The 60,948-nt window shown below is 37.1% G+C and overlaps 1 protein-coding gene across 1 annotated transcript; it reads left to right on the forward strand.

Annotated features, from left to right (window-relative positions):
* The first annotated feature begins 24,926 nt into the window (after positions 1–24,926).
* Positions 24,927–55,840, forward strand: LOC140329763 (probable cation-transporting ATPase 13A4). The gene is made up of 26 exons (XM_072410153.1): positions 24,927–24,989; positions 32,128–32,301; positions 32,472–32,615; positions 35,765–35,835; positions 36,929–37,009; positions 37,912–37,981; positions 38,067–38,201; positions 39,378–39,450; positions 40,962–41,093; positions 42,545–42,715; positions 44,031–44,188; positions 46,049–46,237; positions 46,956–47,017; positions 47,310–47,460; positions 47,551–47,634; positions 48,542–48,701; positions 49,692–49,809; positions 50,662–50,786; positions 51,633–51,799; positions 52,696–52,818; positions 52,999–53,078; positions 53,364–53,406; positions 53,496–53,605; positions 54,711–54,807; positions 54,907–54,979; positions 55,662–55,840. The coding sequence occupies exons 1-26, from the start codon at positions 24,927–24,929 to the stop codon at positions 55,838–55,840; spliced, it is 3,033 nt and encodes a 1,010-aa protein (XP_072266254.1).
* The last annotated feature ends 5,108 nt before the right edge of the window (positions 55,841–60,948 follow it).

The following is a 60,948-nucleotide window of genomic DNA, read 5'->3' on the forward strand; positions in this document are numbered from 1 at the left end:
TTCCACCCACTGCACTTAAAACTTCCCCCAATATAACACATGACACCTGGATGGCCTACTCAGACAATTCTGCCCAAACATCCAAAAGTAGTTTACCACCATGTCCAAGAGGCTGTAATTAGTATTATCTAGGCTTGTATTATCTAGTTGGGCTGGCTTGCTGGTGCTGCTACTTAATCTGGAAGTGTTGTCTGAGACAAAGGTGGCTGAGGACCAATTCACAGCAAACAAATGTTGATGTCTTTCCTAAAAAGTTTGAACATGTGACAGATGCCACCTAAAAATCTGCCAATGCCCTGGGTCAAAGTAATCCAAAGCTATCACTGGTGCTGGAGCCTCCCTCCTACTGGTATCCATAGTTTGGTGAAGTCTGGATGCATACCCACAAGGTTTGGTTCGAGTCGAGGATCTAATAGTGACTGCTTAACTCTTATGAGGCCTATTATCATTGCTCATGATCACATTTTCATACACCTCAACAGTCTAACTATAAAAATAACCAGTAAACTTTATTAGCAACAAATTGGAGAAAAGTTCTATTGTGAACTTTGCAATAGTGTATATTTAATTTAAAATGTTTTATTTTTTTATTTTCTAGGCTATATTTTCCCTGCTTAAAACCAGCACAAAATGTGCCTTTTGAAATAGATATCTCTTTATAACTCTTGTATTTTTTATTTTCTACTACACAATTTCTCTGCTTTGCAATAGGAGACAATTGAGCCTTGGAAAATACTGTGTACCCCTTTTTTAAATTGTATTTTTGGGTCTTTAAACTTCTGCATGGTGACAATATCTATCTTGCTACAGTTAATGTGAAGCAAACTAACAAGGTCTTTTTTGCTCTCTTACACTCATGTTGCCTTTGCTTTATAAAGTTCTGCAAAGTGACCCTATCTATCTTAATACAGTTAAGGATTTTGCAAATTTGCAATGGCTTTTTTTTCTCTCTCCTACACCTATCTTGTCCTATAAACTGATGTAATGTGACCATTTTCTTCTTTAAAGAATCACTACTTCACTGTAAGGTCTGTGAAAATGTGGAATCGGCTCCCCCAGGAAGTAGTTTCAGCAACTACTATAGATTGCTATAAGAGAAAGCTGGATGATTTTCTAGAAGCACAGAATACAACTGAGTATTATGGATTTAAAGTAAAAATACCAGTGACTGCTGATCCAGGGAACATCCGATTGCCTCATGGAATCAGGAAGGAATTTTTTTCCCCTGGTAAAGCAAATTGTACCAGGAATTTTTCTGCCGTCCTCTGGACCGACTATGTCTTATAGAGTTTTATATCTGGGATATGTTTATTTCCCTAGTGGTTGAACTTGATGGACATATGTCTTTTTCAACCTAACCTACTATATAACTACTTGTGAAGCAATGTCTGTTTTTCTGAATTTTTTATTGAACTTTCTATAACCAGTGTGCCCATTCTGACTATCACAGCACCACAAAATGGTGCTTTGTGCTTCTGTGCCCTGTCTTTTATAAGGGGCTACAGTGACGTCAGCTCTCTGCAAAAGAAGAAGGAAGGAATGCCAATGCCTCTAAATTGTTGATGTTTCCCAAGCTTCAAGTGATCCAAGTTCAGGAAATAAAAATTCCAGGTTGGAATTAACACCAGATTTCTCCAGACATCACTATACTTCAGCTGGGCGATTGTGACATGCACTGCCAAAAAACAACTTGGCATAGTAAACATGCCATGGGAGAGTCATTTAATATTTCTAATAATATTTATTATTACCCAGCCCAGCAAAATGATTGCAAATTTAATTAGGCTTCTGTCCTATCATTAACCTCTTAAGCCTATTAATATCAATTTTGGCAATGAATCAGACTTCTCAACTTCAACTACCAAGTACACAGAAAGATTATGGGAAAGGGGACATTTTCTAGGGTTCTGCCAAAAAATATGAGATTAAACCTGACATTTCCATGTACCATTCATATGAATCATGCTGTCAGAGGTAGCTGACTAGATGTAAAGGTCTATGGCTAAGCTTCCTGACAGATATTGGACACATTTCCCAGAAGTAGAAGTATTTAGAAAAATGCAGGCAATGTAATACAAAAGATTTTTCTTTTTTTGAAAATGGTAAGGTCTAGTTTTGCGTGGGGTGCACTACCATATAACTATTGTATGATTTTTAATGTATGAGTAATGTATACAATACCTAATTATAAGCTGCACCTGAAATTCATAGATTCTTTATATTGTATACAAATATGTCAAATGCTCTAGAATGATTTTTAATGATTTCAGATATCGATCCTATAATTACCTTTTAGCCACACTTAATTCTATTAGCTGATCAATAATTTTTTCACTGTGTGTATTATACGAACCTCTTAGCATGAAAACCTCTTTAGCTTAATTGTATAAATACCAGAATTAATGCACAGCCTCAATATTTCATACTTGCATAAAGATTGCTTTCCAAAACATTTCAAATAATGATATAATAGAAAATGAAAGTTTAGAGTCTGACTCCAGGTAAAAACAAATGATTAGTCTATAGGAAATCTACTGATACTTACCATGTGCCAAGATTTCACATCATACTTAATATAAGAAATAATTACATGCCTTTAGAAAAAGTAAATTGTTTGTTCTAGGTGTTATATGATGCATTGTGTGATGCAAAGTCACGCAATGATGTTGGATGTTGTTGTCAATAGTCTATGCTCTTTAAACAATATATACCAAAAGTAACTATGTGTTATATACAGATAGTCCCCGAGTTAAGGACATCCGACATGCAAACGACTCCTAGATACGAACGGGAGATTCCCAGCTCTCTTCTTTGCAGGACAGAGGCTTGATGGGGGGCTGTTTGCATGACTTGCAGAAGAAGTCTTTTGCTAAACACAGCTGAGGTTGTGGGTGATCTTAAAGACTGAGCTTTTTCTGCAGCCTCTTTTAACCCTTTAATGACCAAGACAAACCCTGCAGTTGATTCTTTTTGCATATCAAAGCACAGCTTGCTCCAGAAGTTAATGAATGTCTAAGCTCCATACATTTGTTTTTATTTTGCTTTGTGATTAGCTCACAGTGAGGATTTAATACAGTAACTGACACCACGCTGCCTAATAATATGTTGAGACAAACATCTGTCCTAATTGCATTTATTAAAATAATGTACATGTTGTGACATAGTGTAGCACCTTATTTTAGGAAATTTGTAGTACAATATGGTAAGCCAGATCAACCATGAGACATCACACAGGACTAGATTATTACCATGATAAAATTTAGAAAGTAGTTAAGTAAAACCACACCAAAATATGTATTATATTTCAAAAGTGAAGAGTACCTTTCTGTGTCTAGCTTTCATGTGTTCTGATGTTCCTATTTAATATACAGTGCTGCTTAATATGTTGGCACTATAAAAATTGTTTATTAATAATAATAATAATAATAATAATAATAAAGAAAATAATAATTATAATATGGACAAGTATGCATCAACTGCATCAGAGACCTGATCTGAATGTTTTAACTGGGTCAGGACCTTTTGCCAATGGTTTAACATAATTAAAATAATTGTAATTTTTAGGAGCAAATATGTTTTTCTCTACACAAGTTTCCTATAATTATATTAATTTTGCAAGTGCAAACCATCTGCATCTTAACAATTTAAGTGGCAGCACAAATCTGAAATATTAGTAGCCAGTCCTCTTTCACCAGCCAAATATGATCCAAAAACCATATTATACTCTGCCTTGTTTTTTCAATGTCTATACAAGTAGAAACAAATATTATTTTAAGTGGATGGTTTTAGTATGATACAGGGACTTGCTGCAAGAGGGCAAGCAGTATTTCATTGATATCTTAGGTATCACACAGGCTAACCATCCATGTGCAACATGTTTGCTGCCTTATTCTTATTTGATGTCCTCATAAATTAACTTCCATGTATGCCTTTCATAGAAGGCATAGAACCATTTATATTTCTAGCATTCTAATACAAGAAAAACAAAATAGGCACACCCAGTTTACCTTGACATAGGATCAGCGCCTACACAGTCCAGCAAAATTCTAGCTAGGCTCCAAAATTCAGGTTTATTTTTCTTCTCATCTTGCTAAAGCACAAATGCAAAGAGTCTCTTTTATAAATGCACGCATAGTGACATTTTAAATGTCACTATCTTCTCCAGAGCTAAAAGTTTAGCTGACCTAAATTACTAGCTCAGTTGGGAAAAATGTGGTCTACAGGACTTGGATCCTACCCTGCTCATTTGGTTTCATGGTGCAGCCTGCTCCTGTGCATTCTTCTTTTAACCTCAGGTAAAGATCTATGTATCTTTGCCTCCAGAAACATGTTAACTTCACTTAAAACTGCATATTTAAGATACAATGGAGCCATATAACTCCATAGCATAACTTCTGCAAACATCAAGTTACAAAGGCTATAATGATCATGTCCAGTTGTTACCTCAGAAAGAGATTTTTAAACTTGCATTTTGAGAATACCGAAGTGTTAACCATGCATGTTTTGCCTCTATTCTGCCACCTCTGCTGGATTGAAGATGGACATGTATTTCACTCTTCTGCATTCTTTAGGATACATTCCTCCATCTATGTTTACAAATTACTTTTTTTTTTCCTATTAATGTAATATTTTTTTTCTGCAATAGATCTAAGAATACATTTGTAAAAAAAAGTGAAGCAGCTGCATGACTGGCATGAAAGAGCCTTTCCATTTTACATCAATACTTCCCATCACACCCTCAACCCCATTTTACCCCTTAAATGAACACACAATTTGCAGGTATGCTGAAAATTGGCCTTTCGGACTTTTATTAAATACAACTTGATAAACATATTTTAACATTTTAAAACATTTGTTACTAATAATAAATATCAACCATAAATAACAACCAGACATCACCATCCTCAGGTGGCAGGTCCTCGACCATCCTTACCCCTTTTTAAACCATTAATCTGGGATTTTCGTTCCATTTGATAAATATACCACTGCTCCCAGGCGCCCCTACACCACCTCGGGAGCCATATCAATCACGCATACCTCCCGCTATTACCTCACAACAACCACATTACACAAACTTGGAGACCCCATACCACAGATGGCTCCCCACACTCCATAACTTTTACCACACCTAACCAACACACTTCCCGTCGAGGACCTCACACCGCCATAGCGCCACAAGGGTAACCCCTTACCCTTGTGCGCTCCTCCACACCAACAGGGTCCTTTTTATCCCTTCCTGCAAACCAAGAAACCAAAGATCAATTCCTACTGCATTCAGATAACGCCATACCCTTGCAAAAACTGTTGGTGATCCACCTTTGAATCCCTGTGCCTAACTACTTTGCCCCCTGTTCCTGGCAATAAATCTGCTCACTTCCCTATTAACTTTTGCCCTCGCCTTATTCAAACTCCTCACGGACCTAGCCCATTGCCACCTTGTCCTGGCCACAATTTCTGACCGCACCACAATAAGCTCACAAAACGCCACCCTCAGGCGAAGGGAGTCCTGTTTTTTATCAAGGATAACTTCCCTCATACACCGAATCCCCAGATAGTTGACACCAGCATGCAGAACTGGTGGAAAGAATGTGATGCATATTCACCTTCCTTCAAACCCTTGGCCCTTAAACATTTTCTCAATAAGGCCAAGAATGCAATAAGAAGATACCCCCAATTGCAGGTCTAATCTTTAAAAAGGAATCCACCACTTCCACCGGACATGCCGAGCTATTTAAAACCTTTCCCAAGTGCACATGAAAACCTCGCCCCTCTGTATCCGTCTTAGATCTTCTAACAAAAATCTGAACCTGATTGTCATTTACTTTTACATTTTCCATCTGAATGCCTTCACTCACTGATCCAACTACCCCAACCATTTCCCCAATTCAAAAAGCCCCAAAGAATGCCAAAACAAAAGCTGTGTTAAAAAGCAGCACTTCATATGATGAAAAACAAATTGCTTCCAAATGACGCACCAGCTCCAACAATAAAGCATAGGAAACAGGATGCCTTTTATCCGCTACTACCTTCCCCTTCCGGTAGCCTTTCAACACCTGACGTACTAAAAAGGATTTAGTTACATCAGTAATAACACAATATTTGAACCAAAATGCAAGACCAGCCTTTTTTTTAATTTAATCCCAACAGATATGCCATCATCAATCAATTTACAATTAAAGCATAAAACCAACAAAATATAATTCACCACAGATCGACTACCATCAAACTCACCACAAAATTGACACAAATCCCTCCAAACTGCCAGGTATCCCGCCCAAGTTGATCTTGCAACCGAATGATGCAGCAATGTCATCAAGGTTCTGTCACAACCCTCCAAAGCCCAGGCGGGCTTTGCCAACAATACCTTATTTTCATACTTCCTAACCCACTTGATTGCATCAAAAGAGGCATGTGACACAGAGCAAAGCTCTGGGTCAATGGCCTTTTAGATAAGAAAGATGGTGTATCAGCCCAAATTTTTTCTGCTCCTTCTTAGGCACAAGGCTCAAAGGCAACACCACCAAATTCTCAAAAGGTGTTCAGGGGAAAGGACCAGCCATATGCCCCAAACTTTCCTCCTGCAATTTATCATACACCACTTCCGGGTATTGTAGTGCAGACTTCAAATTCCTTGACACAGATGGAATGGAATACGAAAGCCAAACTCAAAACTCGCCTTCCGGACTTGAGCTGCCTGTCGGTTCGGGTATCTATTTAAGAAAGGGCGTATCCTTTCTAAGATCACCTGGGTCCTCCCTTTTTCCATCAGCATTTCCTCCACCACGCTGACGAAATTGTCTATTACAGCGGGCAGAACCATGTGGTCCACCGCACACTGAACATTTGTGTTTAAACCTGCATTACGCCCCGAATTTACAAAGTTCTTAATTTAACTGCCAGCAGGTCCCCTTCTTGCGCCAGGCCAAAAACCGGAGGTTCCCCAGTTCCCGCCCCCCCCAAGAAAGGACTGAGTACCCTAGCCGAAGTCATTAGCCGCATCCAGAGCCCAATATCCTTATAATCCCATCTCAACGAAGGCCTGACTGCCTTATGTTGCCTAAACTGTTAATCAGATCCAAGCCACGCCTATGCTTCACTGATTCCATCCAAGTATCCAAAAAGCTCCAAACAATTTTCCAGCGACCTTTCCCCAACTACACTTGCCAATATTGAAAATGCCTTGAGCATATTGCCAAATGTCCATGGGATAAGCCTATATCTCTGCGCATCCTCATCCCCTTTCTTACTCTCTGCTATCCCAAATCTATCCCCAGTAAAACGTTCTAAAAGGGGTAATGTGCATATGCCCACGTATTCCCTTTTTCAAATCTTTTTCCTAACCTCCTGTTTCAAATGTGACCCCAAAGACCCCTCAGAACAGACGTACACCTCCCCACATGCACTATCCTCCACACTTAGCTGATCCATGTCCGACGCCAACGCGACCCCTACCTTTGAACCCATTGCTTCCTCTATCACAGAACCCTCCAAACCGCGTTCATTCAAATGCCGCACCTCCGCAGTCTCTGGTAAACGCCCCGGTCCCCCCACTTTAAACCCTAACCCCCAAGAACCAACAACTTTTCCTGCCCCTTCATCTGACCTACCTACCTGTATTAAGATCTGCAAAAAAAAACTAAAACCTTCTAACACCTGTGAAACACTCCTCAATGAACCCTGCCCTGCCCCTTCCCCCATCCCAGCATGACATAAATTATCCACATTCCAACCTCCAACAGACCTTCCTACAGTACCCCCCAAAGCCTTACTCCTTCAGTATCCCACCTCTCCGCCTGCAGGCCCCGTGGCCGGAACTCCAGGTGCCCTTAGAAAATCCTCTTCTTCGCCATCCAACTCCTCCGGTATCTCCCCCTCTGACAGGGGGTCTCAGTCCGCCATTTCTTTGCAGGGGCCGGCCGCATCCAGCCCTGGAGCTGGCACCACTGACGCCGGCCTCCTGCCACCATCTATCAGAACTCTATGATATCCCTTGACTTTCAGTTACGCATATCTGGTTCAGTCTCGCGAGACGATCTTCCCGGGATCTTGCGGGACGTCACCGGAGCCACGTTATTGGCACCAGCTCTGCCCCCAGCCGTCACTCGCCCAGATAACGCCGACTGCACAGGTGCTGCATCTGCCTCACTGCTCCTGCCCACCAGACCACATGCTGTGGAAGGTAAGTAACAGGGCCGACTGGCCACGCCAATCTGCCTCCGCTCGGCCCTCATACTTCTGACCGGGCCCACGCTACCGACATCACTCCTGGCCGAAACTCCACCACACCGACATCTATATTGCCACTGTGCAAGGGTGAGGCCGCTTGCTCCCATATCTATGAAGTCCAGGACTGCACCTTCTGAATGGGGGACCCAGGTGTGCGCTCCCAAGGGCTCTGGCTTTGAGGGGGAATCATCCCAGCGCCCCCAAAATACTGGGGGCTGTCTGCCTTGCGGGTGACCTGAAGGGCCCCTTGCGAGGCTCCCTTTGTGGCGCTGGGCCCTCTGGATTTCAGGGCTCACCGGAGACCAAGACCTCCGAGGCCATTTCTATCTGCTGTATCCTCTACCGCAGAAGCTGTATCCTCTACCGCAGAAGCTGCAGCCCCTCTCATAATGGTAGCCAGCTGTCCTTCCAACCATCCAGGACCTTTAAATACAGCAGCGGCCTGCAACTAGGCCAGCAAGGCCTCAACACCCTCCATGAGGTAACTGCTATTGTCCTGCTGTCACTTCCAATCTCCTCAAATTCCTGTCACAACTGTACTGCCCCTTATTGTCCCCCTATTCTTTTATAACCCCACCTATTCTTTTATGACCCCATCCATTGTCATATTGATAACCAATCAATTCAAATCATAACTGACCTTCCCCCTCACACCATCATCTGAACTTTGGCCTTCCCCCACAATTATGTTGGCCCACGCCTAGCTCCCCTCTCGCAGGCTCTAGGGCCTCCCTTTCTTTTATAAATAATATGTATAACACCTGGCAGTTATTATAGTGTTGAGATGTAGTGCAGTGTGCAAACACATTAAGCCTATTAAACAGATAGTATGTCCAGATAATATGCATACCTTTTTGCTTATATAAACGGTTTGTATCCACTTATCAACATGATTGCTGTCAGAATTTGGGTCTAGTGAGAATAGATATTTAAACAATTAGCTTACTCAGTGGAAATGAAAAGTGCAAAACAAGTTAGTTCTGTGATTTTATGTAACCACCCAGAATAGTTTATCTCATAATAATGAACCTATTTTAAACTTTGTGGACATTGCATAAACTGAGTTATGACAGGTGTAATAAATAATGTTGTAGTTAAAGATTACTCTCCCAATGTTGGTTGTTCAGAAACATGATCAGAGGTGTAAAAATGATGAAAAACTATATTTCAATAACCATAATCCAAGTCTAGGACAGGTGCTAAATGGTGATCTTGTTTAATTTGTGAATTCTCAAACCATTGTGGTTAGAAATTCAAAACTATAAGAATTTGCTCTATGCAAAATACAATGAAAAACAGCTTAACCACTGCAAATGTACGGAGTAGCATCGAAGGGACTTCATAATACCTAGCATTAAAAATATTGTTATGTGGGGTATGGTGGCTGGTTCATGGAATGAGCATAAATGTTTGGGCTCCTCATGCTTCCTCATTAAATGTATCCACTGGGAACCCATGTGCCTTTTTTTTGATTGTCTGCTTTTTCTGTTGTCTGCTTTTGAATTTTGTTTTTTTCCTTCACATTAGTAAGTTGTACTCTTGTTTTTGTTATGGTAATAGAGTTGCTTGTGTGACGCACCCTTGGGTGTTAGCTGATAATGTAAAGGGTCCACTCCAACCCACCCTGGTGACACCCCAGTCCCCAGTGACCACACAATTGGCAGTGCAACAGGCACAGCATGACTTTATTCAGAAATAACTGGTATAATAAGGGTGGTAAAAATTGCAATGCAAACAACATTAAAAGGTCTTAAAATAATAATAGAGAAGCCTTACAATACCACAGTTGAACATGCAGTGTAACACATACAGCAACAATACAGCCAATTAACAGGTGCCGTATACTGCAATGTTACCCAAGAAACCCTCAACTTCAAGTACGCAGACAAACTAAATAAATAGCCCAACTAATGGACCAACCAGTGGCCACTGATACTTTGACGGGGCCCCTTGGAATTGTGAAGATAATAAAAGTCTCCTGGGCTCTGCTGGAATGACTGTCCTATCACTTTCAATGGATGAACTTGACTTTCAGAAGCAGCGACAGGTTCTCTCTACCTAAAGCTAGCATTGGAATCTTCTTGCAGATGTAAGCTTGCCAGTCAGTCAGATAAATAAGGACCAAGTATATATATGTAGCAGTCCAGGGGTGACACAGGGAGACACGGGTGTACTTCCAGCACCTCAGTGGCTTCCCAGTCCATATAAGTGTCACACAGCCCAGGAGAGAGCTGTAGTTGGCTCTCAAGCAAATGAAAGAGTAGCAGTCAGCAATGAAGGGGGAGAACGGATAAAATAGTCATCCTGCAGCTCTGGTAATATTAGCACCGGCTGCTTATACAACAGTCTTACCTCCCAGGCTGAATTCTAGGGCAGGGTGAATATTATGGGCAATCATGAACAGTCTGTCCCCAATCACTGGCAGCAGCACTCTCTCACCTTTAACACTGATGGTAAAGATGGCTGGAATCAGGAACACTCACTTCCTGGGTACCCTTAGGCAAGAGAACAGTCACTTACAAAGCTGGAGATCACAATCCTCCCTCAGCAGCCACATGGGGATCCTGGCACAATACTGCCCAGCTTCCTGTGCACCCAGAAGTTCCTCCCCAGTTCATACAGTGCACTGACCCAGACAAGAAAGTTCCTTGGCATCTCACATTACATAAAATTGTGGAACCACAGGGTTCAGCATGCCTAGACTTCAACATTAGCAGGGCGCTACACTTGGTTTCTTTAATTTGTCATCTGAGCTGTTTATGTCTCTTTTTAAAAAAGTTGGTCTTCCTGGTTTAAATGGTGCACGGTCACCTTCCCCGAGTAGGCTTTGATCTGTGCAAATAGATGTGCCTTGGGGAGGATCCCAGTACTCTGTATATTGGCCTTTTGGTTGTCCCACTTTTCTTTCTACTCTTGTTTTAGCTTGAATCCCTCTATGAATTGTGCTCCTTCTCTTTCTCTATACCTGTTTTTTTTTTTTTTTTTGGCCCAAATATACTATCTACTCTGTCTCCTACCTCTACTTTTTTGTTTCTTTCCTTCTTACTACGTCCTGTCCTTTCTGATCCTCCCTTCTCTTGATGGATTACATTCCCTTATATTTGAAAATTACATTTGATATTAGAAAAAAGGGAAACATTCCATAAGTGTTACTCTAAGTGAGAGATGTGCCCATCTTTCTTTCTGAACAAGATTTTGTGTACTGAACTGACGGGTCTAGGGGCATATCAGGGGTATAGCATATTGTTTTATTTCTAAAAAATTCTCCTATTATTCGCATATAGCTTTCATTGTATCATGAAGGCAGGTTTTTCCCCATAATATTAATGTTTAAAATGTCCGGTAACATTTGCACTCTGTGAGTTCATCTCTCTAGATTGGATAGATTACCTAAACCTGATGACTTGAAAATTTTCCTCAATTATTCAACTGCTTCATTATGTTTTTTGGGGTGCTGAATTAACCTCCCTAGCGGTTCATTTCTTTACGGTTTTATATGTGTAGGGGTCTGCCTCTTTCTATCTGCTTGCTAAGTTGTAATTTTCTAAATAGCAAATAAAGTTGTTGAAGTTTTCCTGCCCCTGATAGTGGCTTGGGAAACTCCATCAGGATATAGAGAAATGCAGGAGGTACAGGGACAGAGATGAGAACATGTGCTCAGCCAGGGGTAGGTGCCTGCATCCCTTCCAGAACACACTGACTGCCTTGTCTGTGTGTAGTACATTATTATAATAATTCCCTCTGTATTAATGGGGTATATGTGATATCCTATCAGAGATCACTTTGGGATAATCCTACTGTCAGTGTATGAGCTATATACACAAATATATATGTGTGCTGCACTTTCAGTTATCTTTGCTGATCTGCACCCTCTGTCTAGTTAAATCTAGCATAGGTTTGGCATCCGATGGCCCATAGGTAGCAGAGGTCCGGTTGCATTGACAGATTAGTGTGATTGTTAGGGTCTAAGTGGTAGCGCAGATAGATTATTCCTGAACTCCAGAGACTTTGCCTGCATCCCTGCAATCCAGGATCACAGCATACACAGCCCAATTGTCCGTTGGAGGATTTCCTTGCTGTTTCCAGGATCATCTCATCAGGACATCTTTGCTACAATCAACTCCAGAGGCCTCTGCAACTCATCCTGACACTGATCAGTACTGGAGGTATTTGTGGTAATAGACTATATATACCCGGGTATATCTGTGCACAATTCTCGTCAGGACTCTGCTATGTGCTTGTTATGTGTACTCATTGCTGTTTATTGATGGCATATATTGTTATTACTGTTTTGGGATATAAAGCTTACAAATACTCTAACCTGTGTGTTCATTTAGCTGCAATGGTTAATGTAGCATGCTGGGTGTAGTGGTTCCTCGGGTGCTGTTTTATATTGCTGTTATTATTTCTGGTTAATATCCCAGGAAGGGAGCCCCTCTGCTTACAGAGACCCTGTCCTGGGTGGAGGCACTGCCATCTTTATTAGTATCCTCACTCTTACACATAGCGAAGGCTCAGGATCCTCTCTGTTATCTACAGGTTAGCGCCATAGCCTGTTTTGTGGGAGTCATTTACATTACCCCCCCCATAACAGGGCTACATATGTCTAAAAGCAGTACATTGTTTTTCATGAAAATGTATTTTACAGTATAATATAATAGTATGAGTATAATAAAGTTTGAAACACAAAATCATGTAAAAATAATAAATTGAATAAATTAAAAAATGTATATATTTTTTAAAAGTTTTTTTTTAATTTTTTTTAAATTAAAAAAAAAAACATAATATACTCATACTATTATATATACTATACAATAAATGTTCTTGAAAACAATGTACTGATTTCTCACATATAAATCCAATGTATTGCATTCAGTTCAGTTATCAGGTGCAGAAGCCGTCCGGAGAAAAAAGAAAGAACACAGAGCTCGCGGCGATGGACGATGCTGTATTTACTTACCCTCCCATAGGTTTACCTACCCTGAGTGTGACTCGGGGTTACCGCTTTCAGCAACTTTTTTCTACCCCGAGTCACACTCAGGGTTACCGCTAGGGAGGTTAAAAAAATAACATCAATTTTTCCCATCCCAAACATAAGGTTTTCCCACAAAACGTACAGAAAAAAATGTAAAAAAAATGCTCTGATCACAGGTAAAATTTGTGATTTTTTTAATGTTTATATGACTTACATCTTTTAATTTTTTGAATCATCACCATTGTAAATTTTCAAGACAAACATTCAAAACAGAACCAGTAAAAATTTATAAATTAGAATGAAACAGCATTAAGAAATGGGCACTCAATTGTGTTTTTGCTGTCCTTCAAAACTTGAAATCATGCTAACATTCCAGTGCCCTGGTACCTCCTTTCTTTTTTTTGATATGCTGATAAAAACAACTCGCTATGCTCTTTGCTCCTGGCACCCAAGTTCTCAAGGAAGTAGTCTAAATAAGAGTGGGGGAAATCCAGCTTGAGGCTCATTGAGCAACCCAGTTCTTCTAAATTTATCAACATATTTTCAACAATGTTCATATGATTATCAAGTAATATATTGTAACACAGTGTCAAAAATGTCACCCATGTCCCTAGGCAAAGTGCTGGATGGCAGATATGTGGGGTCTCTGGGGTAAAACCAGCAATGTTGTGTCTGCAGGGAACCTGTAAGTTCCTCCTGCTGGTTATTCAGAATTTCTGTTCATGGGTTTGTTTTATTGGGAATCTGCAACAGTAGGGTTTCCCACTTTTAAGTCCCACATCTTTTAAAGGCCTAGAAGCCTATTTAGAACACCTGTGCTAGGCAGGAGCTGTGGCTGTAGGATAGACTGGCTGTGGCCTGTCTGTCTGTTTTGATGAAATGAAAAAAGGACAATTTGTTTATGCTAGCCAATTGGCTGTATATTATTTTGTTTATAAACTTTTGTTGAGAAAACCATGGGCTCCGTTGAGAAAACCAACCCCTGTGACGGAAGATTCCTTGTTTGGTATGTTTTGACCAATACACATGGGCAGGAGCCGTAAAGTGACCTTGCTATATATATAGTTTTTATACTAACTTCATGTATGCAGTATATGAATTCTGTAACTGCAGCAGATTTCATATATTTATTACCTCTTGCAGAGATCATAGTACACTCCCTTGTTTTACTTTTCTCTCCAGATTAGTGGAGCAAACTTTGTTCAGTCATCACCCAGGGATGGCATGGATAATGGTCTAAGATTTTGACTCTCTGGGACATTGTTAGAACTGTGAATGGTTTGGGGACCATTGAGAAGAAAAAATATGGCAAGGTTAGGCTAAAGGGGCAGGGTGTAATAAAAGATAAATCTACTTGCGGAATACATAAAAGACATATTTCACAGCCCTTCTATCTATAAGATATGTGACAGTCTCACTGATTCAATCTTAACACAGGAATGTAGAAAAAGAAAAGAAAATCTCCTCCATTACATACGTATTTTTTACACAGGATATAGAACTAATGTTTTTTCCAAGCTTTTTTTTTTAATTTAAACTTAATTTTTTTAATTTAAACTTTATTGAGCTTTAATACGTTTCAAGGACGTTAGGATTCACAAAACAGTACAATAATCATAAACATAACAATTGTGTAGTAAACATTAAACAAAAGTCAGAAGGGTAAAAAAACATTATCCTTTTTCTCCATGATCATAGAAAAACAACAGTTTAGAGAAGTCTGACATATTCAAGCCCATAGACAATATCACCTGAATACACACTAAAAATTTCCAGTCCTGTCCTCACATTTTAGTTGAAGATAGTTAAGGAATAATAACTATTGGGAAGGTAGGGAAGGACAATTATGGTTGGGGGCAGGATAAGGTGGAAAGGGATATAGAGTACAAGGAACTCAGTGTTGGAATGATAGCATCTGAACAGTAAAGTAACAGTACCTGCATAACATATTGAAACCAGAGGGCTGGTATGTTAAACAATTATGGACCCAACATATAATGTTGAAGCTTATGCATTAGCTTGGAGAGCGGCCAAATAGTCGGGTGAGTCTCATAACAAAACCCAGCAAAACCATCTCCTGTCTTACGTGCCTTTTATAGAGGCAGTCAAATCTTCCATGATATATATCTCATTGACTCATTGCATCCATTGTGAGATAGTGATGTGATGGAAAATCTGTGAATCGTGAGAGAAGCCTATGTACTTTCTCCCAGAATGGACGATTCCTCGGGCATTCCCAAAAAACGTGCAAAAAGGTACCCCGCTCCTCACAACACCTCCAACAGGTGTCTGAGGCCTCTGAAAGATGTAATGTATCCGGGACAGCACACTATACCATCTAGTTAAAATTTTTTAGCCGGTTTCCTGGTACGCAGAGCTGACAGAGGATTGAGCTATGGATAAAACTTGGTCTTTTTCAGACTGCAAGAGGTCAATACTTAAATCCTGAGCCCATCTCACCAAATAGGGGGGTGTAAAATCTGATTCAGGTGTATTTAGGATGGAATACAGATAAGAGGTCAGGTGTCTGACTGGACCTCATTCGGAGCATAAGTCTTCAAATTCTGTGAACGATCTATGATATTCAGTCAGAGGGGGCAGAGAATGTATAAAATAGTGAAGCTTTTTCTCCAAAAGCCCAGTGTTGCATATAGGGGGATCCGAGCTTATCTCCATAAGGGTGGGCCAGAACGCCCTCTGCAGAAAGAAGTTAACATCTAGCGGACCTTGGTTGGCTACCCTGCTAATTTTAGGATGCACCAGTCCAGGTGGGAAATGGGCACTTCCAATACCCAGTGTAGGAGGGGATAGCGAAGGGGAGATTTTTCGTGAAGTGGATGAAAACCTCCAGGGTGACTTAAATCGTAGGGTGACCTCTGCATGGGGGGGGGGGGGGCAGTAGCACCTCCCCATGGTAAAACAGTCAACGTGATCCCCGCAATTGCCTGTTCAATCATAATCCAATGCTTTGTCTCGGCCTGTCGGAACCACTCAACCACCCTGCCTAGATGGGTTGCAGTGTAGTATAGAGAAGGATCTGTCACCCCCACTCTCCCCTGGCTCTTTGATAGTCAAAGGATCTGAAAACTCAGTCTAGGTTTCTTGTGTGCCCATACAAATTGTGTAAATATTGCTTTCAAATTACGGAAAAACAGAGCTGGAATCTTAATTGGTAATGCTTGTATCACATACAGCAGTTTGGGTAGGAGTACTATCTTAATTGCATTGCATCTACCAACCCATGACAGCAATTTTAAATGCCATTGTGAGAGTTCATTTTTAAAGCTGCTCAGCAGGAGAAGAAAGTTCAAAGCAATATACTCTACTCAAGTCTCTACAGATCCGTTAACCTAAATACATAATCGAGTCAGGAGACCAACGAAAGGGAAGGACCCCTTAAGGATTTGACAGGTAGATTGTGGGAGGGAGATGTTAAGAGCCTCCGATTTTATGATAGTTAACTTTAAAACTGGATAAAGCACCATAATGCCAGAGTTCTTCTATAAGATTAGGCAGAGAGGTTACCGTTGAGATAATATAAAAAAGTAGATGGTCCACGAAAGTAGCTGCCTTTACAGGAGTTACCAATGAGTGGAAAGCCTTGAATATTAGAGTTCTGTCTAATCCTACGCAAGAGAGGTTCCAACGTAAGTATAAATATAGGGGTGAGATGGGCCCAAGAGAACGCCATTAACCTTCACTCTCTCCGATGGTAATGAGTACAGAGCAAGTATACGCAAAACCATTTTGTCTCCCAAGCCAATAGGGCAGGGGTGTCAAACTCTGGCGAGTCACGTCTTTTTTTTTTTTGCCCCCAAAAGAATTCTTAATATAAATTGCAGCTGGCCCACCGGCTACTGCAATCCGTAGTAACGGCGGGTCAGCTGCAATTTATATTAAGCTGCTGTATTATAGACGCAAGTACAATGCTGCTACTACAATTCCCGGAATCACCTGCATCTCTAGACCAGCGGCCTCTCTGCCTATGCCTGGCCCCACATTTTATAGACACAAGTGATGCTGGGAATTGTAGTAGCAGCATCACTCGTGTCTATTAAGCGTGCAGTAATATGCAATAGATTGATTGGATCAATTAGATATATTGTATTTTCAATAAATTTCAAGTTTGGCCCATGACTTAATCTAAGTTTTTAATTTCGGCCCTCTGCTTTCCCAGTCGCCAACATTTTTATTGCCCAGGAGAGCTCCTCTGGGGAGATAGGCCTTTCCAGAGATTGTCGATGTTGATAGGGAATGAATGGCATTCTAGTAAAGACCAAATAGTCCAATATCGAATCAGTCTGAGACCCAGCTGTAGATGGTCATTGGGGAGATTTTAAATTATAAAGACGTTCCTAAAATTCACGGAATGTTTGGGCTTTCCTTTCCCCTTTTTTTTACACGCCCCATATTTGATTAGGATACCTCTGACAAAGGGTTTGTGTGCTGCCCATACCATACCAGGATGGGAGTTTGGAGTGATATTCTCATTAAAATATATTGACAATTGCGTGGTTAGATCAGCTGTCACTAAAGGATCTAATAGTAGACTCTCATTCAAATGCCACAATCTATCTCCCCCTGTTCAATCTGAGATATTCAGAACTAGTTCAATAGCCACATGGTCCAATAGGGTCCCGGAATCACCTGCATCTCTAGACCAGCGGCCTCTCTGCCTATGCCTGGCCCCACATTTTATAGACACAAGTGATGCTGGGAATTGTAGTAGCGGCATCACTCATGTCTATTAAGCGTGCAGTAATATGCAATAGATTGATTAGATCAATTAGATTAATTGTTTTTTCAATAAATTTCAAGTTTGGCCCACGACTTAATCTAAGTTTTTAATTTCGGCCCTCTGCTTTCCCAGTCGCCAACGTTTTTATTGCCCAGGAGAGCTCCTCTGGGGAGATAGGCCTTTCCAGAGATTGTCGATGTTGATCGGGAATGAATGGCATTCTAGTAAAGACCAAATAGTCCAATATCAAATCAGTCTGAGACCCAGCTGTAGATGGTCATTGGGGAGATTTTAAATTATAAAGACGTTCCTAAAATTCACGGAATGTATTAGAGATGTTACTTGGTATATGTTGCAAATTTCCCACAGTGTCTGCAATCTTATGGATGTACATTGTAGCTCTTTGCACGTGCAGGGTATTAGCCAAACTCCTGCTACATTTATTGCCGAATTCGAAAAACAATCTGCAGTATTTAGTCAAAGTTTCTTTGGCCTTGCCTAACATAGAGTTTGCAACTGCTCTGTGGCCTGCTGTAATTTTAACGCAACATCTCCAGATACATTTCGTTTATGAGCCAACTCAAGATCGTGAATTTCTTGAAGCAATTTCACTGTTTGGGCTTTCCTTTCCCCTTTTTTACACACCCCATATTTGATTAAGATACCTCTGACAAAGGGTTTGTGTGCTGCCTATACCATAATAGGGTGGGAGTTTGGAGTGATATTCTCATTAAAATATAATGACAATTGCGTGGTTAGATCAGCTGTCACTAAAGGTTTTAATAGTAGACTCTCATTCAAATGCCACAATCTATCTCCCCCTGTTCAATCTGAGATATTCAGAACTAGTTCAATAGCCACATGGTCCAATAGGGAAAGTCCAAGGTTCCTTGAAACCAGGCTTTTTTAAGGATTTCCTCCTTTATTGTATAAAAGTGGACCCTGCAAATGACATCACGGGGCGATTCAGAGTCTAGTCTTCCTGGACCTTGGGCCCTGTGCACGCGGTCAATTTCAACCGGGGATGTGGGTGGCTTCCCAAGGAGGATATTGAATATGGCTGTCACTGTGGCCTTAAGATCTGGGCCAGCAGTTGCTTCCGGGAGGCCTGTAATCTGCAAAAGATTACGCCTTTGGCGGTTTTCTTGGTCCTCTACCTGTAACATAAGGGAGGTCACAGAACTTTGTAGCTTTTTGTGGGAGTCCTCCATAACTTGCAAGCGAGTTGCCAGCGTGTTGGAGTCAGATTGCAAGGATGTCACCCTGGTATCCAAGGTAGAGGTATGTTGGCGAATTTCTTACAGCTCCCTCCAATCTGGCTGCCAGATTTTCACTATCTGCTTTAGTGGATAGTGTGTGCAGAATAGCGTTGAGATCAACATAGAAGGCCTGATGTATGATGGAGGTAGCAGAGAATGCGCCAGCATTTGAGTGGATCACCATGTTGGCATGCAAAGCTGGTGGTTGGCATAGAAGGTGCAACTGGGGCACTGTATTTGGATAGTGAAGAAGGCTGCATTGCCATTCTCTTTGTTGTGCTTTCAGGGCTGCTGTGATGTGGCTGGGACATGTGTAGAGAAGACCAGGGGAAGGCAAGGGGATCTGCCTCTGGATAAAGCGCCTCAGAGTCGCTATCCGAGCCTTGGGACGGCCTAAGGGTGAAAGGGTTGCTTGAGTACCCTGAAAGAAGCTTCTCACCTCTCTCTACAGTGTTCCCACAGTCTGCGTCTCCACGCGGTCCAGGGAGGCGCTAGCCAGAATTAGAAATGAGTGTCTCTCAGTGAAGCTACATCTCAATAGGGAAACACTAAACACTGCAGTCATTGGTAAACATTAACATACATGAGCTTATGAGAAACATAAATAAAAAAAAAAGAAAGGATCTCCTGTATGAGGTGCAAAAATGGGTCCGTTAGGAGAATGATTGCAAAAAATCCAAAAGAGTAAAATCTAACAAAAAAATCAATAGACAAAAAATCACTTCTAGCGCCAAACAGGTGAGGGAAACTGGTCAGTCCTCATCATTTCTTGGCTGGATGGGTCAGGCAGTGGCAAATCTGGAAGGAAGAGCGCACATGTTGTCTTCTACATCTTTGTGGGGCTAGCCCAGCTGTCACCGGACTCCGCGGGAACGCCAGACAGTCAGGAACTTTGAATACCTCCGTATTCAGGAATCGAAAAAGTTCCATTAGCTGGTCGTGGGAGTGTAAGGAAAAAGTCGTGGAGCCTTTGCAGATTAGCAGATGGAAGAAATGACTCCATTTGTATGTCGTCTTGTGCGTTTTATTACGGTCTAAAAGTGGGTGGAGTAATCTTTTCTTTTGTAAGGTGGAATTGGCCAGGTTAGGGAGCACAGTAATCTGAGCTCCATCAACCCATCTTCTTCTGTCTTTTCAAACCATCACTATTTCCCACCACTACATATCCCCCTCCTATTGTGTGTAAATTCCCCCACCTACTAGATTGTAAGCTCTTCAGGGCAGGGTCCTCTACTCCTGTATCACTGTCAATATTAGTCTGTCATTTGCAACCTCTATTTATTGTACAGCGCTGCGTAATATGTTGGCGCTATATAAATCTTGTTTATTAATAATAATAATAATAATAATAATAACATTCTGATTGACCATGCACTACACCCAGCTTTTGATGTCAGTTACCATGCTCCTTCTCAGGGCCCTCCTGCTGCTGCTGTTGCTGCTGTCTGTCGTTACTCTATTCACCTAAATCATTCTACACACTTTGGGGTGGTATTGACGATGCACTACACCCAGCTCTAGATGTTAGTTACCAATGCAGTCCATGCTCCTTCTCGGGGCCTACCGCCTCCTCCCCCTGCTGTTGCTACCGCCTGTCAGTACTCCATTCACAAATGTTGTATTGCACTGTTCTGGGTGGCATTGACGATGCACTACACCCAGCTCTACATGTCCGTTACCAATGCGCTCCACACTCCTTCTCAGGGCCTACCGCCTCCTCCTGCTGCTGTTGCTGCCACCTGTCAGTACTCCATTCACTTAAATTGTATTACACACTTTTGGGTGGCATTGACGATGCACTACACCCAGCTCTAGATGTCAGTTACCAATGCGCTCCACGCTCTGTCTCAGGGCCCACCACCTCCTCCTCCTCCTGCTGCTGATGCTCCGCCTCTCAGTACTCTGTTCACCTAAATTGTATTACAAACTTCGGGGTGGCATTGACGATGCACTACACCCAGCTCTAAATGTCAGTTACCAATGCAGTCCACGCTCCTTTTCAGGGCCCACCACCTCCTCCTCCTGCTGTTGCTGCTGCCTGTCAGTACTCCATTCACAAATATTTTATTACACTGTTCTGGGTGGCATTGACAATGCACTACACCTAGCTCTAGATGTCAGTTACCAATGTGGTTCACACTCCTTCTCGGGGCCCACCACCTGCTCTCGCTGCTGCCGCCTGTCAGTACTCCATTCACTAAAATTGTACTTTTCTGAGTGGCATTGATGATGCAATACACCAAGCTCTAGATGCCAGTTACCAATGCGGTCCTCCCTCTGTTCGAGGGCCAACCACCTCCTGCTGCTGCTACTGCCGCCTGTCAGTACTCCATTCACTAAAATTGTATTACACACTTCTGGGTGGCATTGATTATGCACTACATCCGGCTCGAGATGCCAGTTACCAATGCGATCCCCACTCCGTCTCTTCCTCCTGCTATTGCTGCTGCCACCTGTCAGTACTCTGTTCACTAAAATTGTGCACTTCTTGGTGACAATGATGATGCACTACACCCAGCTCTCCATGACTCTTACCAATGCGGTCTCCCTGGCGATAGCTGACCAGAGGCCACACACTGCTACTGCTCTCGCTGACCCACGCTCCGTCTCTGGTCCTCCATCCTTTTGCCTAATGTCACTGCGCTACTTCTCCACAACTTTATGGGTGGCATTCCTAACACATGCCATCCAGGTCATGATGCCAGCTAGCAATTAATATTATTAATAAACAGGATTTTTATAGCATAAACAAATTATGCAGCTATATAAATTAAATAGGGGTGCGTACAATAAATAGCAATGCATTCTCCTGCATTTTTGACAGCAGAGACTGTTGCTAGTGGGTTGAGTTTACCCTTTCTCAATGTCCTAATGTTTCACTTCGCCGAAATTCCGCGAACCCACCAGAAGTTCGAGGAAATTTTCTCGAGACTGTCAGAGGCCTTCCCGTTCATCCCTATTTATCACACCACCTGCATATATACCGTTCATGCATGGGTGTCAATGTACAATATGTAATAGACTGCTCACAGACAGGGTGAAGACTTTGTAGACATAGAGAGATCCTTCTAGTACAAATCTCTTATGTGCTGTTTTTGTCAGATTTCTGGAGAGATATTGATCTGCATAGAAATGTAGAAGAAATTATATATCCAACCTTCTGAATTAATAAAAATAATTTTTATACTATTGAAATAGACAGCCATAGGAATTTATTTTAGTCATAGTCTTCTTGCAAGTGCAGTGACCCTTTACAACCAATCGAAATTGATCTGGTGTTTGTCAGCCATAAATAGAGGTTTTATATTGGTTACAGCACTCAGGGATACACCTGTGTACTGAATAGTGCTGCATGTAGGGGAAAGAGCCATGGGTCAAGTTTTGTTACCTAAAACCCTATAGTGCTGCCTAACTTTACCCCAAAACCCTGCTCTATACTTAACCTCCTTCTGCCCGGTGCCTAACCCCCTCCCCATCTGCTGCCTAACCTTCCTAGTATCCTAACCTCAAAAGTTTCTTACCTACTAGGGAGCCAAATATAAAAATATAAAGAATAAATATATGATAAAACACAGCCCATGTCACTTTAATTCATATTCATTTTAAAAATGTAATAATAACATTTATTAATGTAATTTTATTGAGATTTCTATTGAATACTCATGTTAACAATAATGGCCACATTTTGTGCCCAAGGTTTATACTCAAGTCAATATAATTTTTCTTGTTTTGGTTTGGTTGTTTTTGGATTGATATTCGGCTTGGCCCTATATTCAAGTATATACTGTGACTTGTATAGGTGATACTGTTCTCTGTAGCAGTGCTGAATCATATTCCTGATTCACTGGAATAACTCACAAAAAGCATATCTTCAGTTTCTTCCACAGATGATACATTGTGCAGTGTAGCATTGCCCACTGGCATACATATTCCCAAGAGAAGACTTTTGCAATAAGTCCACCATATACAAGATAATTTTACTCCAAAAGGTCACAGTGAGAATTTATTAACTTTCTGTTGAGACATGAATCATGCGGTTTAATAATGCACAGAGGTGCCTGCACTTCTCTCAAAGTTAATAATGTGTCGTCTCCTTCACAGTTCCAACAATAAGCTCACAATTTACATGAATGACAGGCATGCATTTCCATAACAAACCTTAAAGAATAACAATTCATATGATAGCACTTATCTGTCATCTTCTAAACATTAGGTGGGATTTATATTTCCTTCTACCCAGTTTGTTCTCACTGTCCTGGATGAAGTTATATGTAAAATGTCATCAAGCCATCTTTATGAAACTTATATGTATGTCAGAGCCAGCTGATCAGGGATCTGATACAATGTGGAATATAGGTTCATGCCACACACAGTAATAAAACATCAGAAAATGAATATAGGGTGTTTAAACATAAAAGTTAGAAATGGCAATGGGGGAAGAAACAGGTATTTTTTATTGTATATTATTTAGGAAGTGGGCACAACAAGTCAGAAAGAAACCCAAATAATACAAAAATATTTCAACATATTTGCCAGCTGGTCAACGACAAAGCACATTCTACACTAGTTAGCCTACTGCTAACTAGTGTAGAAGTGTATGTAGTATGCAAATATATGTGGAAGCCACAGTGTTTTGTTGAGGCCCCAGCGTAAGGTGTGGCCCTTACTTTAATCCTCCAGGTCCAAGAGCTCCACCATAGCTATATATGCAATTATTACACTGAAGGTATGCCTGTAGGTAGCACAGTGCCCCTAAAGATGTAAGAACACATCATAAGTGTAGCATAGCATATTATCAGCTAAATCCTCCAGTGTGTCCCTACATCAAATCAAATCAAAAACGGCAATTTTCAACTAAATTCCCTATTACCTATTTACAGCCAGCTGCATATAGACAGGTCTTTTTACAGAACAAGCTAGTAAGCAACAAAGCATGCACACACACTTCCTTTGTAATGTGTTTGTGTCCATTTTGCAGATTTTTCCTTAGTTCATATGGAGTAGAAATATTGGGACAGAAAATGATAGGTAATCACTAATGGAGCCCCAGGTAGCAGGAAAAACCTGAAGTTTTCAAAATGTTTTGGCATGACATGCACTTTAAAAAGTTTAATATTTACAATAGACTGACAGAAACTGATGCCAAGTTACAGGTGACTGCTGCCATTCTGTGTCAGAAGTGTACACTAAAGGAATTTATTTCCACTGAAGAAAAAGAACTAGAGTTTAATCATTATACCTGGCCTGTTTGTATGATCAAGAAAAGCCACGGACACTGGTCATACTTTCACTAAGCAGTCATCTTTCTTTAACACTAAGAAACAATTGCAGCTTCCTTGGAAATTATTTGACAGTTGCACCATTATGACAAAATGAACCCCAACATCTGAAAACCCACTGTAACACAGTTTACAGTTATTTGCACACATATGTACACAAGGTATTGTACTGGTGCTATGTACATGTCTAGAACATGTGATACAGTGGCTGGGTAGGTACATCTTTCGCATTAACTGTAAAATAAACACCTTTGTTAGGGAAGTGACTTTCGCAATCCACATAGATGCAATAGATCTGTAGCGAGGCATTCCTTAGAATTAATTAAAGAGGTGTGCACAATACATAGGAAGATAAAGAAAAATAGTCACTGGATGAGGTTATAAATAGGAAACTTCATCCTTTTCACTGTCTGGATTTTCATTGTTTGAGGCAACATCTATCCTGAAAGATGAAGTCAAAATTCCCTGAAGACCACCATGCAATTATTAATAAGGGGGAAGAGAATGAAATGGTGAGTTTCTCTGCCACCTTATCTTATTCTTTGCTGCAAAAAGTTATGTATTATTTAACAATATTTGCAAATGGACCAATTTAAAAAATACATGGAAAGAATGATTTAACATTTTTCATACAATTTTTAATAAATACATAATAAAACAAATACAGAATGGGGGCAATTATAAAAATGATATAAAACAGTTTTCTCAAATGTTTAAACATTTTTTGGTTTACTTTTCTTATATAATTCAAATTATGAATATTGCTCAGAAATATGTAGGTATATTGAATTACAATACATTGTATGCTTGGTAAATACATGCCCTATCCCCTATAAGCCATTGCATTATTAGGTAAAATGTATGTACTAAATAAACGGCTACATCAATGTAAATAAAGAGTTATTGAAATAAATTATACATGCTGCTTGGTTTTCAGGTAAAATTGTCTTTAATTGCTGACTAGCTTATTTCCCAGTAATTTAGCAGTAGGCTAACAAGTATAGTCAGTACTATGCTATAGTTTTCAGAAAAAAGGTAGTTGGAATTAAAAAAGGAGAGGCAAAAAATGATCTTCAACTTAACAGGGAGAATATCATTTCTGTTCTGGGTACAGTCAATAAAGCACTAGACCAGTGTTTACTGAACTGGTATTCACTGATATACTGGTACACCTAAAGCAGTATTTAAGGTTCACACATACTCAATGTTCACATAGTGACTGAACAGTGCAGTGTTCATTTCCATTTCTTCTAGCATGTGCAAAATGTTTTTTTTTAATTATTTAGTAGGCAACATGGATTGTGTTAGTGACATAGTATTAATACTTGCCCAAGCACCATAGGCTCTGAACACCTAACTGCCTGACATCAATTGTTATATATACTGAAAGTGCTCAATATTATCTAAATAGGTCCAGTAGTTCAGTACACCAGTGTGCTTGATAAGAATGTGAGGCCATCTGTCACAAAGTTAATATCTTTGGCAACGGTATTGAAATTAGGTCAGGTATTGAAAGGAATATTCCAGTTATATTGCAACCTAAAGGTTTATACACTTTACCAAATCTATTTGGAGACTGGTGACAGGGTTTGCAATTACCTACTGGGATTGTTCCCACTAGTTCAAATCTTTGATGTATTGAGCCTGATTTAATAAAGCTCTCCAAGGCTGGAGACACTTTTATCAGTGACGATGGGTGATCCAGCAAACCTGGAACATTGTTCCAGGTCTTTTATGTTTAATAGCAAACTATGAATCTGTGCTACCTCTATGGCTCGTTTTGGTCAGCAAAGGATTTAAGGCTGAAGGGCTGCTACCCTTCTCATGTAGATTGTAATAGTGCAACATCTTTTAGATTTGGATTAAAGATACATGAATTTGGCATAGGAGTTAGCTGCAGATTCCAATCTTGATGTGCAGAATCACACATTGGTGTGCTTTGAGACTTCTTTTAGCATCAAATAGTCAAATTTTGCTGAGTTGGCTATTCCTGGCCAAACTGTCTTTCATTTGAAATCTACACCATTTGTAGAATATTTTCCAGTGGAATCATTGATTTTAAATAGTCATTCAGAGGACCTTAGAGAGCTTTTGTAATATTGGCAAGATGACACCACACATTTTAATAGTGAAGAGAACACCAGTCAGTTAAGTGTTCAAAGTTTATATAAGACAGGTTCCACCAGCATACTCCTTACGTAATATTGGCACCTAATCTAGAAAACCTGATTTTAAATTCATGCATTTGTTACAGTGGGTAAAGTTTTCTTCACCTGACAAATCTGCATTTTTAAAAATGTAGATTATGAAATCGAAATTTCCCACAATAGACATCAAGGAAAGTGGATATTTACTTTGTTACAGTGCTGCTAGGCTACCAACTGATGCTGTAATTTCTGCTTTACCTTGTGTCTGTTAACATTCTATACTGTGTTTCTCAGCTATAGTTACTCCAGAGGTTGCTTGGGGTTCCGTAGGAAATTTGTGCCTCTCAGGTCAGCTCAATGATCTTTTTGGGTATCTATAATGGTGACATTTTTACTGGCCAGCAATGTAAGAGGCATTCTTTCCAAAGACAACCTTGCTAATATACTGAGTACCATAGATATTGTAATTATAGTGGAGATTCTTTAAGGACTTGAAAGTTAATCTAAGGGTTCACCCATGTTAAAAATATTGAGAAAGGCTGGTCTGTACATATGTGTTATACACACTTCTAAGCAGCACATTGTGTCCCTATCCCTGAAACTGTTGTTTGCCTCTAGTCCTTATACATTTTGGTATCAACAGTTCTGAATTTGTGTCCCTGTCACTGTCGTCAATGCACTGTATTTATATATAACAACTACTGATCATTGGCAGTCAAGTGTACAATTTAGGAGTAAACATCTTTTTATTGTTTAGTCTATTCTTTACTAATTAAACATGAAATATGATTTATCAGTTACTGGTAATTATAGCTTACTGTATCCAGTGTATGAACAAATTGTTGTGAATGATTTAGGAACTAGCAGTGGATTTTGTTGTCGAACTCTAAATCAAGGTTTGCCAGCAATGGTTGCATAACTTTACCAGCAAATCTGATGTGTATAGTGAAATTGTAAAGTAGACACCTTTGAACTTTGCCCCCTGTTTTGGAATCCCTCACATCGCTATACTACATACAGTCCTGTACTATATTTGTTAGAGTAACACCTTATAAAAACTCTACTACCTCCTTTATAGGGTTAAGACTGCAATGGGGTGGGAATTCTGGTGCCATAAACAGCCTAAATGTCAAAAGTATGATGTGTAAGTGCATACAAATGTGGGGTTGCTGTGGGTTTACCTTCTTTTCTTCAATGACAAAAGGACTTTTTCACAAATTGGATCAGCATTATAGGCTTTTATTCATATAGTTATATTTATTTTATCTAACATGTTTTATCTTTGTTGCTGTGTATATAACATTGCATTACAACAATGACTTGTTTGAACAGCAATTTATCTCTGTGGTCTGCAGACCAGCATTTTAGATAGCGCTAAAAAAAGAAAGAAAAGGGTTTAATCACCATGTTTGCTTCTGCCTTCCCCGAAACTGCTAAGCAAAGAGCGTTATGAATCATAGTGTTATCAACCAATAATGTACAATGTATTGTTTTATTATTGTTTTCAAACTAAAATGTTATCTGGCCATACCAAAAATAAAGAAAACTGGTAACCATGTAACAAAAAACACAGAACTCCTATTCTTAACTGTAAGAATTTCTGCAATGAATCAAAAGAATTTGAAAGTAAGGCCAAAGAAAGCGTACATAAGAGTGAAGCACTTGCAATAAATCCAAACAACAAAGACTTGAAGGACATGCATATCAAAAGGTGACAGCTTCCAAATGACATAGATAGAACAATTGTTGGACCTAACACCTTATAATTACCACAGTACTCCCTTTACCACATTTACATAACATATAATGATCTATAATCCCATACATATTGGAAGGAATATTACACAAAATGTATTATATACACTTATCTTATACACAAAGGTGTATTAGCTTGAAACAAAACCTTGAAGTGAGGCTACCGCCAGGAGAACTGGGAGAGCTTTGGGTTTTTGGGGGAATAAAAAAAGCATTTACTTACCCTTGCCTTGCAGGCTTCTCCTCTGTGCCTGACCCTGCAGCCTTTTGGTGAAATTGCTCAGTGAGGTAGTTGCGGATTCTGACATTATCACCTAAAATTCAGGAGTCACCTAAAAGTAAAGAAACCGAGGGACTGCCCATAACCTTAAGTGTCAGGTGAAAGAAGAGCATGATGATGAAATGAAGTAAGTAGATTGTAAGCTCTTCGGGGCAGGCTCCTCTCCTTCTGTGTCACTGTATTCGTCTGTCATTTGCAACTCCTATTTATTGTACAGCGCTACGTAATATGTTGGCTCTATATAAATCCTGTTTATTATTATTATTAATATTAATAATAATAATAATAATAAAAGCAAGTCCTTCTCTTGGTTTCCATGAGAAGAATGCAGTGGGGTGGTAGCCATACTCCAAGGATAGCCTCTTCATATTCCTGAAATAACCCTTTCAACATAAAGTGATGGAGAGAGTGCACATGCAGAAAGTGTTGCAAGCACAGGAAGTGAGTTATGCCGTTCTGTTACACTTTTTGTCTCATGACTCCATAATTTGCAGTTCTTTATGCCTCTCTACTACTTAGGACCTCATGTCTCTTTACTACATGTAGTATCTTACCCACGCCTCCCTATTAAACACATTACCTGATTTATGCCTCTCTGTTACCTGTAGTACCTTATACCCAATGGGTTACATGCTTTAACACAAAAGAAGACTATTTTAGCCACATGACTGTCATCTTTTTGAACTCATCTCAAAATAACTCTATAACTCTAAGTGTTATAATGCATACTGTAATCTTATCCTCTTTGCAGTGTGGTTCTTCCACTAGAGGAGGAAAAGCAACAGTGCTAGCAGAAACAACTTATCTCTTCCAGGAACTGCACTGCACCCACAATCGCAGCCATGTGTAAATGTGTACACAAGGTGGTTTCCAACTGCTCCAATTCAGCTTAATGGGAGCTGTGGGGAGTGCTGTTAAGCCTACAGTAGAACATTATGGTCAACCACAAGTCTGAAATAGTCATTAGTACAGAGAACATACAGTGTTTGATGCTGTCAGAACGCCAAGCACTAGAAACCTGCAGTGGTAATGTGACCAAACCTATAAGTATTAAACAGAGGGAAACTTGGCTTAAACCTAAATGCCAAAAAATCCTGCTTTTTCACTTCCTTCTTATCCTTCATTTTAAACCTAAATGCGACAATACATTGAATATTTGCAAACCACATAATTGCCTGTCAAAAACAAACCAAACTACATACAAATGTCAAAATTTGAGGGAAGAAAAATCAGGGAAATCAGATATTTCATGATACAGGGTAACCGACAGCATACAAGTCAGGGAGAGGGTCACAAAAAGTACAGGTTTGTATTTTACAGAGAAAATATTGAGGCAAATCATTTTCCAGTAGCCAGCTTGAGTTGCCAATGTACTGATGGAACTTGAAAATAAACCAATATTTTTTCCCCCTCAAAATACCACTAGAAAAAGTATTTTTGTATACACGAGTAACACCCAATGATGTGTCCTGGAACTAAATTTGTCTCTGGATTGACAAGTTAGAGCTGTCAAAGACAAGCTGTTAGTAACACTTAAGATGAAAACACAGCTCTATTCAATGATGGCCAATAATAATGCACATAAGATCATTTTACAGCAAATGACCCATCATACCCAACTCAAAAGTATAAAATATTTTTCCCTGTGAAAACAGGGGAAAAGATATATATATCTAGCTCACATGATCTCACTTTTTTCCCTTTAGGTAAAATGTTTTAAAATAATACACTATTTTATTGGCATTTTTCATTAACATTGATGGCTGCATTTTGTGCCATAGGTTTATACTCGAGTCAAATATTTTTCTTAATTTTTTTCAGGAAAAGGTAGGTATTTTTGGGTTATTTTCACTTGATAGGAGGGAGGGGGCGGTTAGCATGACTTGCAGAGGAAATCTTTTGCTAAACACAGCTGAAGTTGTGGGTAATCTTAGAGGGGTGAGCTTTTTTGTAGCCTCTTGTAACTCTTTAATGACCAAGACAAACTCTGCAGCTGTTTCTCATTGCATATCAAAGGGCAGCTTGCTCCAGAAGTTAATGAATGTCTGGGCTCCATAAAGTTTTTATTTTTTTATTTTTTGCTTTGTTTTTTATTAACTCACAGTGAGGATTTTATACAGTAACTGACACCATGCTGCCTAATAATATGTTGAGACAAACTTCTGTCCTAATTACATTTATTAAAATAGAGTACCTGTTCTGACTTACATACAAATTCAACTTGAGAAAAAACCTACAGTCCCTATCTCATATTTAACCTGGGGACTACCTGTACATGCTTCACCTAACTTGCCACATGCCTCTCTCACTCATAGTTTCTTGTGCTTTCTTATACATACAATGTCTAATTTCTATAGTATAATTATTATCTTTCACTTACAATGTTTCTCATATGTATTGAATAAATTACCTCATTTCTCTCTACAACAAACACTGCCTCCTTCTGGTCTGTTACAAACAATGCCTTGAACCTCTATGCCACTTGCAGGGCCTTACACTTCCATCATACCTTAAGTAAATGCTTATTTCATGCATCTCCATTAGATGCAATGCCAATGTCATAGTATATCTGTCCTATATGATCAATGCTTAGTAGTAGTTACTGAATTTACAAAGGCTAGGTTGAATGCTTCTAAAATGAAAATATAATAAAATCAATATGTAAAACATGCTTATAGGTAGATATTTTAAGAACTGTGCTCCATGAAAAAGAGGCCAAAAATACAATCATATTATGTGATCTCTGTATAATGTACCCAAGATTAAAAAGTGCAATATGAGTGCATGTCTCTGTAAATGCATTATTATTCAGGCAGGCAGACTAATACATTACATAATTGTGAATACATCTAACAGAGTTTGTATAGTTAGTTTGAACCTTGAGTGGGCAATTGTGATATATAGTTAGGATGTAAAAACAATATCCAAAAAAGTATTGCCACAGTTCAGAGCCTCTGCCAGTAACTTCCCTTGGAGGGAGATTATATTCCTATTTTACTGACACTACTATGCTTTAATTTATTCTGTCAACGTGTATATAAGCATTTGATGACTGTATATCTGATGATGATAAAGAAATTGTATATACCGGAAAATTCACTTGCTTCCTAATATATCCCAGTTTTATTGGTTGTCACAATGTTATTTACTTCACTGGTATGGTTTTAATGTTTTGGCTGATTAATGTAAATTCAGCTTACTATCCAGTTGGCCTCTTTCTTAGTTTAAAAACCACCGTCTCTGTAATCTGAGACAGTTTTTATGTTAAATTATGCTAACAATTAGAAGCTGGTAATTTTTTTCTTTTCTAAAAGCTAATTATTGTATGTGTATGAATGGATATAAGTACTGTTTGACACAGTTACATGTTACTTTTGTTATATTTATGATTGTTGCTGAATTTGGTATTGCTATGAATTAAATATTTTTTTTGTACTTCTACTTCTACTACTTGTATTTTGACAATAGGAAATATTTGGCTATAGAGTGAGTATCCCCTTCATTATCCTGTGCGTGATTGGTTACTTTGTATCTGGAGGAATTCTTCTTTTGCTCTTTTATTGGAAGCCAGAGTGGAGTGTGTGGTCAAACTGTGTTCGTTCCTCTTTGGAAAAAGCCAATGTGGTTTTACTTAGAACAACTGTAAGTATTTTCTCCCATTTTCATGTGCAACAGTACAATGTGCTTTGTAGCACTGCAATCTATCAAAGGCTTTTTACTCTGCTAAATTTTAAATTTCCCAAGTAGAGAAATGTTTAGTTGGGAGGCCAGTCATTGGAAATTTTACACCATCTGAATTCCCACTATTTTAGGATACAAAGAAGAAATACACTAGGAAAAAGGTACGCTGGATTACCCTAGATGAATATAAGGATTTACTGAGTGGGTCACCATGTTCCGTCATATCTGATGAAAACTCCATAGTAAATAGAGCTATCAGAAGACCAGATCTAAAAGTAAGTTACAGTGTGATCTTTCAATATCATACTAAAAATAGCAGATTAGCCACGAATAAAGTTAGTAGCACTAATCATTTTTAAACTGCAATAAAAGATATAATTATAAAAAAGATCAGTTCACTTGTAGGGTTGGTCATATTATTGCCTACTAACTCTAAACCAAGAGAACAGAAACCTTTAAAAATACCATAAAGTTTTTCTTTATACTATCAAAGGAGATAGCTTTAAATATAACTTATTTGTATGTATTATTTGAAATTGTATGTTGTTTTGAGAACAAAGAAAAAAAGATTATGTTTGATTGTTTCTCTATTTCTCTGCAACTGTTCAAAATAAATGACAGTTGATTATAGTAAAGCGTGGCCAGTCTGGTGTGGTTTGTATTTTTAAGGGATCTGGGTGGATTAGAAACAATTGTGTATTTGTGCATTTGTAATTTTATCTAATGCATATGCAACACAAAAACATGCCAGAAAATACCTTTTCTTTATTTCAAAGGTACAAATTATGACTGTTTTTTTAAGATCTAACAAAAAGATTTAACCAAATCTTATATAACAGTGTTGCTCACTTTGATGAGTATAATTGTGACAGGAGACTGGTTATAGCTTTATAGCTTTATCCTGGCTTAAACTAACATGAACTGAAAATCTTGGCATAACATGAGCAGGTAATAGGAGTCTCATTGTTTGCCAGCAAGTTAACCTTAAATTACCTTGATAGAATAATGCAACACTTTAGAAAGATGACTGCCCAGATTGTATCCAATCATTATTACAGTATACAGTAAAGTAAACTTATGAACAATTAGATTCATAGGTGAGATTACAGTATCCAGTTGGGTATTAAGCAGGATAAGATATTCCTTAATAAAACATCATTATTAAATGTTACTTGTGCATACAATTTAAATTCAAATACATGTATAAAGCACTGAATTTAGAATTCACTGAAACATTCTCTGGTGGTAAATCCTCCAAGTCCATGGTTTTCAGTGGCACTAGTACATGTGTTTAGCAGGGTGCTAATTCACAAAAGGATGCTTCCCAAATTTAAAATTTTTATAGAAATACACGTACTCTTGGTCAATATAAAAATGCTGAAAAGGTAAAAACGTTTCAATAAATATGGAGATGATTAGTACAAAAGGTGTAACAAATAATGCAGTAAATAAAGTGTGAAGTTAGGGGGATTAGCACATCGCAGAACACTGAGGGGTCTTTTCAAAGTGTGTTTATTGAGGGACAAGCATAACTCAAACAGCTTCAATTCAGCATAACAAAACAAAAGCAGCTTAATCCAGTTGAAAAAAAGGCTTACTTCAGCAAATAGGTTCCTACCGTCCAAGTGGTCACCCCATGATTGGACCTAGTACTTACAAGTATCAAATGTTGCAGTTTTCTTTATGCCCTAAAACAGCATGGAGCTACCCAGTCCTGCTCCTTTCAGCTTTCTTTCTGCACTCATATTGAGACGGGGACTCATAATGCCCCACCCTGACAGCCCCAGACATACCTGGCAGTTGAGTCGGAATTCCTGGACTGTACTGCAGTGAGATAGGAAGATCCACCCTGATCCTTTCCTCCAATCCAAATGTCCGAGCCCTATAACCGCTTAATAAAAATGGCCACAGAAGGTCACCAAACCAAATTCCCAGACTCATGACCATGACCTAAAGAAGGAAGGAATGTCTGTACAGAGTGCAAAATACTAGCAGACATTAACCTAGCAGATGATTCAAAAGCCAATGTGTGAATAAGTAAGGTTCAAATCAAACTGAAATTTCAAACAAAATATACCCCCTTTTTTGAGGGAGACTTTATTTTTATGTCTGCATTCTGTCTATTTATACCACAAACTCTCCTGGACCAGCCTAGCATGTGACATAACAGGAAGCGACAACAAATTCTGTCAATTCCAGTATGATAAGGGTCATTGCCAGCCGCAGGCCCATCAAATCTGTCCACTATACTGCCAGCCCTAATATGGCTGCTGCACAATAAAATAGAGGGTCCCATCAGAATAAATTGGAATAAAATACTATTAAGAACAAACATGTAAATGTTAGTTTTTATATATTTTTGCATGGCAGTTAATTTGCTTTTAAATGCACTGACACAAACAAACATCAGTTTCTGTTTCCAGTCCTTTGCACCAAAGACATATTAAAAATTGTATCAAAAAGATGTAACTCTTATTTTCATATTAAAACATTTTTAAAAATTGTGTAAAAATTGCAAGCACAAGGGCAATGTTTTTGATTAACTCAAGGCCATGCACATCTCCATTACAGCTTGTCTATATATGTTAAGGTTATGTTCAGATCTATGGTAAAAATTGCTGGGTTTACCTTACACAAATGTCAGGTGTTTGCCAATAAATACCCAGAAGTGGTAACAGGTGGTAACTGCTAGGTGCTTGAACACTTTTTTTTAAGACTTTTATATAGATGTATGTAATTTTTTAAGTGGTAGGAGCAGTAAAACACTCTTGAACAAAATCTGTACAATGCAGTTAGAATTTACTGACCTTTGCCTTGGTGTAAGTGAAATACATGCAGTAAATGATGAGCGAAGCATCTATCAGTAGTGTTTTTTTTGCAAAAAGAATCAATTGTTCCCTTTTTAGCTCGTACCTTAAAGCTCAAAGTACAAAGAAAAATAATGTTCGCAATCACTGCACTCACATTGTAGATTTCCTCCCTTGTAGCTACTAGTATACTTATTCTGGGTTGAATAAGTACTTTGCATAGAAAGCTGTAATACCAGAAGGTGCAGCCCAGAAAAATGTATAATCATGTGCTACAACATGATTGTTTTTATTTTGATTGAAAACCTCTATTTTAAGAAAGACCTGACAAAGTTAAACAATAGCTAGTAAAAAGCTGATGGCTAGTAATGCATGCCTATGGTAGTGTGTTTTATTACTCTCTGTATTGCTAGCGTATTGTACTTCTCCCCAGTATGTAGTACCAAAGACATTTTATAGACCTGTTATATATTATTATATATCACAAATATAAATCCATGGATCTCACACTTACCCATACATTTTGCCCTCATTTAAAATGATTGGTCAGTTTTTGTCACTTTTTCATGCAGGTGACAAGAATTGTACAGCTTTAAAATGAAAATGTCTCTTTACAGGTGAAATTCATTCGGGTACAGAAGATTCGATATGTATGGGACACCTATAAAAAAGAATTTCAGAAAATTGGGTACGTTTAGGAACATGTGAAGAATAGATCTTACTTTTAAAATCATCTATTCAAAAAAGACTTTGTAAAATGCATAGGTGCTCATAACTTACAGTCTATAAAAGAACTGTTGAAAGTCTTAAAAAAAAAAATTCTAACAAATATATTATAGACAAATGGTCCAAACTGTTTCCTTTTTTTGCAATGAATTTTGTTTTTCCTAAAACAGTTTCTTATTCTTTAATTTAAAAAATCAAAGTGGATAAAAAGCAGACTAAAGTAACCATAGGGTCTTCCTTAAGGCAACTTACGCAGTTACACCTAATTTCTAATGCCCCGTGGTATATGATGTTATAGCTCCATTCACACAAATTAAAAATGACAAACTTATTCACAGGCTACATCAGGATCTTGTGAAATCCTAATGATGTCAAATATTGAGATGGATCCTCAGCTGCACAGGATGGAAAAGTAGTTCTGAAGAGGGACTCATCCAGTCTCTGTTGGGCAACATTGTGACGTGATCAGATCCTTAATGGATTCACTTCCTTATATGTTGGAGAGTGATAATCTGCTGTACAATGTGTCTATAAAGATCTACCTAATATGTTAGGGATTGATACTCTGCTTGTACTTCATAGTCTTCTATGAGCAATTCTATGCCTGTATTACATAGCCCTCCTTACTGTTTAGACACTCATTTTGTTGTACCCATACAATTTATTTCAGCAGCATGAGCAAGTATACTGTTTGACTTGCTTTTTTGACTCTCGTAGTCTCGTGGGACTGATATCTTTGCTTATTGTTGTGGGATTCTGCCACTAAATTTGGATTTATAGTAATTGGATTATTAAATGATCTATTGACTTAATACACTCAGAAATGATTTTGTAGATATATTTAAATAAATCTTTAAAAAATAAATCTAATGTGTGGTTTAAGAGAGTTTAATTATGGATCATTTAAAAAATGCATTTTGAAGTTTTTGTTTTTTGAAAAGTTTGTATTCAGTATTGTGTTAATTCATTACTAATTTTCAAACAGAAATAAATGCACAGAAGTGCTTGTTTGCATATATTATACAGTGTATATTAATCTGCCTGTGGAATTACAGAACCTTGGAGGATGAACATTCCTGCCATAGCCTACATTCAAAGTATGGATCAGGGCTAATTAAAGAGGAGCAGGACATCAGGTAAGCATGGTTTTACTATTTGCCTATTTTACAATATATTATGGACACCTTTGTCTATTGGGCTACAGTAAAACAGTATTATAGCTGTGTTTATTGGCTAAAAACACAGCAATAGTTGAAAAAAGTAATTCATATAATTAGGAAACTCTCATAATGACATATACCACCACTCAATAAGTCAATTCAGCCTTCGAGTCTTCCATGTGCAGCCAGATTGGCTGTCACTTGTGACATTTTTGAGTAGCACCAGACAGTTCTGTCGAACCTTCCTTGAGGAATCAGTAAATAGGTTGATTTTTGATTCACAGCTTTTACCCTGATGAGACTGGTGCTGGGGGCATCAAGGTGTACTCTTTTGCCCTTGGACAGAAAATAAATGGACATCAATTAAATGATCACATGATCATTGTCACTATTTGATACTTGTATTGGTGGGGCCCAAAGTAGATGAATAAAAGTGTTGCCGTCAAATTGTAATTTTTAGAAAAACTGTAATTTTATGTATTACATTTGCATAGTGCATTCTATTTATTTAAGGATTAAGTGCATTTTTTATATTTGTTTTCTTGTGTTCAATAATAAACTAATTTACAAAAAAGGATTCAAATTTAAAATACTTTGGACTAATATTTGAATATTTTTTTTTAAGATAATCCTTGTGATAGCAAAAGAAGGGTTTGGGGGGAATAGGAAATTGTCCTTTAAAGAAATGTTATACTTTTTGCTGTGCTAGAGAGAAAAAAACAGAAATTGTATTGGCTGCATCACAGTAGTTTTTAATCAGTTCCATTCATCAACCTCACAAGATTTTGTGGTTCAGCATATACTAGTTTAAGGTGTATTTATAAATTTCAGAGTATTAATTAGCATGGATTTATTCTTTTATTTTTGCCCATCTATAGAAGATTAGTGTGTGGACATAACACTATTGAAGTTGAAGTTGCACCACTCTGGAAATTATTCATCAATAAGGTGTGTACACATGGGTGTTCATGTTCATTTTAGTGATGTTCCTGTTTTGCCTGGTTATACATCTATGATTTTTTTTTTTGCACAGGTGTTTAATTTATTCTATGTGTACCAATTCTTCACTGTGGTCCTGTGGCTGGCCGAGGGGTATCTGGGTTACGCCATTGCAATCCTTCTCCTATGTATCTGCACTATCACCTTATCTCTTATGGAGCTCAGACAGGTAAATGTTATCAGGTTTTATGTTCCCAGCAGTACAGAGGCAATAAAAAGCAGGAATACAATAGAAAATAGTTCTATCTGGTCTTACAACAGGCTCATATTTGTGAAAAAGACAATAAAAAGGTTTATTGAAATGGAAATGTCACACAGCTTTTTTAAACAGAAGGCATGGAAAGGAGTGGTAATAAAACAGTCATTGGTCAAACAAGTAAATAGGCATGTTTTTGAAGCTTATCACTGTCGTTTAGGTTGTGTTTATACCTATGACAATTTACTCAAAACAGCTTTCAATGTTCATTGGATTGTAACTCACCCCTGTGCACTAACATCCCCAAGAATTGGGTGTACTTCAAGAGCAATGTCCTTTTCAAATCTATGGTCTTTATTGTGCTGGAACTGGTAGCTTGGCACAAAATGCCTACAAATATGATTCCTTATTTCTGTATTTGAAGGAAACTTGTCATATGGAAAACATGGAGGCTACACTTGTTGATATCACTTTCTAAAGATGCCAGTTGACTGGCTGTCATGCCTGATGGAAACATTTTCTGACTTATCCATGTCTGCCCTGACCTGTATACTTGGTATAGGTCATTGACTAAGAAAATATTGTTATCTAAGCTTTAGAATACAACCAGATAACTAACATTTTCAGAAGGTGATCTGCAATAGCAGCCACTTCATTTCTCATGTAATTGACAGATTAAGTGTCATCTTTTCAATGCTATAAAAAACCTTATTATTTACCTACTTGTTCACATGGATGGTTGTTAAGCAGTTAGGTTATTGTTTTACCTAACCCAGATGCCTCCAACCCTTTTGTTTGTTTCATTGACAGTACCACCACCCTGCTTTTGCCAGATAACTATCCGTGTGAACAAGATCATTGATTTTTGAAACAATTAGAATTTACATTTTTTCCCCTTGGTATCCTTTCAAATGTTATGATTTAAAACCAATTTCCTATTTTTATTGTGTTTGACTGCCCTTGTTCCTGTTCTCCTTAAGAATATGCAAATACAAAATAAAGTTCTCATACATAATCTATATTTTATTATTCCATATCTAGGACTTTATTTTTTTACTTTTCACTAAAATTTGTAAGAGAATGGATCATGTCCAGATTTGTATCAGACATTCTTTTTACTGAAATGCATTTGGTATTTACATTTTACAGCAATCTTCAAAGCTCCACAATTTGGTGAAAGCGCATAATAATATGAAGGTTACTGTCAGTCGTAGAGATGAAGGTAAGCTTAGAACAATTTTTATTGACAAGGAAAACTGTGGTTTGAGTATATATAAGGCATAATGTGGCATAGGTGTCAGTGCAGAAATGCAATAGCAATAACATATTAAGCGACTGTTTTATGAAAAGTTAATTTATCTACATATAGTGCTGCTCTGGATAGCAAAAACTTGCCAGTTGTTAAATGTGTGCTGTAAAAGCCTATACTTACACCTATCTTCCTCCATTAATGTTCCTGTTCCTTCCCCCATTTAGAGCAAAATGCAGTAAACAGTAAGAAGGTAAAAATGTCTATAAACTCCCTTTTCCAAACATTTTTTTACTCAACTATATAATGAGCATGCAATGGGCATTTAAAGCAGATAAACGTGCTACTTATTTGTAGATTTTTTGTGTGTTTCTCCACCAACACCAATATCAGAAATATGCAGAACCTATGACGTACCTGCTGAATTTGAAATCATCCTAGATGATCCCTGATTATTTAAACAGCGTAAATGACTTTGTTCTGTAAAATATTGGGCCCCTGATGTTTGCATGAGTTCTCCTGGCCTATTCCTCAGCCAGGAAAACCCTATGCAGTGCTGGATCCTAAAATGGAGGTCCAGGTATTGCTCTCCCTCTCTAAAATGGACCTGTTTATGTAATAAATCTAATACACTGCCCCTATTGACTTCACCAGCTTCTGCAATAAACTAAACCTACCTGCCTGTTCACAATACCTTTTATATATTACACTAAGCTGTGCATGTTTATTGTATGATCCAGGCGTGTCTTGCTGGCAGAAATGAATGAACTCCCGTGTTCATGTGCAGGAGTTGCATTATTCCAGCTTAACAAATCAAGATAGCCAAAGATCTCAAACTCAGAGGAGTACTAGGTGAAGATGTCCTAATAAACATAAATTAGATACAAAAGATTGCTACTGTTGAAGGGAAGGAAGTTAATCTGATAAACTCACCTCTCCTCTGATTGTCCCATTTTATATTTACTTTCAGCTTTTCTGGCTTCACCTGAAATGGCGTCTTCTACCTTATGTTCCCTCAAAACATTTTTTTCTGAATAAAGACTGCAAACATGAGGTGCAGTTCACTAAACCGCAATGATCTTACTACTTTTTGCTGTAACGTCATTAAAAAACTGTGATTGATTCAGGAGCTGGCATTGCTGCAGCTAGATGTTTGTGCCTTGCTCAAGCAATGGCTCCAATCGCTTTATATTGCAGTTATGTAAACTTTTTAGTAACATAGTGTAAAAATGTAAGTAAAGCAGAGTGAATGTACATTGTTACCAAAATCTCCTTTAGGACCAAAGACTAAGACTAGATTCTGCATAACACAGCAGCATGGCATAATCACAGGTGCTGAGAAGCATTAAAAGGTGTTCTACACTATTACCTATTAAACTTGCTTATTCCAGAACAAGGAATTTAAAAAGTGTAAATGATAAATACCAATACCAACACCTTTTACATGTTATTCATAAGCATGTTTATTAAATATTTTCTTTCAGAATATAGCCAAATAGAATCCCGCCATCTAGTACCAGGAGATATTATTATTTTGTCCGGAAAAAACTTTTTCATGTCATGTGATGCCATTTTAATCAATGGGACGTGTATTCTGAATGAAGGCATGTTAACTGGTGAGTAATCTTATTTATGGGACAAACAGAATGCTTCTGAATGTGGGGCTACATGTGTTACAATAAAGGGAAAGGATTCAAACTATGGAAGCTAGTGGAATAAATTCCATGAAACAGGGATCGGTAGATAGACATTTTAACATTTCTGTACATGTTTTAAATACCATACTTCTGTAGGCCCAATTAGTAAATTGAGTTCTTTTCTTTCTTTTTAATGGTGGTTGATTTTGTATGGCCAGTTGTTATTTAATATAAACATTTTTAAAGTGAAAATATGAGTCTACCGCTAACACCGTGGGACACAGCAGTACACTTCTGACACAAGGGGACAAAGTGAGAGAAAGTAAAAGGGCTTGATGAGCTTATAAGTCTGATGCGTCGATTTTCACTGTCTATTCATAGGATGGGGATGGGGAAGGGACCAGTAAGTGTTACAGAACTGCAGCAAAGAAAATCATCTTTTCCTCATCCATACAGGGCTGTGTAATGTGGTAGGGCTGTGTATATTCAAACTATTTGGCAGGGTAAACAGCTCTCCATGTGTCAAACTAGATATTTATCTGTGATTTTTTCATCCTTAAACTAACCAATGATAAAATCTCATTGGCTGGTCTGAGTTGCTGCTATCTGTGCATATCACATTTTATAGAAAAAAACAGAGGTTAGACTAAGTCGTCACCCTTCACGTCCAAGTCCAGTCGCAAGTCATTGACACCAAGTCCCAAGCCAAGTCTCAAGTCAAGTCGAGTCCCAAGTGAAGTCACTTCATTTATCAAGTCGTTTGCAAGTCGTATTTAGTCTGTTATAATGCCAAAACAACAGTCAACAATATTTGTTAGATTTTAAATGTGAATATCTAAATTGAATGCAGGCTTCTGTAACACTGCCTTCCTTGCATTCTATGTCCATGGCTTTCTCCTCTGATAGCTGAAGGGGTGTGAGGAGGAAGTCGGTGTTACGGAAGCCTCACTGCCTTCCTCCCTCTTGCAGGTGATGGTATTGTGGTGCCGGAAACCCCTCCCCTGCAAGACCTTTAGTTGAGACACATGGTACTGTGCCTCACTGACCTGACCTCATATAGAAACAGAGCTCTGATCCTGTTATTGAGCACAGGATCATAATCTAAATCCACAGCTTTCTTCTCTGACAGCTGAAGGGGCAGGAGGAAGGCAGTGAGGCTTCTGTAACACTGCTTTCCTCCCCGTCCCCTTGTCAGAGGAGAAAGCCATAGACTTAGAATGCAAGACAAGTGGGGAGGAAGGCGGTGTTACAGAAGACTCACTGCAAGTTGAGTTGCAAATCGCTAGACAAAACCCCCAAGTCGAGTGGAAAGTTGTTTATTAGGTGACCTAAGTCAGGCTTGAGTCCAAATGGCGCGACTTGACTTCCAACATCTGGAAAAAAAAGCCTAAACCTTTGCCTAATTCCTATTTTTCCTTAAATTTTCACAGGGGAATGTATTCCTGTAACAAAAACTCACTTGCCACACATAGATGACACAATGCCTTGGATGCAGTACAGTGGAGAAGATTATAGGCGCCATGTCTTGTTCTGCGGAACTGAAGTTATAAGAACAGAATCAACTGCACAAGGACCAGCTAAAGCTGTAGTTTTAAAGACTGGTAAGTCTATTTATCAGGTACTGCTAGTATAACTAAATTAGAAATTTATGAGTAATTAAAATGGACAGCTTTAGGAAAATATTGAACACAGAATAAGCCATCCTGATCTATGGCTGTTTAGTGGGTGTTGCCATACTCTGCTGTAATACTGCCCATGGTTTAGGAACTTGCCAAACACTGGGTACATCAAGAACCTGCACTACTTTTGCATTCCTGAGATTTCTATGCATCCACAATTGACTGTGCATGATTGCTACCTGAAATAGTTTATAAATAATGGCAGGTGATCTAGCAACTGAACTACTGGATTATTCATGATTACTAGTATGTGAAGTCAATTTTTACATTTCTTTTGGGATAGAGTAGGGGAGGCATTCATTGTTGTCCAACATTGTTACTAATCACAAAGCATAATGGACAGGAAAGGAGGGGAGATTTCCCTCATCTTGTAATGACTGGTATTTTTTTCTGCTTTGGGGAGGTTTCCTCTTACTTTCTCTTACTGTTGAGTCAGTCAGTGGGACTATCCCCTCTCAATAAAAGATGGTTTTGATTTTAGATATACTTATGCATGTAATAGGAACTAGCTGCCGATCATTGCATGTCTACTCCCCTTCAATAATCAAGACAGCATTTTAAATTATCAAACATTGCCCACTCCTATCAAAGAATGAAAAACTGGTGTAATCCTGGACCACAAGCTCCCAAATGTTTTGCATGGCTAAATATTAGTATTAGTTCTACAGCAAGTTCTAAAGGACTGCAGGCATGTACACAAGATGTGTTCATAGGTGTAATATATGTATCTTTAGTAGATTAAATATGTAAAATTGGTCATAGGTCAGCAAGCACTGACAAAAACAGTGGAGACATCAACATGCAAACAATCCTAAACTATCACTCTGCTTTAAGCATGTAGCAATATTTTACACAATTCAATTTGACTGCTATAAATCGGGGACTTTTCAAAGGCTGGCCTGGTCAAGGCACTTCTTGCTCCATCCCATTTTAGCTCCTCCATCTTAATTTTTTTTTGTTCCTTGTACTTCTCCCAACCTGTGTCTTTGTAGGCCGTCTCCAGGTCTTACCAGGTTTACCCAGCCCTCTCTATTAGCTACACCAGTAAAATGGCCTATGAACATTCTGGACAGATCATTGGAATTACATATATAAATATAAAAGCACATTATACATTTTATATATAATTCTTAGTGCATGTGTAACATATTAAACATATATTTCATACTGTAGGAAATATTGGAATATTGAGTCTTGTTATATAATATTATGTTTCATAACCTCTATTTTATCATAGGATTTAATACAACTAAAGGTGACATGGTGAGATCCATACTGTATCCCAAACCCCTGAACTTCAAACTGCATCGAGATGTAAAATGGTTTTTCATCTTTTTGGGAATTCTTGCAATAATTGGCATAGTCTACGCTGTCATCATATTTGTACAGAGACAGGTATTACAGTATGACTATATTGCCTAACGTTGTACCTTTCAGCCTCATCAGTCATAGAAATTATGTATTGGTAGTGATATTCCAGCTAATGCTGTTTTAAATTACAGTTTTAAATTATTTTCAAATACATTCTGTCTGGGAGGGTGCTGAAAAAGGATACAAGCTCCTCTGGTTTGTCAGCTGTATATTCTAGGCAGTAAAAGATAAAAATACTAATGAGCTGTAGATTCATTTTAGATTTGTGGTGGCTCTTAGGGTCCATTGCCTTTGTGTTTGGAGTTGCAGTCCTTTTCTTCCTCCAGGGGAGGAAAGGCAACTGCACAGTTAGAACCAACATGTTGCTTTCATGATTCATGCTGCAAATGCATCCATGTACAAATGCTTGCACAAAGTGGTTCCCAGACCTGTCCATAGAGATGAATAGGAGCAGTTGGGAGCGCAGTTGAGAAAATTGTATAACACTGCGGTTTACAAGAAGTCCGAAGGGACCTTAAAGTAGGGAAAGCTCCGAGCACAGCTTTTTATTTTTTCTTGTCCTGGTACAGATTTTCCCCTACTTTCTGTTGGATCACAAAAAAAACATGACAAGGACTCCAGATAAGGGGGGTAATGTAAACCTACTTTTGGCAAGATCTGTCTGAAATGTTGCCTGAGAAGATGCCTCTTTAGTTTACACAAGATTCAAAGTGTTCATCATTTTCTGTGATCTTGTTGGAAGGAAGATGATGCCAAACTCTTGCTCCATGGAGGTTGGGGAAAAAAAAGATAAGCAAATACAGCTTTTTAGCAGGATGGAGGAGCCTTAAATGTGAGGTCTGCTTTTAAGTCACATCACATTTTAAATAAATATTCCCTCACCAAAGCTTGATGTAGCATGATTGTGTGTAGTTTAACACAGAAATGCCTTTTCTATCCTCATCTACCTATCAGTTTGTGGCAGTCGGTCACAGTCTGTGTTAATTTGTGCCTGCCAGTGTTTGCCAACCTGTGCTATGCTCGCCATACACATGAGAACCACATAGCCAATAGAAAGAAATTCAATTCATTTTCTTTTGACAATTTACTTTGCATAGTTAACATTTTTCAGCATAGTAAAATGGGTAAAGCTGTGCATACTTCATTTGTGTAATCATTTGCAAATTATTTATTTTTTCTACTTTGCATTGTTAACATTTAAGGTCAGATCAGGTGAGGTAAGATGAGGTAAACTGTGCACACCTTAATTGTCTAGTCATTTACAAAACAAATCCTGCTTTAATTTTTAATTTACCTCTACATGAGTATTCAAATTAAACCCAGTTTACTATATTTAATAAGCTACACAAACATTTACAGTGCCAAGTGAAGAGCCTCTATTTACTTCTACAAATTTTTGAACCATAGTGTGCATTTAGTTTTTCACACATGACTTCTCCATTTTGGCTTGCTGTGTGTTGTTTTACACCTGAGAACCAAAGTGCAACAGACAATGTCCTGAAAGGTAAAAAACTATGAGCTGAAAAATAGAATAATTTCTCTTTTTCATGAATATAATTTTACTTAATCATATCATATTTTTTCCTAAAATAACTTAATTGCATTTCTCTCCCATGGCATATTTCAGAACACGGATCTAAAACCTAGAAAAATGTAACAAGACTTTCAGTTCACTTAAATCCACCTGGCACACCAATGACCTGCCTTCATATATATAACATCAACATTTTATCATCATTATGCACTTATTTATATATAGTACTGACATATCAAATAGTGTTTTTGGGTCCATAGTCATGTCACCAGCTTTCCCTCAAAGGGGCTCACAAAGTCCCTTACTATCTGCAACTGTTATATGATCTAAATACATTTCTTTATTCATAGGTTTCTGCTTGGAGAATAATTGTGGAATCACTTGTACTCCTGACATCTGCAATTTGTCCAATCATTCCAGCAGCATTGACTGTTGGGATTCTTTATGCCCAAAGCCGACTAAAGAAGAAAAGCATCTTCTGCATCAGTCCAGACAGAATAAACATGTGTGGCCAGCTTAACTTGTTCTGTTTTGATAAAGTAAATATGACAATTTTATTCATACAATTATTTTTATTAGAATCGATAAAATCATTAGAAATTATTTTAGAACCATATTTGAAATTAACTGAGCTAAAAATTCCATTGCATGTTCTGTACAACAATAGTATTTATCCACCGTAATAAATAAACTGGTCTTCAATAGAAAAGTCACCATACTTATAGTTGTATTGAAACCCAATTTGGCTTAGACTCATGCCTTAAACTTATTATTGTATAACATACATCAGCTATTGATGACATTATGCAAAGATAGTAATTCTATAGAGTCTCTTTAGGCATGATTTGGTTCCTACATTTTATTAGGGATTTTACATTAAATACGTTATATAAAACTCCCAAATAATACAAATAATTATGTTTAACATAGTAAATTAGAGTGTTAAAGTGTCCTTAGGAGCATGTAAAGCCTAATGATTCTTTGTAGTATAGAATGGAGTGTGGAATGGTTAGAATCATCATGGTTTATGTTGATATTTTTCTTCCCTCTCTGTGTTTAACCTGTTCTTTTTATCCATATTCATGTGATTATTGTCTCCATTGGAGTTTTTGAGGAGAATCCAATATTTTAGGGGTGTCATATGAATTGGAAATTACCAAATAATAATTAAAAAGAAATAGATGGACCCAAAGAAAAATATAAATATTTTTATATTAGTGATTTTACTTTAAGCTTTTCTTTTTGTATTTTATCTAGACTGGCACTTTAACAGAAGATGGGCTTGATTTAATGGGAGTTATTCCATCAGGAGGATCCTGGTAAGTTTTTAGAAGAATTTCTATATTGTACCTTTCTAACCAGCCTCTGGTACTCACAGGTCTATGTACTTTAATTGACTAATAGAAAAAGAAAGTAAGAAACAAAATGCATCATTGGGGGTGGGGCTGGGTAAGTATTAAGGTAGTAATAATGGTGGTAGGACATATTGAAATAAATATTCATGATTTTAATTTGGAGATCTCTATTGAGACATTCTTTGACTCGTTGCCTGTGTCCATCCTTGCCTCCTGAATAATGCTGCTTTTGCATAATTTGGTATTTTTTCTGCAGCTTTCAGGAAATTCTTAAACATGACCAGATGAATGAGCTCTCCTGGGGGCCCTTGTTTGGAGCAATGACAAGCTGTCACTCTCTTATCATGGTTGATGGGAAATTACAGGGCGATCCTCTGGACTTGAAAATGTTTGAAGCCACTGGTTGGGTAATATAAACAATACAAACATTCATTGTACATTTACAAACTCAGCTGAACAAGGAAAATAATACAACAATGCATTTTTCATTTGCACAGGTATTAGAGGATACTAGCCCATGTGATAATGAGAAATCCTCAAACCAGAATATGGTTGTACGCCCTCAGCCTGGATCATATAATGTACGTTTTTTAAACATAATTTACCATCGTGTAGAGTAGAAACCAATTCAATTTATAATGTATTTTTAAAAAGTAACATAATGTAATTTATTTCTAAAAAAATAATATGCTTGAGTTTATAGTTAATTTTTTTTGGAACTGGATTGGATGACTGAACATCATAACTGCACCTCGTTCACTAAGCTGATTGATTGTTTTTTTTATACTAATTGCAAAGGGAATTATCAGTTAGCTTGAGCAAGTGTGAGCTAAATTCTGTTTTTTTTTAATCTTCCCTGCACAAGAAAGATTTTATTTATTTTGTTTGCAAAGTGGATTTTAATTTTTTTTTTCCATTAATTAGGATAAACAAAAATGTACTGTGAAAGTTAGAAGACTTCAGGGACATTGTCAGTATTAAAAACCCCAAATTGAGTTATGTATAATTAGTAAATGACGATAGAAACATAACATGATATTTTGTAAAGTATATTGACTTATTTAGTTATTGCGTACAAACCACAGTATTCATATAAAACAACAAATATATTTAACTTTTCTGACTTCAGTAAGGTAAATTCTGGTAATTTCGAGTTACTGCTTTTTGGTCATTATTAAGCTAATGCAGTGTTTGTTGAATTAGCACAATTAAAGTAGTTTATATTCATATATGGGTTTCATGCAAAAAAAGTAAATGAAGCAAAAATGTTCCTGCCCAAAGTAGCTAGACAGATGATAATTACAAAATTAATACATCAAGAAAATAAGGTATTCCTAGACTTCCTTACACACCTCAGTAATTAGTGGTTATGGTATCACATCTATAATTAGTTTTTTTTGCTATTATTGTTTAGCTGCACCTTGACAGTAAACTAAAAATTGAAAGTAATGACTTTATATTCAATTAACATTATCTCACTTTTTCCAGAACACAGTGCAAGGAGTGAATGTTGTATTCCAGTACCCGTTCTCTTCAGCCTTGCAACGTATGTCTGTAATAACTGAGGTTATAGGAGGTGATGGTGAGCTAACTGTTTACATGAAAGGAGCTCCAGAGATGGTGGCCAGTTTCTGCAGGCCAGAGACAGGTAGTTTTTATGTATTAATTTGCAATGTCATCAGACCTAAAATGAAACGAGTCACAAGATAAAAGTAATCTGTGATCATTGTTTGTAGCCCTAACAACTGCAATATATGAAACTGCTAAAAATATTGTATTTGCATGTAAACATTTAACTGTACTGTAAGACATAAGGTGTCCTAAAGAAATGCCCTTTACGTATCTCTAAAGTGAAAAAAAAATATTGAAAGGTAATTACCATAAACACAAACTTTTTATGTTACCTTATGTTTTATGTTATCTTACCTCTGAAGTGTTTTATGTTATCCTATAAGGCCACTGCTGCAGGGGTTTGTAGTTTTTACAAACATCATTTAACTTCACTAAAGTATCTAGTGCATGAAATGTCTGCCATGCTCTATGAACAAATGTACATCAATGATCAAGAAAAAGAATTTGCAATACTGAATAGGAATGAAATGTTTTAAAATTAAGCATGCAGTGTTTCTGTAAATCAGTGTTTAGGTTCCCATATGTCCCCTTGACTCCCCCAAGCAATTTTGAAGTTAATACTATGTTCAATGGCTTTGCAATTAACCGAAATGTTGATTGACATATTTAAAAACACAATTTCCCCACTAAATTTCATATTTTTAGTTCACTCATCATTACAAATATCACAAATATCACCAAAATGAAAGACGAGAAAACAAAGTGTTACCATTTTTCATACAATGATATTAAATTCAATCAGTCAAAACACATTTGACCCTTTGCAAGAAGTATTATTGCATTTTTTAACATCTTCTATTCTCATCCCTTAAACTTGTTTTTTGTACATTTACTATATGACAAAGTTAAGGAAAACCCAACACAAGTAAAAAAAAGGGGAAAAACTTCATGAGTCCTTTTTTTATGATCAATGCAAAAACATACCATATTCTTTAAAATTGATTGTTAATTGTTTAATTAGTTTTTGCTATGGCTAAAATTCACACTTGAATTCTATTTTTAAAAGTTCCAAAAGAATTTTTTGATGAGCTGGAGATCTACACATTTCAAGGGTTAAGAGTCATTGGAGTGGCATCCAAAATTCTTTTGAATACCAATAAGGATGATTTAGAGAGTACTGAAAGGTAAGTTAAGGCATTTAAATACAGCTCTGGTTGAATAATCATTTCAGCACCTCTTTAAAGCACACCCCAATGCTGAAGGGCATGTGAGCTGCTATCAACAAAACAGGGGTCCCACATGTTCACTGTTCCTGTTCACTTGGTATTAGGCAAACCAGTCTGCATGCCCAGCATACCAAGTGTGGATGGGGGCACCATGTAAAGCTTATTGACAAATAAACAAAATTATATTTTCCTTATTTTATGACATAACATATATTTATATATATATATATATATATATATATATATATATATATATATATATATATACATATATGATATTTTCTCATAACATCTAATGGTGAAAAATTGTTGCTACTGTGCTATCAAGATTCATTCTGGCACAATTAAATTTAAAAAGACATATATAATGAATTCCATATGATAAATAAGAAAAAATTGTCCAGAAAATGCTAAGCAAATCCCCTCATATCTTACTTGGTAAATATTAGCTCTTTTTTTCTGAAGTATTTTTACATCAGAATCATTGTTAGATATATTGGTACATTGTTATATTGGTAAATACATCTAATGTCTATTGTTTAAAAGTTATGTTACAGAACTCTTAAAAGCTGGCTGTTAGAAAAATAAATCAGTCTGCCAAACTGAGGTATGACCCAGATTAAATTTTCTGGAACCTAAAAAAATGTGGATTATGCTCAATCTTCTTACTTTTACTATTTAATTCTAATGCTCTTTTAGGCTATTGGAGGAGTATTAGAGAATTTCTACTTGAACAATGTTTATATTTTATGTTTTTTAAGTCTCTTCCAATCTCCAAACCTCTTAAAACGTCTATTTATTTTTCTGAAGGGAAGACGTAGAATGTGACATGGAGTTTCTGGGTTTGCTAATATTAGAAAATCGTCTTAAACCAGAGACCAAACCAATCCTTGAGGAGCTCATTGCAGCCAACATCAGGACTGTAATGATCACAGGTAGAATTGCCATGATGTATTGTATAAATATCAAATCATAGTACATGGACTTTTATTGTTAGTGTTAAACAAATTTAAAACACAGCATGTGTGTTTTATGCTGGGGGAACTCTTTTTGGGTATCTTTACTGTACTTTAATATTGTTCATGGGTGCCTAAAACTTATCTTTAGCCGTGCAGCCTGATGTATTTATCCGCATCCCCATCATCTGTGCTGGAGTGAGTTTCATCTGATTTACTGTTGCTGACTTGCCTGTTTCTGACCCTGCGAGTTTATGCTGTCTGGACCAAACTTTTGCCTGTGACACCAACTCTGCCTGTGTTTGCCCCTGTGTACTTTATCTGGTGGATGGTTTATCTGTTATGACCTCTAGCTTTGTAATATGGACTTGTCTGTTGGAATCTTCGTACTGCATTATCTGTGGGCTCCTGGTCTTCTGCCAGCTCTTCCCCAGGCACCATCCCTTGCGCAGTAAGTCCTGGGGGGAACCGTGTGCTGGGAAATACAACGTGTGAAAAACGTGTGTGGTGTTAGATTGGGGGACTGCTGTCTGGTGAGTATTTTTGCTGGACCAGGGCCTTACATTTATACTTATTAAACATTTTCTGGGCATGGGGCAAATTTTGGGCCTCCAAACCTGGTGAATAGCCTTACTTATCCATATTTACTCATATAGCTGGACTTTTATGGAGTATACCTATTTTATTGTCTGTAATGTGTCTAACGGGGGAATAAAAAGAAACATATAGCATATGTCTAACATAATAAGCACTGACATCACCATATGTGTTAAAAGTGTATCTTACACTTTTAACACATATAATGACCATAATATTTTCTTTTAGGGGACAACATACAAACAGCAACTACAGTTGCCAAAAACTGTAGTATGATTCCTGATGACAGTCAAGTGATTCTAGTGGAAGCATGTAAACCTGAGGGCAGTTCTTCAGCATCTGTTACCTGGAAACTTCTGGAATACCCACAGGCTGAAAAAAATAAAGATCTCAAGGTCTCAGTGAATAATATAAATATTTTGCTTTAAAGTTTTTTCAAAGAAATTAGTTATTTAGTCCTTTGATATCTCTTTTTATATCCAAAAATAACTTTAATTGTTGAAATTGTAAGGTTTTTGGAATTAAGTTAGTGCTGTCAAATATTGGTAGAGTATTGTTACTGTTACAACATAAGCAAACTAGGGCCCTGATTTAGAATCCAACCTGGAATCCTCTCTCATATGGCTTTAAAAAACCTTCAGCTATCCAATTGAGCTAAGTGCAGAATAGTGTTTTTAGCAGGATTCACTATATGCAGTGCCTAAGAGCAGTCAACTGATTTCAAAAATTAGTTCATTTAAAATAGATGTTAGAAAAAAAACCCAGGCCTACCACCTAAACTAAAACAAGCAAACGCCTGCACAAGTGTTTGCATTTACTTAACAGTTACCGTCTGTTATGGCTCCCAAACACCTAGCTGTTGCCTAACCACTAGTTTGAATTTAGTCTAAAAGATGTACAAAGTCAGACAATGGTGAGGACTAATTCACAATATGAATAGCTACTAATGTGACCCCGTCTATCTGCTTGACAAATGTTGAAATAAGATGTTAGCGCCCCAAGAGGGTAAATTGTTTTGAATAAAACATCAAACTCATAGATTTATGAGCAAAAACACAAAGTACAACTGAATGCATAATGAACAAACATGTATCCTTGTATATGGTAATGCATACAATATGCATTGTTTTATTTGCATATACTGAAGCAATGTATAAAAAACGATTTTTGATTTTTCTATCATTAGGAAAAATAATAAGGGGAGGGTGCATCTACTGTATCATTATGGGAAATATTTTTTCTTAAATATTTTATTCTTGATCAATTTATTATGTGTGTTTTTCAATAACAGGAAATCAGTATTGATGTTGAAAATATACCAGATGCCAAAAAACAGAGCAGCAATTACCATTTTTCACTAAGTGGAAAGACTTATGAAAATCTAGAAAAATATTTTCCAGATTTGTTACCAAAAGTAAGTTAAGGCATGCTTCTGCAGATGTTATGTATGTTTATGTGTCCACTACAGCAATACACTTAATAAAATAATGGACTGTATGTGTACTAACTACATGACACCCTTTTAGATTCCCTTTCAGCTAAAAGCTAAGGCTTTTAAAAACCAACATTTCAAATGATTTCCTTTATTTGGCAGATATTGATGAATGGAACAGTGTTTGCAAGAATGTCTCCTGGGCAAAAATCAGCAATCATAGATGAATTTCGAAAGCTTGAGTAAGAATTAGAATAATAATTATAAATCTAAAAAAAGTATTTAATAATTTAATTAATTTTACAATATTCGCTATATTTTTATAAAATAAATAAAAGGCACAGAGAGTTCAATCCATTTATTGTCACACCTAGCCACCAGCAGGCTAGTTAACACTTACCACTTATAAGTCATAAATGATTGTATTTTTTGTGCTTTTTCTGCAAAACGTTATTAGTCAAATAAATATAATATTATATTTATAAATGTATGCAAATGCATATTATTGAACTATTTATATTTTTCAGTTATTATGTAGGAATGTGTGGAGATGGAGCCAATGACTGTGCGGTAAGGTTACTTTACTTTTCATGTACAGTGGTTAAGGGCCCTTATTAAAAGTCAAAGTTTAATACCCATCTTTGCCTTTTTTAATATAGGCCTTGAAAATGGCCAATGCTGGGATTTCTCTGTCAGTACAAGAAGCATCTGTGGCTGCACCTTTTAATTCTCATGTCACAAATATCAAGTGTGTCTCTGAACTTTTAAAGTAAGTATTCATTCTGCATTTGTGATTTACACATAAGACCCACTCGTTGCATGTGAATGAGTAACAGACTGAAGAATAAGAAGCACTTTTCATATGGTAACTAGATCTCAGAGAGTTGCTCTCATAGCTTGTTTTTACTATTCCACTACATTCAGCTTGTTAAATAAAATGAATGTCCATGTAATGAAATGTGATCTAATTTTTGTTTTGTCTGGCAGCAAACAGAAGAGAAGGGGATGGAATGGTTAGAACTAGTAATGGGAGAACTCAGCTAGGATGGGTTTCCTATAGGTTCAGCAAATGTTTCATAACTTTCCTAAACTTGTTTCTGGTGAACCCATGCCAATGAACACTTTCTGTTAGTTACCAGCATAAAAAAAGTTGCTAAAATATATTTCTGCTGTTTACATTAGCAACTTGGCTTGTTCCAATTTTACAAGTAGGGTAGCATTGGCTGGTGGTTGTTAGGGGTTCTAGTACTCTCATGAATAACAAGGTAAGGTAAGGCAAGGTAAGGCAAGCCGGAATCCAGTTGTTATCATGTTTGATGTTTGCTGATTACAAATGTTTACATCCGTTTACAAAAACCTGAAGGTCACCACCATCCCTAATTAGAACACTGACATCTATGGGTGTAACAGGAAGAGAAGGACAATTTACTAATTAGACCCTCAACAAAAGCCTGAAAAAGGAATTGGATAAAGTTGCACTTTAAAATATAAAAAATGAAATTTTAAATACCTATAAAACATGTAGGCTTACAAAATTAAAACAAACTATGATACACAATATTGTCCATATGAAATTATTTAAAGATCTTCCTCCAGCAGTTCATCAGATTAGAGGTAACCATAAATAATTGGCAATATAATTATTAATTTCACGTTGTTGGCAATTTAAAGTCAAAATAGCAAAACTTTTTTTTTCCTTGGCTGACCAGACTGCAGGCATAAAATCAATATCATGGAAATGCCAATTGATAACTTTATCTTAAATTTTGTTTTAATCTTCTTCAATGAGCTGCCTGCTATTTATTTGGAAACATCATCAGGATTGAATTTTTATATTTGTTGATTGCACTGAATTCTGTATTATTTTTAAATAGGGAAGGACGAGCTGCACTTGTCACATCTTTCTGCATGTTCAAATTCATGTCTATGTTTGGATTAATTGAATATATCAACACACTGCTGCTTTACTGGGTGAGACATTTGCTTTTGTTCTCAATGAAACTCAGATGTAAACTGTGAAAGCAACAGGGATGTGCCATTGGTAACATTTCTTGATCTATTGTTTTTTAGCAACGAAATATTTTTGGAAACAATCAGTTTCTGGTCCACGACTTTCCCATTATGTTTGTAATCTTCCTTACAAGTGAGTACATTTGCAAAGACTATTTTTATTATATTTTTATATTTTATTTAATAGAAATGTTTAGGATATATATATATATATATATATATATATATATCTAGTAATGCCTAATTCAAATAATATTTACCTGTGTCTACCCCTTGCTGTTAACCTTGTAGGATAATTATGTTTATTACATTTTAGCTCAAAAAATAAAATGTATTTTACTCAAAATGTATTGTTTTTTGCTAATGAGTTTAGAGTTCACTTTGACATCACCAGGTTTGCTAGAGTTTAGCACTGGAGCCAAATAAAACAAGGCAACTATCACAAAGATATTATATAAACTATTTTTAATGCATTTATATTCCAAATGCACATAACATGACATTATTATAGTTTCATCATAGCTCTTCTGTAAAAGAATAGAGGAAACCTATATATTTACTCTGAAATCTAATATCAAATTCTTTAAATGGGTCATATGACCTCTCTAAGTAAAAGTGATTTTGCTATTCATATATCCTTATTATCCTAATATTAATACATATTTATCTTAGGGATATATGATTAGCCATGTATAGGATATAATATATATCATATCTATTTATCTATCTATATTATATAAGATATAAGAAATGTTGCAGTAGACTTTTTATAACACGTGCTACTATCTGTCTGGTTACCGCATCTTTTCTTTCAGTGAGTTCCACTCCTGCATATCCTAAACTGGCACCATACAGACCGCCAGGGCAGCTGATTTCTCCATCTATGCTGTTTTCAGTGGTGTATAATGTTCTTTTTACAATAGCAATGCAGACGTATGCATTTCTTATAGTCCAGCAGCAGCCATGGTACAGCACTGTTGATGTTTATAGGTAAACTTTTAACTACATTTTTCTATATAAAGTATTCAAATAAACTCACAGTAAAACAGTTATTGGCACAAACGTTGATTTATTTATTTTAGCCTGCAAGTGGACACCAATATTTTTTGATGATGATGATATATATAAGTAAATAGAGAGAGTGAAAGCTGAATTATGAGGATGGGAGAAATGAATCATCCTTAGAAGCATAGCTGTTATGTTTGGCTTGAATCTATACCTTGTTTCTGCCCTTATTATGCCAGGAAAGGACAAGGTATGTAAATATATAATATACAAGTTATAGGCCCTTATTATACAAGTTTTGGGCCCTATGCTTCTCAACAACCAAGTGGACACAAATGTTATGTCCTATTACTATATCTGAGCTATATCTATCATATATATGTGAAACAAACTGGGAAAGAAAGGACCAGCAGTATGAACTTTTTAGGGTTCTTTCACTATAAACAGTGTTGTCTTTTAAACATTCTTACAGAAGTAAAGAATACAAGTGTAGTCTGATACAAGTTCAAGTGTATTTGGGTCTCGTGACCTGATGAATGTTTTTTTTTTTTTGGATCTTTAGCTGGTGTTAGCTGTTTTTTAACTAGTACTATTTAATTATTATTATTTACTCAATATTTTATTTGGAGTATTGGTAATATTTTATAAATACAGGTACTAATGTTCTTCAAAATTAATATATTTTTACTAAAATGCATGCATTACATTAACAGTTATTAGTTATTTTTAATTGCAGTGCCTGTTACCCAGGGAATACAACCCTAAACGAGGAACTTACAAATAATCTAATACGGAAAAGAACTAAGAAGAATTACGAAAGTTTTGAGAACTCAACATTGTGGCTGCTCACTGCTGTACACCTGGTCATCATAGCCTTTATCTTCTCTAAAGGAAAACCATTCCGACAACCACTGTATACTAATTGTAAGTGGAATAAAGGCCACAGCTTATTGGAGCCACAACCTTTGCACACAACCTTTGTAGCTTGTGTACCATACACATGCCTGGCCAGAGTGTTCTGGTTTACCATTCTTTGTGTTGATCTAAATTTCAACTGTAAAATCATGAGTAATAAATTGGTGCAACTCTCTATAAAAGCATAAGAATAGTAAAATTATTAATAACAATGCCTCACTTGAACACTGAACATGCTTTATACTAAATGAAAAATGGTTTCAATATTAGGAAAGTGACATATATGATTTCTTTTCACAGACATTTTTGTGGCTACATTAGTGGTAGAATTTACCCTCACCCTGTTTTTCATATTTGCTGACATCAAGAATATGTATGTAGTTTTAGAGGTAGGTGTATTATCACAAAATGAGTTGGGTCTTAAAAAGTTTTTTTATACATTTCTGTATAAATATTACCGCTAATAATATTATTCCTTCTCCACAGCTTGTCTGTACCCCAACCAGCTGGAGAATACACATGTTGGTCATACTGGTTATATGTCTTGTGGTATCATTTGTGGTGGAGGTCAGTACCAGTGTGAACTAATTCTTATAGTAAAAAAATAAGATGCAAATTTGAAATTTAATTTCAGCTAAAGTAGACTCCAGCAAGCTTAATTGGCTGCTGATATATTATAGGATACTTAAAGTAGAAGTTCCATTTTAAAAATTTGCGATCGGGCAGGCTTTTATTGCAGAAAGGGACAAGCAATGTCCCTTCTGCAATATAATGTACTCTCTCAACTCTCCATCAGCTCTTAATATTGCTGAACTGCACCTGCTGTACTCAGTGTTGTTTGCTGGGTTACCTGGTACAACCACGCTTTTGCCAGGACTAACGTCATCCCAGCCTGGCCAATCAAGATGGCTGAACATAAATACAAGCACAAAAAGCAGGAATAAAATGGCACTGTCTATGATACAATGGGGACAGGTGAGTATACATGGGGTTTAGTTCTGCTTTAAAGATTAAAAAACTCTCTAGCCATGACCTCCATTTCTTTAAACTGGGCCTTTTAAAGACAGGTATATCTTTTTAGTCCAGTACTCCCATATATTATGATTTGTAAGTCATTTATGCACTGAAAACTCTTAAAATACTTTTTTTCCTTATTAAAAATACCGCTTTACTCTCTGACTTTCCTTTTTGCTGGGTGAGCTGGCTAACAGCCACGCTCCCCACCAAGTGTTCTCACATAGATATGTATTCTAGAACAGCGGTTGTCAACCTTTCGGACCACACAGACTAATAAATTCATCATTTTAAATCCCGCGGACCATTAGTATGAATTTTTTAAAAAGATAAATACATTTGTAAAATAATGATCTTCCTAATGGTGCCTGACTGTGGAGACTCTGATTCATTGATCAGCTTATGGTTAAGTGAAGTTTTGTTACTACTATCATTAGTAGTATTATCTTTGGTATTACTAAAGAAATGTAAAATATTTGTTTGCTTTTTCTCACTCAGCATTAAATGATAGTTATCAAAGTCAAACTATTTGATGCCATTAAATATAACAGTTAAATAAAATACACAATTAAGGTCATACATACCTAAAAGAGCATCTGAGAAGTAAACAAATAAAATAAAACAATCGGATGAGAATCGGTATTCGCGTAGTGGGGTGACTGTTGTAATGGTAGAAACAATACTAAAGCGTATGGCTCAGCAATGGTTGCCTCATGCAACTTAATACTACATTGACGTCATGCTGCGCCTCCCTTGTTTTTCTGTCTCTAGTACAGTTCGTAAATTTAGTGCAATATAAGGGTGAAAATTGTCATTAAGAATTTAGGAATTTATTAGAATATTATTTTTGTTTTATTATTATTAAAACATAAAAATTGCAAATAATGTTCAAATTTTTCTGTGGATCACCAAAATGTTCTCACGGACCACCAATGGCCCCACTGCTCTAGAGGACATAAGGAGGCCATGTTAGATCACGGCTACTGCTGAGAGATTATTACAGAGTGCACTGGGTATACCAGAAAAATAGGAGTATGAGAATAGTGTTAGTACAAAGGCTATCACAAAGTGTATGTATTTCTGTATTATAAAAATTGAAATAAATATGCATTAGCCATGGTTCTAATAGTTTTGACATGTTCCCGCTTTTTTACAGTTTTAGCTGTCACCGCATATTACAGAATGTCACGTTTTAACTTAATTTTTTACATTAGGCACTGCAAGGGCTTGTTAAATTGGCAATCAATCTTTAGACGCACGGATGCTTTATCCTAATTTACCAAAACTGAATGATGTGGATGAACATAATAATCATTTGCATACTTGGCATGAGATTATCTGCCTGGCATACAGCAGTAGCCTGTTCCTGAGTGTTCACCTTCTTGATATACGGACAGGCGAGGCTTTTAAAATTTAATGTCTTTAACTTTACAATTTGTTGGTGTCATTTTTATGGTGGATTTTATTATTCAAATGATAGTAATTAATATGTTGCTATCATTCTATGTATGAAGTAAATAATGTTATAATTACTGGTTTTGTATGCCTATATTACTATAATCCCTAAAATACTCTCATCCTGTTTTTTATTATATGTATCAAAAAGCTCCTACTTTAAAATATTCATATATAACTGGGAGAGGGAATATTAAGTCAGATTCTAATCTAAATTTTAATTATAGTGTTGCAATGTTTATGAAATGAAGTATTATTCAGTGATATTTATGCTGCTTCATTTAACTTGCATTCATGTGTATTAGGATATAGAGATGCATGCAGGGCTAGATTTACACTTCTGCTCGTCCAGTAACCAACCAATCAGCCAACCAAACAACCAGTCAGCTTCCTTGATTTATTTTTAAACCTGATCAACAAAATGGAGTTGGAAGCTGGTTCGCATATTGTACATGTGTGACTGGCATACTCTGAATAGTTTTTTCTTTTCTAATATATTTCAAATTCTAAAACTAAAATATCAACAGTTGATTTTAGAATCAATAGGCAGACAATGAAATAGTCAAAATTAGAGTTCTCTAGAACCATTATATCTCCTTAAGTATTTCAACTATATATCATCAAAATTTATATATTTACATCTTTAACATATTTCAATTTTCTAACAAGGAATTCATCCTGGATAACAGAGCCCTCTGGTTGGCCTTGAAGAAATGTCTAAAACTAAAACCTGGAAGTAACTATAAAAAATTAAGGGCTGCATTGGAGAAGGAACAACAATGGCCACCAATTGGAACCACAATGTATGGAGAAAATAAAATGGCCAATGGAGACTCCAAAATGTACACTAACCCAGCCTATGAACATGAAGACGTTGTTACAAATGGAACTAATGGGAAACAAGGATGGTATTTAAATAATAAGTAAAGGAGGCATTGATCCATGCAGTTGTAGTATGGACACCAAATGTCCGTTTACAAGATATAGTCATGATCCTACATATGTAGTAGTATTTACATTGAAGTAAAAGGTACTAACTATTTAAGCACTTCTGGAAAGGGAAGGGCTTATTTTCTTCTGAATGTCAAAATCATTTTACAAGTTTACATACATTGAAATAAGCATGAAAAATGAATGTCCTGGTTCATATAATTATATAATATTTATAATTATGAACCATCCATGGCACTGGTCACATACTCTGGTTTGTAGTCTTAAAGCAATCATGCCCTGAATGGATTTAAAATTCCCCATTATCCTGAAAATTACATTTAAACTATAAGATTTCTGAAAGCTTTTTAATATTAGCATGGTTGCTCAGTGGCTAGCAATATGGTCACAAGTTTGAATCTCAGGCCATGTCACTATCTGCACAAAGTATATGTGTGTTCATTTTTCCATTTTTTTATGTCTGATACTTTGGTTTCCTCTCACATGCCAAAAACATACTAGTAATTTGGTTTGCTTATTTGCTTCCCAACAAATGTTTAAGACATGTGACTATGGTAGAGAGAGATTGTGGGAGGTGGAATAGATTGTGAGCTCCACTGAGAGACAGGTATTGAAATAGTCTATAGACTGTAAGGTGCTGCAGAAGATTTCGGCTCCATATAAATAAAAAAATAAATGTCAGTAGAACTAACTTAATTATTCACACTACCATATAATATGAATTGAAACATTTTTCAATTTTTCTTGATTTGCAATGCATTT

The sequence above is a fragment of the Pyxicephalus adspersus genome, chromosome 4 (assembly GCF_032062135.1).
Source record: "Pyxicephalus adspersus chromosome 4, UCB_Pads_2.0, whole genome shotgun sequence".
In the NCBI taxonomy this organism is placed as follows: domain Eukaryota; kingdom Metazoa; phylum Chordata; class Amphibia; order Anura; family Pyxicephalidae; genus Pyxicephalus; species Pyxicephalus adspersus.

Bases quoted from the DNA above. Each gene is read 5' to 3' on its own strand.
- LOC140329763 (XM_072410153.1), top strand. From the start codon at position 24,927: ATGAAGTCAAAATTCCCTGAAGACCACCATGCAATTATTAATAAGGGG. The intron at 32,616-35,764 runs GTAAGTTACAGT...GTCTCTTTACAG, and splicing joins TCAGAAGACCAGATCTAAAA to GTGAAATTCATTCGGGTACA. The intron at 37,982-38,066 runs GTGTGTACACAT...TTTTTTGCACAG, and splicing joins GGAAATTATTCATCAATAAG to GTGTTTAATTTATTCTATGT.